Source organism: Suncus etruscus, chromosome 5, assembly GCF_024139225.1.
Source record: "Suncus etruscus isolate mSunEtr1 chromosome 5, mSunEtr1.pri.cur, whole genome shotgun sequence".
NCBI lineage: Eukaryota > Metazoa > Chordata > Mammalia > Eulipotyphla > Soricidae > Suncus > Suncus etruscus.
This window is the reverse complement of record NC_064852.1, coordinates 134,715,102-134,787,190: the sequence shown is the minus strand read 5'-3', so window position 1 is coordinate 134,787,190 and position 72,089 is coordinate 134,715,102.

The window sequence follows — 72,089 nt, the reverse complement described above, 5'->3', positions numbered from 1 at the left end:
ACAAAAATACAGTTCTATAAAGGAGACTTTTTTGTTGTTGTTTTTTTGGGCCACACCCAGCAGTGCTCAGGGGTTACTCCTGGCTGTCTGCTCAGAAATAGCTCCTGGTAGGCATGGAGGATCATATGGGACACCGGGATTCGAACCAACCACCTTTGGTCCTGGATCGGCTGCATGCAAAGCAAACACCACTGTGCTATCTTCTCCGGGCCCATAAAGGAGACTCAATAAAAATTTCTAAAAATGCCTTACTAGCTTTGGAATCAATTATATTTGGCCTCTGAGATAATACGGTGCTAAGGTATTCATGTTGCATGTGGCTCTCCTGGTTTAATCCAGGCCACCATTATGGTGCCCACAAGCATTGCCAGGAGTGATATTTTTTAGCACAAAGCCAGAAAGAATCCCAGAGTACTGCTGTGTGTGGCACAAAAACAAATAATTTATATTAAAATAGTAAGAATTTATTAAAAATAATAGACTGGAGCTTGCCAAGGCAGGGGATGTGATTGGGAGGAGAGCACAGCAATAATGGTGGAATAAATTGGCCACTAAAGTTGGAAGTGATGAAGGGGGATAAAGTGTTATACATGAAACTATCCTTAAAAATATGGTCAACTATAGTACCTAAAAGAAAACAAAAATACCTGCCATGGACATAGATTGAGCTGTGGCAAGGAAATTGGGAACCTTGATGAGTGGAAGTGGACTCTGGGTTGATGTGATTTGTACTAGAATATTGTACACTTGAAACCCAATCTTGGATAACATCGTACATCACAGTGCTTCCATAAAATGTTTTTTTAGATAAAATATTGGCCATCAACTTGGCAGGACCGTATCCATATCTCCAAAACCTTTGCATGATTCCACAACTTACCAGAACAGCAAATTCAACCAGGAATTATACTTACCAGTGTCCTGAAGTAATTCACCTGTAACAAAGACAAAGTGGGTATTTACTCACTATTAAGAACCTGGTCTTGCTCCTTTAAATTCCTTTTTGTGGGTTCCCTTTACTTCCATCCTGAATGTCATACAGTGGACAAAAAGTTTGGGCAGTCAGGTGAGGAGAGTTTTCCAATGACTAAAATACACAGGGTGTTCAGGTTTGGCTGTTAAGTTTCTTGTTATCAGATCCCTTTTGGCCAGGGGTCTCGAACTCAATTTACCTGGGGGCCGCAGGAGGCAAAGTCAGGGTGAGGCAGGGCCGCGTAAGGGATTTCACACACAAAATAAAATGTCCTCAAACGTCATTATTAACAGTTTTAATTATTTCTTCTGAACATGAATAGAACATTGAGTGAAGATCATGAACAGTTCTTCTGAACATGGCATCTTTTGCCTATTCCTTGCTGCCAGAGACTTGACAGCGCTTCTCACAAATCTGAACCACATTTGGCTTTAGAGAGGAAGCAGTTGAGACCCTCACTATGGCTTGAAGATAATCACCATTAAGTCTAGATCTGTACTTTGACTTATTGAAGTTCAATGTGGAGAATAACTTTTCACACAAACATGTGCTCTCAAAAATGCACATGGTGTGCTTGAACATTCAGGAAAGCTCAGGGAAGCTGGGGGGCAATTCTCCCAAAAATTGCCCATACATGTCTGCTTTTCCACTAATCTCCCTGAACTTGGCTTTGAGATCAGAGTTGCATTGCAGGTCAATGAGCTCCATTTGAAGCACAGGAGGGGCATCTTGCACATCAAAGTAAAAGGGGTCCACAAAAAATTGGAAAGTGGCTCTGTACTTTTTGAAGTCTGCAAATCTGTGATCAAATTCTTTCTCTGCTTAAAAATAGCATCAACATATTTCTCACCACTGAATGGTATGCCTGCATCCACAAGTTTCTTGCATGCTGGGAAATGGCAAAGGTTTCTCTGAGAGAACTGGGATTTCCATAACACAAGTTTTGTAGAGAATGCTCTCACGTTGTCATAGGCAGCACTGATAAACTGCCCCAGGCCTTATAACATTTTGTTTAGTACATTCAGCTTATGTGGGATGTCAACTAGAAAAGCTGAGTCCTTGAGCCATTTGTGATCACTCAACTCAGAAACAGTATTCCCATCCTTCTCCATGAAGGCTTTCACTTCTCTCAACTCAAAAAATCTTTTCAGGACATTTCCCCAGCTGAGTCAATGTACCTCAGTGAAATAGAGCACATCTCCATATTCTGACTTCATTTCCTCTAAAAAAGCACAGAACCTCCTGTGCTTTAAGTCCCTGGATCTGATTTGGTTGATGCATTTCACAACAACAGACATCACATTGTCACATGGCAGGCATTTACTGCAAAGGGCCGGCTGATGGATAATGCAGTGAAGAACAATGGCCTTCTCTACACCCACCTCTTCAAGTTTTTCTTTTAAACAAGTGACACCAGTCCATTTTTCCTCCCTGTCATTGATGGCGCTCCATCGGTTATTATTCCAACAAACCTCTTCCATGGCAAACCCGCATTCTCAATGGCATCACACAGATGCCAAAATATCTCATTAGTGGTGGTCTGGCCATGCATTGGAATTATTGTGCAGCTCCTCTGTCAATTTAAAATTGTAATCAACACCAGGGACATAAATTGTGAGGTGTGCAGTGTCTGTTTTATCTGTGCCTGCTGTGGACATCTTGCATCTCAGCAATTCTTGTGGGTCATAGCACTACATGATAGGAAAGTGGGAGCATGACTGGCTGAATATGAAATATGAAATAAATGAAACCACAGGGAGAATGTGGGGTCAACACGTTTCTTGCAGGAGTGTGACAAGTTTAATTTTTTAAGCAGGGAAATTTATAGGGGTAAATTACCCACAGGTGAAGAATAATTGTAATCACAAAGCCTAGTATAAGAATAACAATACCTAAGCTATGGGTATGACTAAAAATTCTAATTTACAAGAGAGAAGGTCACAGTTCCTTGCAAGCTTACTTTAAATGCAAAAATCAGGATTAGGAGGAAGTAGGAAATATCTAGAAACTTGGTCTTTCTAGGCTGGACTCTATTGTTTTAGAGGTTAAATGAAGGGAGGTACCAAATCCCCTAGAATGAGCTTCCCTATTTCTAAAAGAGGGTCAAAAGTCAAAATTTGTATTCTGGTTATGCCCTTGATTACCAGAAACTGCAGCTGCAAAGGATATATTTGAAAAGGAGAGAAAAATTGTCTTTGCTTTTAGGGCTGACTATATCCAGAAAAAAAAAAGGTTCTCAAATAAACTTTGGTGCTGGAAGTTCTGAGCCAAATTATTTGATAGAGGCTATTATTTTGCCTGGATATACAAAGGAGAGATAGTCAAATACTGGCTGAAAATGTAATGCCAGGCGTCTCTTTGGAAATTCCTCAACCATCCACGCAGTAGAAAAAAGTGTCCACAGCGGCCTTTTGAGGAACTCAAGGGGTTTAATTAGTTCTACCCACCAGGAAAATCTGAGGATACATCTGGTGGGCTGAGCCCCCCTTAAAGCTTAGGCATGCCCTGGTATGTGCCCTTGTCAAGAGCAACTGAGTAAGCATCAAAACATTTGGCTTTCTCACACAGTTGATGATAAATGTCACTTGACATGTCAGAAATGCACTCTGCCACAGTGTTGGCAGAAAGGCTGATTTTGCTAAACTGACTTTTCTTTTCTGGACAGATAATACTTGCAGCCTGTAACATGCATTTTTTAACAAACTCTCCTTCTGGGAATGGTTTCCCTGCCTTAGCAATCATCTCACTAACCATATAACTAGTTTTGACTGATGCAGCATTCTCTTTGGTTGCTTTCTTGAAGAAATCTTGTTGCCTCTTTAGACATGCTTTAAGACTGGCAACCCGCTTGGCTCTCTTATTTCCTTGACATTTTGCACATTCTTCAGCATGTTTAGTTGAATAATGGCTTTTCCAGTTGTATTCCTTGTGCACTGCAACTTTCTCTGAGCAAATAAGACATGTGGGGATGCCCCTATGCTCAACAAAGAAATACTGCATCTCCCACTTTTCCTGAAATTGTGCTCGTCATCAATCTTTCTCTTCACTGCAAGCTTTGATGAAGTCATGATGAAGGTATGACAAAACCTAATTCTGTAATAAACTTCTCTCCCTTCTCTCCCTTAGGCCTCTGGTAATGCAAGGGACACCGGGCAGGTGCAGCAGAAATGACGTCTGCGCTAGGTGCAAAGTATTCATGATTATTTGCTTACCAAATATTCGCAATAAATAATCTCATTAGTAAGAAAAAATAGCAAAAAATCGCATTAAACATTTACATACCCCGAACGGAACTGCTCGGGTTATGTGAATGCTTAATGCGATTTTTAATGGGATTTTTATTGCGATTATTCGATAAGAGAATAATCGCAAATACTGTGGTATTTGAAGGCTACCATGGGCCACAAAATGTTGTACAGAGGGCTGCAAACGGCCCCTGGGTTTCGAGTTTAAAACCCCTACTTTAGGCCCTATGTAGAGAAAGTCTCTATTATCTATTGTTTCATTAAATCTTTAAGGTTTTCTGTATGGAGGTGGAATGGGGAGGAGGGTGAAGAAGCTCTGACTAAAATCGGTTAATTTTTTATACCTTCTTTTTAATTATCACCTCTGATCCATAAATAACAAAATATTTACATTTATTTAAGCAACTTAAAAACATGTTAAAGTTAAATTTTAATTAACTCAAGTTATTAGAGGTTAATATGAAACAATGAAAGCTATTAGAAACTTTGAGAATCAAGTCTTAAAAAATAAATAAAATTTAAAAATTAAGACATTCTCAAACTTAAAAAAAGTGATGAAAGTCATGAGTTCAAATTTAATCTAAGGTAAAATTAATGTTAAATATTAATATCTCCTGGTTGTCCTGTTATTAGAGTGGCTCAAATATTCTTTATTAAATAGGAAGAAATTATGAAATAGAATTATTTTGTTTTAATAAGTACATCTGTGAAGTAAAAATACCGTAGTTTAGGAGGTATCGCCATAAAAGTGCTCTGAAACATGGCAATCATTCAATAACAGTCTCGATATTTGGTTATATACTCACGGCTCTTTGGTAGGATCCAGTTATGGTTCCTGGTTCTTGCAACTACTGGAGATTAAAGTTCTGTAGTTTTTCTTTCTCTATTTTCTTTTTCTTTCTTCTTTCTTTCTTTCTTTCTTTCTTTCTTTCTTTCTTTCTTTCTTTTCTTTCTTTCTTTCTTTCTTCTTTCTTTCTTTCTTTCTTTTTCTTCTTTCTTTCTTTCTTTCTTTCTTCTTTTTCTTTTTCTTTTTTCTTTCTTTCTTTCTTTCTCTTTCTTCTTTCTTCTTCTCTCTTCTTTCTTTCTTTCTTTCTTTCTTCTTTCTTCTCTTCTTTCTTTCTCTTCTTTCTTCTCTTTCTCTTTCTTTCTTTCTTTCTTTCTTTTTCTTTCTTTCTTTCTTTCTTTTTTTCTTTCTTTTTCTTTCTTTCCTGTTTCTTTCTTTTCTTTTTCTCATTTCTTTTTTCTTTTCTTTTTCTTCTTTTTCTTTCTTTTATTTTTCTTTCTTTCTCTTTTTTATTTTTCTTTCTTATTTTTCTTGTTTTACTTCTCTATTTTTCTTTCTCTTTTCTTTATTTCTTTTTCTCTTTCTCTCTCTTTTCTCTTCTTTGTTTTTTTTTCTTTTTTTCTTTCTTTCTTTCTTTTTTTTTCTCTCTTTTTTTTTGTCACACCCAGTGACACTCAGGGGTTACTTCTGGCTATGCACACAGAAATTGCTCCTGGCTTGGGGGACCTTTTGGGATACCGGAGATAGAACTGAGGTCTGTTCTGGTTCTTGTTCATGTGCAAGGCAAATGCCCTACTACTGCCCTATCGCTCGGCCCTTATTCTTTCTAACCACCCAAGTCTCTTGATTTGTCTAATATTTTTCTTTGTTTAAATTAACCTGAGTGAGAAGTTTCTTTACTGATCAAAAATTAAAGGTAAAAATAAAATTATGTCACACTTTGACTCATTGCCAAGTTAACTATTAACATACATCCTTAATTCCAAGTACTGTATAGGCTAATTCCCTTCTTTAGGGACAAAAAAAACAAAAACAAAAACAAAACAAAACAAAACAAAAACAAAAACAAGGGCCCGGAGAGATAGCACAGCGGCGTTTGCCTTGCAAGCAGCTGACCCAGGACCTATGGTGGTTGGTTCGAATCCCGGTGTCCCATATGGTCCCCCGTGCCTGCCAGGAGCTATTTCTGAGCAGAAAGCCAGGAGTAACCCCTAAGCACCGCCGGGTGTGACCCAAAAACCAAAAAAAAAAAAAAAAAAAAAAGGGGCCGGCGAGATAGCATGGAGGTAAGGCGTTTGCCTTCCATGCAGAAGGACAGTGGTTCGAATCCCGGTATCCCATATGGTCCCCCATGCCTACCAGGGACGATTTCTGAGCATAGAGCCAGGAGTAACCCCTGAGCGTGCCGGGTGTGACCCAAAAACAAAAACAAAAACAAAAAACAAAAACAAAAAAACCACCAAATATCTATCAGAATACTAAATATAACTAAAAGAACAATATTTCTATGTGTACTGATTGACTCAGCCATGGAACCATAAATTTGGTTATTTTTGACTTTTTGTCTAAAAATTAAAATTCATATATTCTCAGATAATTCAGTTTATGATATAAAAGTATTAATATGTTAACTAGAGTAAGATAAATCCCATTTAGAAGAATCACTAGAAATATTTGAATTCACTTGTTCATAGGGATTACAATATCCCATTGCTCATGAAATTGTCTAGGTTTCTTAGTTTATCTAAATTATTATCATGCAGTTTTCTAGGGGGGGACCTTAGTGGAACCAGGAAGATAGCTTAGAATCTTGGCTTTTATCATTGAGTAATTCTGTTTGTGTGTGGCCCACCAGCTTTGAATAAAATAATTAAAAACTTTTATAGAAGATCTATTGCATTACAAAATTATATAACTTTGTGGTATGCATCATTATAAAGTACCATCTGTGTATATAAACCTCAAGTTCATTGCAAAACATGTAATTTTATCTTTCATCCTTTTTATAAATTACATGTTGTATTGTAATGCATTGAGTTCTGAAATGACCATAAATATAACCTTAAAAACTGTAAAAATTTGTCCAACAATTTTCTATTTTAAGCCATATGAAAATAATAAATTATATTCTTAAATAAATGTATAAAATAATTAGCTTAAACTTTGATAGATATACTCGAGGACACTAAGAAATTATTTAAATTTTAATTCTGCATCTTGTTTATACAGAAAAGAATGAACTTTGGTATTTGTATATGACACTGGAAAAAAGTAAATAATATAAAGAAATTCTGTTTAAAAAAAGGTGAATATTTTATTTCTTCATATTTGGTCTTACCAAAGTATATGCGGTGCTTGAATTTTTATAAAATTACATTACTTAAAAGTTAAAAGACTGAATAATTTTATAGTGTGAATAATTAGTTATATCTAGTTATTTTCTGTACTTGAGAAGATATTTGAAATTTCATTTTGCTTTGTTTTCATGCCACACCTGAAGGTCCTTAGGGTTCACTCTTGGCGTTGCATTTGGGAATCATTTCTGGCAGGCTCTGGGGACCATAGGAGATGTTGGGACTTGAAACAAGGTTGGCCATGTGCAAAGTAAGTGCCAACCTGCTGTATCTCCAGCTCACGCTAATATTTAAAACATTATTATAAATGGAAGGGTATGTGATGTTTTTGAAAATTTCATATTTTATCCTATTTGTTTCTATTTGTTATCATAAAATCACTTCAAATTTTTCTAAAATAATTTTCTTTCATTGTCCTCCCCATTCACAATATAAACCAGAAAAACTGTACAGATGTCTAAATGATCTGCTTCTCCTAAACCTCTTTGTATATATTGTTAAAAATATACATCACAGTAAGCAACTGGAGGCCCCAAAGTACGCTGAAACAACTAGGACAGATTTGACATTAGTTTAGTTTTATTCTCTCTGGCTTTGGAAAGGAACTATTGATTTGTGGATCTTTTAAATTTCATTAGAGATTAATCCTTTGTGCATTAACACTTATTTTTGACACATTTCAACAAAGGACTTTTCAGAGACTATAATGAAATTGAATTAAATCTTTGGTTGCAACCATTTTTTATCATCTTATTTTTTATTTTTTTTTTTATTTTTTTTTTTTTTGGTTTTTGGGCCACACCCGTTTGACGCTCAGGGGTTACTCCTGGCTATGTGCTCAGAAATCGCCCCTGGCTTGGGGGGACCATATGGGACGCCGGGGGATCGAACCGCGGTCCGTTCCTTGGCTAGCGCTTGTAAGGCAGACACCTTAGCTCTAGCGCCACCTTCCCGGCCCCTTATTTTTTATTTTTTGGTACGATATTTCTTATTCTATTTTTAAATTCACTAGATCTCCTAAGCATTCATTTTATTTCTCAGTATAATGACTTTAAATTCCACGTGTGTGCAGCTCCAATTATCTATCTAAACATATCCAGCTCATCATATTAGCATTGGAGTGAAATGTAGAATTTTAAATGAAAGTGATATTTTATGACTTCAATTCCTGAATTACTAGAGACTGACTTGTGGATGTGTTTATAATATACTTTTTGATAATTAGCTAAAAACTTTAGTTTTGATTTTTATCATTGCCTATCTAATAAATATCTCAAACGTCACAGGAGTTTTTGAATTTGATTTCATCTTACCTTCTCATTTTATTTTAACCAAAGATCTAGTCCTCTGTCAATAAGTTTGCTGTATACCTTCAATTTAATTTTTATTGTAAGTTATTTTCTAGGGAAATATAAACATTTACACAGTAAGCCTCAACCCCAAGCAAGACCATTGTTTGCTTCTGTGAGATAACTATGCAACGCTAAAAGACACTATTTTTTTTCTAAAATGTCAGGCTATGTGTCTAAAACAATTGACAGGTAACTAGATCCATGGACTTTGAGACCAGACTATAGTAATTTTTATGGGGGGAATGTTCTTGAATTAGTTTAAGATTCTTCCCAATGAAGAGAGCAAATACATGTTTCTTTAATGCCTAATTTATTACACATATGTCATCTTTCCTAACAAATATGACATCAAGTCAATGTTAGGAGTTGGTGGAGTTGATAAATTAAAAGTTAAAACCCCTAAAATATTGAATTTTCCTGCTTTTGGAAAATTGAGAATGATTATCTTATAAACCTGTACAAAGAAATAATTGATGGATTAATGTCAATGATACATTTTGCAAATTCAATAGCATATAGAAAACAGGACAAAAAACTGAATCGTACACTATTACATACCAATTCACATATTTTTATTGTTTTTTAACATTTTTATTTAAACATCTTGATTACAAATGTGACTGTAGTTGGGTTTCTGTCATGTAAAGAATGTACCCCCTTCACCAGTGCAACATTCCCATCACCAGTGTCCCAAATATATCTCCTCCCCACCTGTACTATAGACAGGCTTTCTATTTCCCTCATTCTTCACATTGTTTTGATAGTTCTCAATGTAGTTATTTCATTAACTGTACTCATCACTCTTTGTGGTGAGCTTCATGTCATGAGCTGGACCTTACAGCTCTCCTCTCTTATGTCTGAGAATTATTACAAAAATTACTTTTATTTTTCTTAAAACCCATAGATAAGTGAGATTATTCTGCATCTATCTCTCTCCCTCTGACTTATTTACTCAGCATAATAGATTTCATATACATCCATGTATAGGAAAATTGTATGACTTCATCTCTCTTTACAGCTGCATAATACTCCATTTTGTATATATACCAGTTTCTTTAGCCATTCATCTGTTGAAGGGCATCTTGGTTGTTTCCAGAGTCTGGCTATTGTAAATAGGTCCACAATGAATATGGGTGTAAGGAAGGAATTTTTGTTTTGTATTTTTGTGTTCCTAGGGTATATCCCTAGGAGTGGTATAACTGGGTCATATGGGAGCTCAATTTTCAGTTTTTGAAGGAATCTTCATATCACTCTCCATAAAGCTTGGATTAGAACACATTCTCACCAGGAGTGAATAGGAGTTCCTTTCTCTCCACATCCCGGCAGTACTGTTTTCTCTCATTCTTCATGATGTACGCCAATCTCTGTGGCATGAGATGGTACCTCAAAGTTGTTTTGATTTGCATCTCCCTGATCATTAGTGATGTGGAGCATTTTTCATGTGCCTTTTGGCCATTTGTATTTCTTCTTGATCCAAGTGCCTGTTCATTTCTTCTTCCCATTTTTTGATGAGATTATATGTTTTTCTCTTGTAAAGTTCTGTCAGTGCCTTGTATGTTTTGGATATTAGACCCTTATTTGATGGGTATTGGATAAATATTTTCTCCCACTCAGTGGTGGCTCTTGTATCCTGGGCACTATCTTTTATGAGAATCAGAAGCTTCTCAACTTAATATGTTCCCATCTGTTTATCTCTGTTTCCACTTGTTTGGAGAGTACTGTTTCCTCTTTGAAGATGCCTTTAGTCTATATGTCATGGTGTGTTTACCTATGTGTTGTTCTATATACCTAATGGTTTCAGGTCTGATATAAAGGTATTTAATCCATTTGGATTTTACCTTCATACATGGTGTTAGCTGAGGGTCTGAGTTCACTTTTTTGCAAGTGGTTAACGAGTTGTGCCAACACCACTTGTTGAAGAGGCTTTCCTTGCTTCATTTAGGATTCCTTGCTCCTTTATCAAAAATTTAGTGATTGTATATCTAAGTAATACTCTCTGAATATAGAAGCCTATTCCTCTGATTTCAGAGTCCATCTTTATTCCAATACCATGCTGTTTTAATTACTATTGTTTTGTAATACAGTTTAAACTTGGGGAAAGTAATGCCTCCCATATTCATTTTCCCAAGTATTACTTTAGCTATTTGAGGTTGTTTATTGTTCCAAATGAATTTCAGAAGTGTTTTCATTTTCACATGTCCTCTCTTATTTCTTGGAGCAGGGTTTTATAGTTTTCTTTGTATAGCTCCTTCATGTCTTTGGTCAAGTTGAATCAGAGAAATTTGAGTTTTTGTGACACGGATGTAAATGGGGTTGTGTTTTTAATGTCTATTTCTTCCATATCATTATTGTTTTATTAAAAAGGCCATTGATTTTTGTGTAAATTTTGAAGCCTGCCACATTGCTATATTAATCTTTTATTTCTAGAAGCTTTTTGGAACAGTCTTTAGGATTTTCTAAATAGAGTATCATGTCATCTGCAAACAGTGAGAGCTTGACTTCTTCCTTTTCTATCTGGATTCCCTTGATATCTTTTTCTTGCCTAATTGCTATAGCAATTACTTCCAGACAATGCTGACTAGGAGTGGTGAGAGAAAACAGCCTTGTCTTGTACCAGAATTTAGAGGGAGTTTAGTTTTAGTTTTTCATTTTAGCTTTCCGTTTAGCTTTTAGTTTTTCTCCATTGAGGATAATATTTGCCATTGACTTTGTGGTAGATGGTCTTAACTATATTGAGAAAGGTTCCTTACATTCCCATCTTGCTGAGAGTTTTCTTTTATCAAGAATGGTTGTTGGACCTTATCAAATGCTTTCTCTGCATCTATTGATATGTTCATGTGATTTTTATATTTCTTGTTGTTGATGTTGTGTATTATGTTGATAGACTTATGGATGTTAAACCATTCTTGAATTCCTAGGATGAAATCTATTGATAGTAGTGAATGATCATTTTATTTTTATTTTTATTTTGATTCATAGTGGCTTACATATGTTTCACATTAGTATTTTAGGTACATGTTAACATTGAATCAGGGGAATACACACCACCAAATTTGTCCTCCCCCTTCCCTGTTCCTTTTCTGCAACCCATATCCCCCACCATCACCCCCCCCAGGCTGCTAGAGTAGGTGATCCCCTCTTTGTCTAGTATACTATCACTGATCATAAATCTGTTTGGTCCTGGTGCCCTCCCTTGTTTCTCCCTCTATTTGAGAGGCAAAGCTAGATAAATCGAGTTCTGTGGTTTTGTTTGGGGGAAAGAAAAGCAATAGAATGGGGTAAAGAATAAAAAAATTTAAAAAAATTAAAATATGCTGAAAATGGGTGGAGTCCTTCTAGTGGCTATCAACCTCAGTTTGAGAGAGGACATGAAAAATGTAATTGAAATACCATAACAATACAAAAATAAACGTCAAATTAAATATCCAGTGAGCCCTACAGCAATAAAGAGAAGCACCACACAATAGTCTCAGTTCTAAAATCAAATCATGCCGGAGTGCCAAAAGAAAGAGAAATATAAGATAAAATAATATAAAATAAAAGGGAGACATCAACTTTAATATCTACACCAAAATAAGGATGTCAAAAAAACAATCAGTCAATATATATATATATATATATATATATATATATATATATATATATAAATGATTATTTTGTGCTTTTTTTTCTTTTTCCCCCGCATAGGCACAGTATTCGGGATATTATAGAGGGAATTCCCTTGGCCTAGGTGATACAGGGTTTCTCCATCCCTGAAGTATACGGTCATGGGATTAATTATAGACTCCTTGCATGATCATTTACTCTCCCGTCGGTGCTTTTGTGGTGTATGGAAGACTTCTGCTTTGTCATGGGTGATAAAATCAGACCTCTGTATCTAGAGATCTTGGTGACTGTGCAGCTCAAGGAATGGAGTTTATGATGAAGGCTTTCTTGTGGTTCTAGCACTTTTGCTTCTTCAGTGTCATTTTAATTCATCTTCTGCAGTTGGTGTTCTTGGACATTATGTCGCTCCTAGGATGGAGCCTATGATAGAGTCTTTCATTATGTTTCTGGAAGACCCGTTCACTTGCAGTTGTCTCAGTCAGACCTCTGGAATTGGAGATCTTGTTTGTTGAACAGATTGTAGACCAAAAGCTAGGTTAGAGCTTTTTGTTGTTGGTGGTGGTGGTCCCAGGATGCGTACTGTCTAGTCCTGGTTGTAAGAACCAGTCATCTGTATATAGGAATCTTGGTTTTTGCACAGATCAAATGGTGACATGTCTTCTAATTTTATCTTATCATTGGCTGGTGAGGAAGGATAACTTGCTCTTAGATCTAGTTGTTCCCATTTCCTTGTTGTCAGGTTATCAATTTAGAACTGGCAGATGTTGGCGTCAGAGCAGCATAATGAATGCCCTGGAGGGAATTTGGTTCCTAGAGCTGTTATGGAGAACTCTGTTGTTTCTATGTCTGGGATCCAGGAGTCAAGGCTGGATGGTCGGTGCCAATTTCCCTGGAGTCTGGGTTGATTCCACATGACATACATTCAGGGGGGGAGATGTCCCTGTGTTGTTAAAGAATATAAGTTCTTATCTCTAGTAGATAAGATCTTGTTTTTACATGTAAAATTTCCCCTATTTTTAATATGCCTTTGCAGGAAGAAGTGATGCTACATTATATTGCTGGTGGATTTGGGGGTGGAGAGAGAAGAAAACAGACCCATGACAAAAACTAAAAATATATATGATCAGACATATTTAAAGAAAAGTTTCTTAAAAGAAAAAAGATTAAATAAAAGATATAATTAAAGAAATAAAGTGGGGCCGGGAGGGATAGCATGGAGGCAAGGCATCTGTCCTTCCTGCAGAAGGACGGTGGCTCACATTCCAGCATCCCACATGGTCCCCCATGCCCACCAGGGGCAACCTCCGAGCACAGAGCCAGGAGCACCCTCTGAGCGCTGCCAGCTGTAACCCAAAAGAAGCAAAACAAAACAAAACAAATCAAATCATAAAACAATAACTAGAACAAAACAAATAAATAAATAAATAAAAAACGAACAAGGGGGGAAAAAGAAAAAAAAAAGATAAAACGAGAAAGTGATACTGGAGATTTCATTTAGGGAGAAACAGTATAAGAGGTAGTATTATATAGGTCTATACTTATCATGATAGTATAGGCTTCTCCATTGTCTTTTGAGGTTTCCTTGTGAGGTGTGGGCTCCAGGCAGGGAGGACTTGGGGAGAGTTCTTGCAATGAGAGTCCTTTTGGAGCTAATCCGGTATTAAGCCACAGTCCACAATAGGGAGAGGTGATTCTGAGGGCCACACTGCATGAGTCAGTCGGGGTGTTGGTTGTATTTTCTTGCCCGGAACGAGGTGTGAGTTTGAGTGGGTGTCTCTTCACTTGGGTACTGGGTACTGGTTCGTTGATGTAGGAGGTTGGTCTTCATGCCTAATGGGTTAAGAACTGAGGGTGAAGAGTTATAACATGGTGTGGATATCGGAGATTAAATTAAGGGGTGAAGGGATAGTCAGGTTTCTGAGGGGGGAGAGGAGATAGTACATGGGAGGGGTTTTATAGGGTATAGGTATGGGTTGTTTGTGGTTTAGATTTGTCTCTTAAGGAGGATTCCTATCTCTGTGTGTTCCTGCTCCCATATAAACATATAGATGTTAGCTTAGGTATATATTAATGTAAAGAGGTGGGGAGGGCAAGAGATACACTAAGTACAGAAAGATAGGTAGATATAGTACTTGTAAGGAAAGGAAATTAATAGAACAACTTTTGGGTATGTATAGGTTTCGTGTCTCGAGTACTAACCATTTTGTTAGTGAGTTTACCCTTTGCAGTATTGTCCGCAGCACCCTATATATCAGCTCTCTTTCCTTTCCTATAGATGAGGTAACCATGTGGTTTTTATTTGACATGGATTGAATTGATGGTAATGAGGAGAAGAAGGTGGAAGAAGAGGAAGACAAGAAGAGAGAAAAGGGAAAACAAAACTGAACAAAACAAACCAACAATTAACAACAAATATATGAAGTAATGAGAAGAGAGGGTAAAAGAACAAGGGCATGTTAGTTTACTTGAACGTGTTCGATGCTTAGGCCCTGAAGTAAAAATCTGTAGGTCATGGTTTTTGCTTCGGTGGGCTGGCTGGTCATGCACTTCAGGTCCTAAAAGAAGGCATAATCTAGAGATAAAGGATGTGTAAAAGAGTTTTATCCAGACATTTTCATGATGCAAGCTGAGTATGGTGCCTCATGTGACTCAGCAGCGAGGTGCCACCTTAGGATGTTCACACGTTGTATCCAGGATCCCTGTCAGCTGGTGCCAGAAGCCTTGGAGACGCGATCCGGAGAGGGGCGGAGGCGGGTGAAGGTCCCCTATGTCAGCAGGCGCCTGGAGAAGCCATTGGGGGAGCTTGAATGATCTTCTTAATGAGGCATTGGATCCTATTTACCAGAATTTTGTTGAGGATCTTTACATCTGTGTTCATCAGGGATATTGGTCTGTAATTTTCTTTTTTGGCAGCATCTCTGACTAGTTTTGGATTAAGGTGATGTTGGCTTCATAAAAGCTGTTTGGAATTGTTCCCTTTTTTTTTTTTTTTCAATTTCATGAAATAGCCTGGTCAGGATTGTTAGTATTTCCTCTTGAAAGGTTTGAAAGAATCCATTAGTGAATCAATCTGGACCTGGATTTTTGTTTTTGGGCAGACATTTGATTACCTTTTTAAATTCCTCAATAGTGATGGGGGTGTTTAGATTTGCTACATCCTCCCTATTCAACTGTGGAAGATTATAAGCGCCCAAGAATTTATCCATTTCTTCCAGGTTCTCATGTTTATGAGAACTCATGGCATAGAGTTTCTCAAAGCAGTCTCTGATATTCTTTGACTCTCTGCAATTTCTGTAGTGATCTCCCTGTTTTATTTCTAGTATGGGTTATAAAGTTTCTTTCTCTCTCTTTATGACTTTTGACAATGGTCTCTCGATCTTGTTTAATTTTTTAGAGTACCACCTTCTGCTTTAGTTGATTTTTCAGATTGTTTTCTGGATTTCTACTTCATTGATTTCTGCTCTAAGCTTTGTTATTTTCTTCTCTTCCCTATTTTTGGTTTCTTTTATTGATCATGTTCTAATTTCATAAGCTGCATCATTAAGCTATTCAGGGTGGTCCTTCTTCCTTCCTGATGTATGCTTGCAAAGCTATAAAGTTTCCTCTCGGTGCTGCTTTTGCTGTGTCCCATAGGTTCTGATAGTTTGTGTCTTCATAGTCATTTTTTTTCCAGGAAAGTTTTGATTTCCTCTTTGATTTCATCTCGGATCCACTGGTTGTTCAGTATCAGGCTGTTTAAATTCCAGTTAAAGTTTTTCCTCTGTGTCCCATTGTAATTCATATCTAATATCAGACCTTGTTGTCAGTGAATATAGCCTGCAAAATGTGTATTATCTTGAAATTATGGAGAAATGTTTTATTGGCTAGCATGTGGTCTCTCCTATAGAATGACCCATGTACACTGGAGAATAATGTGTATCAAGGTTTCTGGAGATGGAGTATCCTATACAATATATATCTACTAGGTTTCTTTTTTCCTTTTCTCTTTTCAGGGTTAGTATATTCTTGTTGGGTTTCAGTCTGGTTGACCTATCAAGTGTTGACAGGGCCATATTGAGGTCTATCACAATTATTCTGTATTATTTATGTCTTCTTTCAAATTTGTCAATGATTGTATTAGATATTTTGTTGCTGTCTCATTGGTTTCATGTATATTTATTAGTATGATTTCTTCCTGTTGCACATATACCTTTATTAGTATGAAGTGTCCAGCTCTGTCCCTTATAACTTTTCTGAGTCTAAAGTTTGTGTCATCTGATATTAATAAAGCCACCTGAGCTTTCTTAAGGGTGTTGTTTGCTTGGATGATTTTTCTCCAGCCTTTGATTTTGAGTCTATGTTTGTTCTGACTTTTCAGGTGTATTTGTTGTAGGCAGCAGAAAGTTGGATTCTTTGATTCTCTTAATTGGTGCATTTAGTCCATTGACATTGAGAGAGATGATTGTCATAGTATTTAATGTCATCTTTGTGTATAAGTTTGGTGTGTCTGTTGGTTTGTCTTACATTAAAGTAGACCTTTCAGTTTTTCCTTTAAGGCTGGTTTTGCATCTGTAAAGTTTTGAGCTGTTGCTTATTTATAAAGATATCCTTCAAACCTGAACTGAGTCAGCTGAGTGCAGTTTTTTAGATGAAGCATCCATTTCATTTAGTCTTGTCACAATATCCCACCACTGTCTTCTAGCATTCAGAGTTTCTTATGACATGTTTGCTGTAAATCTTAAGGATGCTCCTTTGAATGTAATTTCCTTTTGTTTTTCTTTGGGTCTCTTTTAGCTGGTATTCGTCGGGCATGTAGGATTTGATTGCATACAGTCTTTAGCTCTGGGAGTTTCTCTTTGATGATGTCTTTGACTGTTGATTCTTCCTGATTAACTCCTTCCTGGGCCTTTGGGACTCCAATGATTCTTATGTTGTTTCTGTTGAGTTTATCAAAGATTTCTATTTTCACCTGTTCTCATTCCTTGCGTACTTTTTGCATTGTCTGATAGTTTGCCTTAAGGTTCTTTTCTAATCTCTTCTGCTATATGAAGTTATTCTGCATTTCTCTTCCAGTTCAATGATTCTGTCTCAGCTGCTGTTACCCAGTTGGAGTGGCTTTTCATTGATGTTTTTTCAATTTTTTTTCAGATTTGTAATTTTAGTTTGGAGTTTTCTGATTTCTTTCTTTGTGTTCTGTTCAGCTAGAGCTATGTTTTTTTTTTATTTTCATGAGGCTCCTCCATATTTCTATTCTAAATTTTTATCTGAGATATTAATCAGATGGTTGGTATTTTTGAGTCCTCAGAGCTATCATCTTTATTCTCTGTGCATGGTGTTTATCAGCGAGATTTTCCCATTGTCACACTTGTAGTGTGATTTTTTTTTCTGCATGTAATGGTGGGTTATATTAGTTAGAAAGAGCTTCTAGAGAGAGAGTTTTTGCTGGGCCCTTCCTGGCCCTCTAAAAAGAGCTTTAAAAGACAGAAGCGTAGAGAAACAGGAAAAGCCAATAGGTCCCCTCTGTCTCTTCCAAGTGTGAATCTCACAGCAGGGGCAGACCCCTCCCACAATCACAAACAAAGGATTCACCTCTCTGCTGGTTGCTTCTGATAGCTGGTTTTAATTCACTCAGTCTTTCTTGGCCTTTTGGCCTGGGCGCCTCTCTAGGAGACAGTTTTTGCTGGGCCTTTCCTGACCCTGTCAGGAGAGCTTCAGGAGACAGAAGAGTAGAGAAACACAGAAAGCCAACAGGTCCCCTCTGTTTTTCCCAGTTGCTAATCCACCAATTTACTTAACCTGCTGTTTTTCTCCTTTTTTTTTCTCATACCACCCATAAGTAAAGAAAGAAAGGGAAAAAGAAATTAAATGAGGATTTTGTTATTTGACTATGTATACTTCCCCAAGGAAAAATAATCCCTAAATGCATATACCATGTTATAGGCCATATATGAGAAATTTAATTGACATTAAAATTTATTTTTAAATGAGTTTTTTCAAATTCTTACACCAAACTTTTTGTCACTATACCCCATGATGAAATAAGAAAAATAAAGCAGTAATGTTGAAATGTATTTTAAAAGCAATATATGTATATTTTTGTAATATGTACATATATCTATATGGTTTACATATATATCTACAGATACTGTTTTTGAGCCACACCCCGCTGCACTAAGAAATCACTCTGACAGGCTTGGGAGACCATATAGGATGTCAGGGATTGGACTCTTGTTGACTGCATGCAGTTCTTTTTAACTAGTTTTGTCCTTTTGTCTTTTGTTTGTTTTTTTTAATAGTTTTTATTGTGATCAAAAGTGAAAGACAAATCTTTCACAGTAATATTTAAGGTACATAGTGACACTAAATCAGAGTCATTCCCATCACCAGGGTTGTCCTTTCTCCACCCCCTTTTTCCAGCATATGTCCCATACCTCCGTCCTTTGCCCCCCCCCCAGAGTGCTAGTGTAACTGTTCCCCTCTGTGTACAGCTTGTTGTTATAGGGTATTGATTCTTTTTTGTTGACGTTGGGTTTGGTGTTTAAGTCTGATCATTATTTATTTACACTCAATATCTATATGGCTGTTTAGTCCTGGTACCATTCATTTTTATTTTCCTCCTCAATTCATGAGGCAGAACAAGATGATTCAAGTTCTTGTTCTGCTTGTAGAAGACAAAAAAAAAACCCATAACAAATAAAAACCCAACAAACAACAATAAAAACAACAACAAAATCCCCAATAACTACCAAAAAATGGAACAAAAATTACCAAATAATTACCCCCAGTTCTATATCTTCAGCCAAGAAATATTTTTTTTACTTAGCTAAAAAATTTATTTTAGAACAAAATTTCTGTTAATTTATCAAATAATGGTATCCATTAATATCAATTCACAATGCTTGTTAGTTGACCTTTTCAGATAAATAATGCATTACAAGATCATCTATGATGTTTAATTTGATCTGAAAAGGCATAAGGAAAGAAAATAGAATTAACTGTTGGTACATAAACACAATCCTCCTGGCACAGTAAAATTGATTACCCTTGCTCTTCTATTTGATCACCACACTGTAAATAATATCTACATTTTGTTTCATTAAATAACTAAGGCAAGACAGTATGCAGATATTCTAATGGAGTCAAAGAGCCAGTCAGATCAACTATGCTTCATTTTGTTTTCTGAAGGGAAAATGTTTGACACCAATTTTCCTGTAGAAGAAATGAGTTGCAGGCTGGGGGTACCATGAGATTCTTTAACCCTGCAAGAATTTGGTGCCCTGCTGGGGAAGTTGAAGCAATTTTCTTCTGCATGATATGTCTCTACATTTTATTATTACCTTTAAACAGTTGCTCTTGAAGTCAAGTTTGGACAACTCCTGTTATGATGGCGTCTCTTGCTTTCAAATCTTTTCTGTGACTATTAATTTGTTGGCTGTTCAATCTTGTGAATCAGTGGCTTCTAATTGCTCACAAGCTTTCTCTTTCTACACTTGTTCCCAAGTTTACTTTGCTGCAACTGTTACCTCAGAACACCAGCAGCCAAGAGAGATATGATTAATCATGAAGTCTTTTATACAGAAAGAACTGAAATTATATCCTCGCTATCATGACTTTCTCTATTTAAAAAGTTGTCAGCCATAATTATGAACAAAAGTGATATGGCATTGCTCTAAAGCATAATTGTATAATTAAGATTAAAATTATTTTATTCACAAATATAGGCATTTTGGCTTGATCATTGGAGATGTAAAGAGATAGAAGAGGAGTTAAAGTGCTTTCATTGCATCAAACCATTTTTGACTCTGGTTTAATCCTTGGCACCGCCTATTGTTCCACAAGCACACCAGGATTGACCTCTGAATATAGAACCAGGAGTAAGCCCTACTAAGTACCACTTAATTTGGTCCAATATATAATAAATATAGTCATGATTATTTATATAAAAGTAACTTAAATAGTTTTAACTATATCAGTATAGTTTAAAAGTGTATCTATATTTTATCTAAACTCAGTTTTAAAACTTAATAATCTTTCAACATTGTTTATGGTATATTGTCACTGTATAACTTTAATTTTAGGTTTGTGTTGAGAAATATAGTTCAACATTGTGTTCCTTATAAACATTAACTTTCTTAGATATTAAAAAATCAGCATATAGAATATTTGTTTACATTTATTTTCATTAAATTGAATATTTAACTTGAATGTATTTTGGCAGTATAACAGGTTTAATAGCTACAATTTTTGCCTTATACAGCTTTTGATTCCCACTAAAATCAGTATTTAGTTTAAAGTAATGTGATTAATTTTTTTCTAAATTCAAAATACATTCATATCCTTAGGTTTTATCACATATCATTTGTTTAAATATTTTCCACATGTTTCTCTTTAGAGGTATACATATTTCTTGTGGACTTTTTTATTTTATTTTAAAAAGTAATTTAATAATTTTATAGGGTCTCTCGGTGTTCACTTAACATAGTTAAATAATTCTAGAAATCCAGTAGCCACTCACCAATGATTCTTTTCCAGGCAGTGTAAGGCTTGACATTTCATTTTCACACTTGACCATGACCTTAGGTAGCTCAGGTATCAGTGCTGAGCTGATCGGGGGCTTTGTGAAGCAAGAGATCAAATTTTGACCATTGACATGCAAGATGTATATACCACTTCTTTCAGCTCTCTCCCTGATCCCATTCTTTGATATTTAAGTTCAATGTATTCATTCATTTTATACATTCGTTTCATATTTATTTCTATTTTCCAGCTAGGATTGTCTGCTTCTTTATTATGAGCATGCATTTTTATGTCTTTGAATTAACATAACAATTAGCAGCAACTAACATAACTAATTTTGTGTCTTTGTTTATGATATTTGAAAAAATAGGTGTAGTTCGATTAACTTTAGCATGGCTGCCTGGTTTCTACTTCATATATAAGATTAAAATTTTAGTAAAAACTTGGTAAGACATTCAATGTGGAATTTTAAACCATACTTCTATTAAATTTGCACTGATATTTTGCCTTGATTTTGTTGATTTAATTTTCTGAACACTCTTCACTTATTTTAATTATGCTTGCAACAGAACAGACACTACATGAAAATTAACGGCTTCATTCCTTATGGCCGTAAAATCAATTGTAACAGGTTAGCATCTTGGATATATTATATTAAAATGTTTACAATGTTTCCATTTTTTTCCTTCCTCCATGGCGCCAGCCACAATATTTCCATTTTTTATCATGTATATAATATTTTAATTATTTTGCCTAGGGTGAACTGATAGCATATAATTTTCAGATAAAAATTGACTTAAATGAGTGAATTGGCATTTGCCTTACATTTGCTGACCCAGGATTGAGTCCCAGTTTCTTTAATAGTCCCCTGAGTTTGGTATTTACTTGAATTAATAGATTTTATTCTCCCATTTCTATTATGAGCATATTTAACCAGTTTGTAAAAAAATATAAAATGTATATTTCTAGTGTTTACATAACCAAAGATAAATATAAGAGATTTTAAAAATAATGCTGGATGGATGACTATATATTAAAAAATGTGAGATTTGGGGCTGGAGTGGCTGACCTAGGTTCAATCCCTGATATCCCATAAGGTCCTCTGAGCATGCCAGGAGTAATTTTTTGAGCATATAGCCAGGTGTAAGGCCTGAGTACCTTTGGGTGTGGACCTCCCCAGAAAGAAAAAAGAAAAAACAAAAACAAATAAAAGCTGTGATTGGGAAAAAAACTAATTGGGAGAATATATTTTATCATGGCCTACTGTATTATATTGTCTCAATGTGTTATTTATTGTGAGAAATTAAATGTCAATAGAAAATATCAACCTAACAACATTATTCTATTCATAAAAATTTAATAAGAAAAAGCAATGTGTTCTTAGAGTGCTTCTTTCTTTGCTTAAGTTATAGAAATTTGTTTTGAGGTTAATCCTACACAAGTATCAATTTATTAAATTTACATAAAAATTTTCTGTTAATAATATGAATTATTAAGAATGTAAATCATTAAGAAGAGCAAGGAAAATACTAAATATTATATTAGCTCTTATTTAATACATTGAATGTTGAAAATTCAAAGTTATATTAAAGTAGTGTTAATCAATTTTGATATTTTTACATTTTAGCTATGAGTAGCTTCACAGATACCATTTTATTATTTATTATAGTATTTTTATAAACTATTGACAAAAGATTTGAATTCAAAGGAAGATTTATTATGATCAATTCTTTCAATTCACAAATGCTCATTACACTTTTCTATTAATTTTGAATATTACTCAGACAATACTACCTTCCAGCTGCTTTTGCAATTAACCTCTAACAAATTGATAATAGTACTTTTAATTATTATCACTATGTTTATGAAAACACGATGTCCTCTGGTAATAGACTATTGATTTGAACAGCCTTTTGAAATGCTATTCAAAACCTAATAATTTTGTAACACTATTGAATATTTATTTGCTATACATTGTGTTCCATAAATACAAATTTTACTTTATCCTATGATGGTTGAGAATATTTTGTTTAGCATGAATTGACAAACTACTTTTTTGTTTCAATGATAAAAGAAAATATTTTTCTGGAATATCATGTGCATGACTTGTTTCCTTTAGTCATCAAATTATTTTTGAAAGTGGCATTTGATATCAAAATATATTGATACTAATGACTTTTTTATAGTTATTGTGATTCAATGAATAAAGCTCTAGAGCCAGGGGTCCTCAAACTTTTTAAACAGGGGGCCAGTTCACTGTCCCTCAGACCATTGGAGGGTCTGACTATAGTAAAAACAAAACTTCTGAACGAATTCTTATGCACACTGCATATATCTTATTTTGCAATGAAGAAACAAAATAAATACAAATACAATATGTGGCCCGCGGGCCATAGTTTGAGGACCACTGCGAGCTACAATAATTATTGTGTTATTATACTTGGATCATTTCTATAGTAATCATTTGAAGATAAATGACTTATTTTATTTCCATTAAATTTATCAAAATTTTAAGTAAGTTCATATTCAATTTTACTAAAAAATAGGCTTGTTCAGTAAAGTTGCCAACTGAAAATTAACACGTAGAATTCCCTGTTTTTTCTACATGCAAAAAATGAAATATAAAAGAGAAATTTTAAAAATAGCATCATAATTGTGCCTCAGGAAATTAAGTATCTCAGAATCTGCTTAACAAAAGAGGTAAAAGACATTCACAAAGAAAACTAAAAGTCACTAAAATAAAATAATAAAAGAAGACACGAGGGAATGGAAACACAACCTGTTTATTGTACTGAAATAATTATTAGAGCAAAATGACAACTCTACCCAAATCCCTATGCATATTCAATTCTGTTCCCTTAAAAATACTTATGAAATTTTTAAAGGTGTAGAAGAAACACTGTTGAAATTTACATGAAGTAACACCTTCATCCCCAATACTAATAGCTAAAGCAATTCTAGAAAAATAGAAGATAGGATTATTTTCTTTCTCTAGTTCCAAATGATACTACAAAGCTGTAGTAATCAAAAGTTTTAAAATAAAATAAGGATAAACTCAGAGCTGTGGGAAATAACAGATCTCAGAGACAGAATTCAAGTATATACAAGTATATAAAGTGTACATCTTTCTTAAAGATACAAAAAGTATGAACCATATGTCTTATTATCAAAGAATGTGAATAAAAACAACAGAGTTATCATCCTATACCACTGAGATAGACACACATCACAAAGAACAGAAACAGAAACAACCATTGTTGGCATGGGTGTGGGCACAAAAGCAACCTCCATTTTCTGCTTTGGAAAACAAAGTGAACATGTCTCGAAACACTAGGAATTGAACCACATTATGACCCAGAAATGCCACTTCTTGGCATAGATGCCAAGAGAACAAACTCAATTCAAAAAAATTTCTGTGTTCCATGTTCATTGCAGCTCTATTCATAACAGTCAAAATCTGGAAGCATCCCAATGTCCAAGAACAGATAAGTGGTTGAATAAAGAAACTTTGGTTCCATGACCAGATATGATATGTATCACTACTCAGCTTTAAGAAAGATGAAATAATAAATTTTGCTATTTCATGGGTGGATCTGGAAAGTATCATGATGACTATATTTAGAAGGACATGGACATATGCAGAATGATCTTTCTCATAGGTAAAAATCTAAAGAAACAGAGTAAGGAAATACCACTACCCAAAAGGCAATAGAAACTGAGAAAGGTTCTTCATCCAGAAGTTTCCTACAAGGACAGAATGAGGGAGGCAAGAGGGATCATGAAAACAACGCTGGAGGAACGCAGACGCACTGGTAGGAGTGTGGTATCGGAATATTTTAAACATAAAATTCCACCATTGACATTTTCGTAAACCACAGAGCATAGCATCTCAAACATAAATTACAAAGTAAAGAAGCATTCCTAAATAAAATCAGACATTTAATATAATTAATTTTTATTACATCATTTTGACTTATTGATATACATCTGACAACATTTTGAGAGTTTACTTAGGCTAGAATATGCTAACTCAATTTTGGATAATTTAATCATAATCTAAATATACTAATATAGTGTTTTAAAAATATTCACCTGTTTATGAAGTTAGGTAATATTACTTACAATTACAAAATGCACTTGTTATTTTGGCATGTTTTGTTACTATACATTAATCAATGAGAAATATATAGTTATTTATGATAAAGGAGCAGAAACAGATTCAATTATTTTTCAGCTGGTAACAGCTGGTAACTTCCCTTCATCTAGTTCTTTGTTTCTTGTTTTTTTGTTTGTTTGTTTGTTTGTTTTTTTGTGGGGCTACACCAGGTGACGCTCAGGAGTTATTCCTGACTATGCACTCAGAAATCACTCCTGGCTTGGGGGACCATAAGGGATGCCGGGGAATTGAACCGTGATCTGTCCTAAGCTAGGACATGCAAGGCAAATGCATTACATATATACATATATACATGGACAGCTATTTAATATTAAACAATTTAATATTAATATTAAACAAGGAGAATAGATTTTTAGATAGAATAAATTTCCATCTGTATTTTCATATGAAATGGAGCTAACAATAAGACTTATTTTTTAAATTTGTTTTCCTTTAAATCTTGACCAAAAAGAAGTCACTATTTATAGTGGTAGTCACTTATATGACAGGAATATAATTTTAAAATTTTCCTTAATTCATTTCTTCTATGCCAATTTAATTTAAGAAATTATCCAATCAAACTTATTAATAAAACTTTAGGTGACTAATTAATCGGGGCATGTAATATAACAAAGAATTAATAAAGTACAAATTAGGTACAGAAAATGGCAAATAGTTTGTTTCATGGCATTGGGCTAAGATCCATGAACAAGCCATGCTATAAAAATTAGTTTGAAATTGGCTAAAAAGTTTTGTTTTAATTACAATTCTAATATTTGGTTAAACACTGTGGAAAGTCGTTTTATCTCTATGAGTCTCATTTCTTTTCATTGTAAAGGTAGATTAAGAATTATTGTTACCTTTTAAAGCTGTTTAAATTATGCATAAAATAAAGCATTTATCTTACCTTATTAGCACATTCAAAATATTTTGGTAATAATTGGACAAAAATTCTAGTATTAGAAAAAACTTTTGAGAGAATTCATCTGTGATAAGCAAGTGGAAATATAAGCTTACTTTATTATACTTTATGCCACCACTTTTGATACTAAATTTTCAATTAGGTAATTAATTTTATTTGATATTTAGAGGAATAAAAAGTTAAGCTGGTTATTCTAGCTAGTCACAAAAATTAAAATTCTTTTGATTATTGAAACTAGGGACTATAAAAATAGTTCAAAGAACTAAATATATGATCTGCATGTTGGAGACTTGGAGTCAATTATCAGTTCATTTTTTTTTTCTTTACTATGTTTCTTTATACTCCATACATAAATCCTATAAATAGTATAGTGGATATAGTGATATTTGGGGGATTGTTTCTTTTCTTCTTTATTGAATCTAAATTTTTCTGAAAATGATACTACTTTAGAAATCCAGGTATAGAGGAAATTGTAGAAAAACACTTTACTTGTAATAGAGGAATAGCTGCAGTATTGTTCTACATATGATTTATGACAGTCTTTCAATTCTAATTCCAAATTATCAATGAAAAGAAACATATCTACAAAGCATTTAACAACAGGCAGCACTCAGGGCTTAGTCTTGGCAGTTCACTCAGAAATTACTTCTTTCAGTCTTTGGGGATTTATGGCGATGCTGGGGATCAAATCCCACCTGCCCCATGCAAGGCAAATGCCCTTTTCACTGTGCTCTGGTGCCAAAGACATCCTATTTTTCTCTTTGATACCAACAACAAAGTTCATATTTCTACTAATATCTCTATCATTTGTTATTTTTTATCCACATAGGTTTGTTAATAAAGAATATTAAGTCTTAAAATGTTGACAAGCAGAAGCAGATCAGAGGTGAATGATCGAAGATGACATGGTTTTTGAAAATTCACTCATTAAATGTGTTCAGTAAGATGTTCTTTGAAAGTGTAAAATATACTTCAAGAGATGGTTTCATTACTCTAATTATTCTAATTTTCTGAAATAGATATTATAGTAAAAGTAGGAAATATGGCATTCCAAAAGAAAATCTTGAGAAAAATATAACATAATAATAATATTTAAATAAAATGATGCTTTTTATTTACAAATATTTTTTCTTTATAAAATAAAAATTTCAGAAAATTTTAACTAGTGGTCCACTTTTGTCCAATTTCAATTCATATATATTAAATAATTTTCAAACCCAGTTTATAATTAAACAAAATTTCTAACACAAATGAAGCTTGTATGTTTAGTACAATGATTGTGTCTGTGTTGTGGTAGATATTGTCTATATTTTGGAGCTAAGGAATATATGAATAATATAGATTATTAATTTTTAGAAATAGTTATTTAAAAAAATTCTATTTTTTATTCTAATATACATGAGAAACATGCTACTATAATATCTAGCAAGATAAAGATCCTTTAATTATGGCATACTTTATGAAGTTAGACCATTCCAAAAAGTTGTCTTTTATACATGTCACCCAAGCTAGTGTCTATGACTTTATAGTAAAATCTGGTGGCTTATTCCATATAAGAATTATATCCCTGATTCTGCATCAAGGCATTTGTTCATATACCATTTATAACTGGAAACTAACCTTTCTGAAATGTCAACACACTTATTTCACAATTCTTACAATCACCAGCTATTTATATTTATGCAATAACCTCACAGCATGCAGCTATATAAAATTTTTAAAATTGTTTTTCTAGAGATTTATATTTCTAGGTAGACCATTTCAGTCATTCTTAAGGCAGCAAATGATAACTGGCACATATATATCTGGACAAACACTGTAGTCTATCTTTCAACATACTTCTTACCTGAGAATACAATAAATCTGTCATTTTTGTTGGTTAGTAATTCCTTCAAACGTGACTGCTTACCACAAGTTAATTGCAAGCATATGGGGAATTGACTTTGATTGAAGCTGGTGTGGGTGTCTTTCTAAATCCGCATTTTTAAAATGGTGGGCTCCCTGTACAGTGTGTTGGAAGATAATTAGAATTCCTGTTTCTATAATATTTTACAGAAAAGAGACATATAATTCAATTTATGTATACTGAATTATTCTAGGTTGGATATTTGACTAATAATTGTTGGAAATTTAAACACATAGTGTTGTGAAGTAGTGATTTTTAAACAATATTTTAGCAGTATATATAGTAAATATCTTGGTTTCCCAAAGTGTTCAATTTTATAGATACTAGGCCTTGAAAGTTGTCATATCACTATTATTTTATAATTTTTTTTCTTTTTTTTTCTTTTTTTCATAAAAGGAACACCACCCATCACCAGTGCAACATTCCCATCACCCAAGTCCCAAATCTCCCTCCTCCCCATATTATATTATTTGACAATAATATAAACAAAAATATATAACAATAATATAAACAAAAATATAATAACACACCTTAAACTAAAATAAAAAAATTTAGATACTGTCTACAATCATAGTTTCAAAAAATAATGTTGTTAAGTTCATTAAATGGATACTTAGATTTTATGCTTTCTTGAAAATTGAGTTTATTGGACAATATAAAATTATCATGTGTTCTTGCCTCAACTGAAGAGCCTATTTGGTTCTATTCATGGTGAATAGTATTCAGTCAAGTTAGTTCTTTATATCTATTTTATTCCAGTCCAAAATACCCTTATTCATCTCTAAGAGAATTATAGATGGTAGATAAAAAATCAAAAATAAATATGTATTAGATATCTTCCTTTCTTCAATGTTCATAATAACATATTTTTATTTTTATGTAAGAATGATTATTATAAATATAACAAAGGAAAATTAACCATATTATTCAATGTTTTGACAAAGCTAGTATCTGATTACGTGACCAGAGATAAATTGTCACCTACATAAACTCTCTGAGACATCCCTGGCAATGGGGAAGAATGACAGTGATACAGAAAAAAAGTACATTGTAACTACAAAAGGAACCATGGTAAAACAGAGCAAAAACATATTGCCTTATAGATTAAGAATGCAATCCTTCAGACCCAATCAGTACTAATATTTTATATAACCTCTCTGAAATGGAGTTCAGAGAGGAAAGGCTTAGGATATTCAATGAGCTCAAAGAAACAATGGAATGAATAGCCAGTAAAACACAAGAGAATATAATAAAAAATACAAACAGAAATATGACAATTAAAAAATTTGGTAACCAAAATAAAAAGTACTTTGGAAAGCCTCATCGGTTAAGTAACAGCTGCTAAGGGCAGAATAAGTGAGCTCAAAGGTAAAGTGCAGAAAACTTCCAAACAACAGAAGATGGAAAAAAAAAACACAAAATAAATATAGACAGCAAATAATAGAACTTTAGGATAAGTTCAACAGAAACAATAAAAGAACCATTGGGATCTCAGAGATCCAGGAAGAAAAACCCCACTAAAAAGCAACAGTCAAAAACATCATTGCTGAGAAATTCCCAGAGCTGAAGAGTGCATGCTACCCAACCTGAAACCCCAACAGTACCATCTAAAAGAAACCCCAAATAAAAGCACCACAAGGCACATTCTCGTCACAATGATGAAAATTATAGATAGATATAGAATACTGAAAGTAGCAATATGAAAAAGGGAAATTATGTACAAATAAGCATCCTTAATATTTATCATGAGCAGCTATAGGCTAGAAGGCAGTGATGGGATATAGTGGAATAACTCAATGAAATGAACGCCTCCTCAAGAATATTTCACCCAGCCAGACTCTCATTCAGATTTCAAGGAAAGATACACAGAATCATAGAAAAACAACAGCTCAGGAACTTTACGGACTCAAAACCAACTTTAAAAGAACTAAAGGAGCTATTGTAAGACCAGACAAACCTCATTCTCTCTCTCCCTCCCTCCCTTCTTTTCCTCCCTTCCTTCTTCCATCCCTCCCTCCTCTCTCTCTCTCTCTCTCTCTCTCTCTCTCTCTCACACACACACACACACACACACACACCAATCTTTCACAAAGAGTCACAAAATTCCATGACAATCATCTCTCTCAATGTGTACTGACTAAATGTCCCAATTGAGAGACACAGAATTGATCAGAAACTGAGGCACACGAATAGTAAGCACAAACACAGATTCAAAGTCAAAGTTTGGAAGACAATAAACAAACAACTCCCTTGAAAATGCTGATATCACCATACTAACATGTTTACATAAGCATTAGACATAAAAACAGTTATAAGTGTCAGAGTGTCACTTCTTAATAATTAAAAAATATATATCAGGAAAAAATCATACTCATAAAATTACGTGCACCCAATCTGGGGCCAGTCAATACTTAAAACAGCTATTAATAGCTTTAGGAAAAACATCAGTAGCAACCCAATAGAAAATGAAGTCTTCAATATTCCTCTGTCACTTCCTATAGATCAACCAGGCTAAAACTCAATAAGGCTATAATGTCTTTGAAGGAAGCTATGGAATATAGGAGCTTAGTTCACAAATACACATGTATATATACATACATAAACAAGAACATATGACTAAATATTTAAATATATACATAAATATGCATTTGTATATAGTTAATACATAATAATATAGCGCATATGTATATTATGTATATATGTGGATTTTTTTGTTCCCCAAAATCTGAATGCACATTCTTCTCCATTGCACGTGGGGCATTCTTTGAGGAAACACATATTTGGCCATAAAACATACTACCATATAATTAAGAGGTCAGAAATTGTATCAACTATCAGACCAAGTTTCACTGAAAATAGAAGTGAATTACAAGCAGAAATGAAAGATACATTTAACACCTAGAAATTAAAAGGCTTATTATTAAACAACCTGCATGTCAAACTTGAAGAATTAAGATTATACTTAAATTAATCTTTACTAAAATATTCTTTTTCCTTTTTAACTTACCAAAATGTTACATGGATATTTTTTAAGTTAAAAATTCTTCCCAGAAACCAGAGAGAACTTACAGAGAATAATTGCCTTAGTAAACCAACTTTTCTGCTATACAATTTCTTTGGAAACTCCAGGATAGATCCCTAAGTACAGAGAGAGGAGAAAACCTTGATTAATGCTAGCTGTGCTTTCCCCTCCACCAAAAAATTAAGAAACAAAGAAAAGAAAATAATTATTCCTTTGAGTAATATATAAATGTAGATGGAATGCTTCTTGTGATCACATAATTTATAATAGTCTTACATAAAATATGTCACAGGTAGATCTATACTTCTATGTGAACTGAAAATATTCTAACAACCTGATTTGCAGATAAAAATGTAACTATAGGGGCCATGACCTTTAACAACAATACAACATTCTGCTCTATGAGAACAACTTGCATTATCCTGAAAAAGTAGTTTTAACTAAAAAATACTTAAAAGTATTTATTCTATGAAGACTGCATCTTCATTATACCTGGAATTATTTATCTGCAAATAGTAATATCGTGGTCTCATTAAGTTTAAATCATACTATTACTACATACATTACATAGCAAATAAACTACTTTTTAATAATTAAACAAAGTTTAAAAACCTATATATTTAAATATCAACAATTTATATAATAGTTGATTATAAGAAAGAACATTTATAAAATAGTAACTCAGTTTTTGTTTGAGATGTTGTCTGTCCTTCACTTTGAACTTTGTGCCTACATATTTTGTAGTTGTTGTGTGCCTAAATTTGTAGGTGACCATTTTAGGTATATGTGTGCTCAAAACATTTCCAACTTAGTATTGACTATAATGATCCAAACAGAGGTAACTTTAAAACACACAATTACTCATATTCAGAGAAATTTACTTATTTCAAGTACATTGTGCACAAATTTCTCAACTGTGCTTCCTGGTATGAGAATTAAATTTGTAACAGGTGAAGAATAATGGTAAGTGCTGTAGATACTATTAAAAATTGTTCAATTTCATTTTTTTCTCTACTTTTAGACTTTAATGTACTTTATAGGTGAAAACATATCCGATTTGTTTTTACTGATATTTGGATAAATTTTGTGATTGTGTTTCCAAATTCCAATCACCAAAAGCACTTCTCAATCATCTTTAACAAATACTTGAGATTTAATAAAATTTTTACATATAAAATTATATTTTATTCATATAAGAAGCTACAGGTTATCAAAAATGCTATTTAATATCAATTAAAAATCTTTTATATTGTTTCATTGGGAAGACTCTTAAAAGATGTTTACTTTCCCTATCATTTACGTGTTCTTCATATATTCCTCTTGCTTTGTTTTTGCAGTCATGTAACAAGAAATTAGAAGAGGATTTCATTGCTAACATAATTTGCATTAATGAAACAGATGTGTCAAATGACATTGCTTGACATTGATATTAAGTCACTGTTTATCAGAGAAAGACACTAAGTGTAGGTAGGTATAGTAAACATTGACTGCTCTTAGAGGGAAAAAATACAATCAGTGAAGTTGAAAGGAACAGGAGTAGCTGAGACTGGCTGAAGGTTCTATGATACCAACAAAACTGAGAATAATAAAAAGCTTTTACGTAGAGTCCTGCTCATATATGTATGTTCATGTGTGCATTTGAGATTTTATAAATACCCTGCTAAGAGAAATGTTTCATCTAAATGTATGGAATCTAGCTGTGAAATGACTGGGATAAAAAAATATTTCATTAGAATGCAAAAGTCTTAAAATGATAGATAGCAATTACATTGTTCCAGAGCAACATTCCAATACAGCACAAAGCACTGGGATGTTTCAATGATGACATATGATAATATTTTAGCCTCGAAGTATAAAGAAAGTACTGAATAGTTTAATCATGTAGATAGCATTTGAGCATTGTTTCTCAGTAATTTCTCTCTTTAAAATCTCTTATGTTTATACAGAAGCCTACTGTGATGTTTAACTGACTCTTCCATCTCTGAAAAACCCAGTGATTTTCCAAGAATGATCTTATTCAAAGGTTGACACTCTGGAGGCTGATACTGCTCTCAGCAGGATGTTATCAGGACAGTCTACACAAATGAGAGTATTGCGACCTTCGAGGGAAATTTTCTTTCACAGACTTTACTGACTTGATTTAGGTGAAAAAAAAAAATGAGTTTATGTTTTTAATTCCTCAGCCACTGCTAACCAGCAGCGATAGAGACCGGTAGACCTAGTCTCTTCTTTTCAACATTTTAAATTAACTTTTGGAATCTAAATGAAAGATGATATTAAGTAACATTTTTATAGATATGCTCTATTTGTTATGTTTTTATAGAAATTGTTCTGGGAGTTTTAATATTTTATTTATTTTTGGGAAACAGGAATGCTTTATATAGAGATTTATTTAGAATGGCTGGATGAAAAAGAGAGAGAAGTACATGTTCAAAGGGCAAAGCAGGCTTCTCTTGAGTGGATAGAGGTAGGGAACAGAAACAAGATATGTACACAAGGGAGCACTCAGACTTGAGTAGGCGTTTCAATTCTTTTAGCATCAATATTAGATAATGAGAGCATTATTAGATAAAAGGAACAAAATTTAAAAAACAATTTAAGAAATAACATTTTGAAGTTATTTGATTATTTTGACACTTTATTCTGAACAATTTTACTAGAATCCTTATGGAGCTTTTCATTCCTTATCTTTAAAATCAAGTATAAGAGAAATAATTCCTACACGGGGTTAATTTTTGCTATGAAAGAAATGATCAACAGTAAAAACAGTTATTCCCTAAAATTTATAGAGAGCAATAAAAGCATAAAGAACAATCATTTCATTAGAAATTTCCAAAATTATGTGGGTGTCATTTAAATTCATTTTTTTTTCATAAGTAAGTGTTACCAAGTACTTAATCAAGAATCAAACTGTGTTTAGTAATTATAACATTGATAATTTCTGGGAAATGCTGCTGGGTCAGCTAATTCTAGGTCATAGCAATCTTAGCCATGAATAATGTTATACTATTATTATTGAATTTACTCAAGACTATAAATTTCTTGAATTATTGGAATACAGAGATTGTGTGCATTCAGAAAATTTGTGAAAGGCCTGAGTCATTGTTATCTTAGCAATGTTCCCTGACAACCAGTGTAATAATATACTTTTTAAATATGGTTCAATATTTTATTTTTCAGGATGAACATAATATGATAGAATTTATAAGATATTTGTGAAAGATTTCTACATTGTATAAAGTATATCATTATTTTAATATATAATAAAGATGACAAAAATATGATATATAAAATATATGCTTAAGTATAACATTTTAGGACATCTTTTATTTGTCTATTTCTGTAATCCTGACCTTTGAAAAATTTACTTCTTTAAAAGTAATATTAGAAGTACCAAGTAGGGGCCTGAGAGATAGCATGGAGGTAAGGCGTTTGCCTTTCATGCAGGAGGTTATTGGTTCGAATCCCAGTGTCCCATATGGTCCCCCGTGCCTGCCAGGAGCAATTTCTGAGCCTGGAGCCAGGAATAACCCCTGAGCACTGCCGGGTGTGACCCAAAAACCACAAAAAAAAAAAAAAAAAAAAGAAGTACCAAGTAATACACATATTCAATTCTATACTTTTTTTTTTTTTTTTTTTTTTGGTTTTTGGGCCACACCCGGTAACGCTCAGGGGTTACTCCTGGCTATGTGCTCAGAAGTTGCTCCTGGCTTGGGGGACCATATGGGACACCGGGGGATCGAACCGCGGTCCGTCCAAGGCCAGCGCAGGCAAGGCAGGCACCTTACCTTTAGCGCCACCGCCCGGCCCCTCAATTCTATACTTTTATTTGGCCAAAATAACTTTTATTTTCAAAAGAAAGTATATAGGCGTATTTGAAAATGCAGTTTAACGTGAGAACAATTTTAAATTTCTACTTCACTCTTATTAGAAGATAAATGTTGTGCTGTCTTTAATATAGTTTTCCTTCCAAACTTATATTTGTTGCATACATTAAAATATATTTTAAAATTTTAAATTGATTTTTAAAATTTCTATGCCCCTAAGATGCTGACTATGTTCATATTCTTCTTAAATATGAAAGCCGACAACTTAAATTTGCAAGCATAGCAGACTATCCTTTTTTTCTTTATCAGACTCACTGTCTAAAATTGTACAATTTACTGACTTTTGTAAATAACTAAACTGATATTGCTATTGCTTTCTCTATATCACTTTGATCTAGTCATTTTCTTCTGTCTCAACAGCAGCACATTTTATGCTCATCCTTGCTATCTGTTCCTACAAATATACAATTGGTATAACAGATCTTTGTTTTTGGTCATCCTATTATCTATTATATATTGTCTCAGATTTCTATATCATCTTTACCACAACTTTATTTCCTCTCTATGATATACTTCCTGAAATGATTATATTTTAAAAAATTATTTCTTTCAGGTTAGCATTTGTCCTGAAGGCATATCCTATATTGTTCCCTTAAATAATTGACTTCATTTTATCAGAACAAGAGTTGTTTCCAGATTCTGTCTCTTATTAGTATTGTTGCAATGAACATAAGAGAGCAGATCTCTTTTTCGCATTGTGTTTATGAGCCCCTAGATAATATTCCCAGGAGAGTCATTGCTGGGTCAAATGAAAGCTTAATTTCTAGCGTATTTTTTTTAAGGAATGTTCATATTGTTTTCTAGAAAGGCTGGACCGGTCAGCTTTATCATCAGTAGTGAAGGAGAATTCCTTACTTTCCACACACTCAATTTCCTTAAATTTTTTAGAACATGGGTGGAATGTCTTATTTATTAATCACAAGAACATAAAGATGTAGACTTTTTTAAGAGCTTTTGTGAAAAACTTCTAAACTCTATATTTATATATTATATCTTATTTTATATGATAAACATGATACATATATAAATATCTAAATATAGCAACAATAATTGGTCTTTTTTTTTGTTTGTTTGCTTTTTGGACCACACTCGGTGACGTTCAGGGGTTACTCCTGGCTATGAGCTCAGAAATCATTCCTGGCTGGGGGGACCATATAGATCTAAAAGCAGTCTTTCATAGGTTAGCTGCTTGCAAGGAAACACTGTACCGCTGCACCATCCTTCCAGTTCCTGATAGTTCTTTTTGATGTGTATCAGCCTCTGTGGTATGAGATGATGTTTCATTGTTTACATTTTTATATTTATTTTGATTTGCATCTCCCTGATGATTGATAAATGGAGTATTTTATGTGCCTTTTGGCCATTGGCCATTTTGATTTCTTTGAGCAAGTTTCTGTTCATATCTTCTCACCTTTTATTGATGGCATTGGATTAACATAACTTTTTTAAGTTCTGTCTACCACTGTCTTACTCTGGTTAAGTTTCTGATGAGAACAAAGCCTAAGCACACATTTAACTCTAGCCTTGTAAACATTAAGCTGCAGATACATTTAATATGTGCTATCCTGACTCACAGAAACTTAAATTAAATTAAGCCTATAGTTCTTTTATCCACTAAAAATATGATTACTTAGTATGCATCAACAGAAAAGACAATTTTTATCCATTGAATTTAATATCAATTTTCTTATTTCATAGAGTACTGATAGAATTTTTCTCCAAATATTTAAGACCTAATATCTGAATAAAAAAATTCTGTATATTTGGCTCCTTTGAATATAATAAGAAATAATTTGAAATTTTGCTTCTTTCAACCCTTACAAATTTTTCATTAATTAAGCATATTAATCATAGCTGAATGTCTTAGTGATTTATTTTTTACATAGCATTTTGTTATGTTTCTTTGCAGTGAATTTTTAAATGGTCTTCCAACATTTATAATAGCTGCTTATATTGCATTTTGCTCTTTTGTTTAAGCTGACAAACATTTCTTGTATTCATGGAATTGGAACTCAGGAAAACTCTTATTTTTTGGCACACGGTTTATGATTATATTTTTAAATGCCTTAGAGAAAAGTGACTACTACTAATAATATTTTTGACCTTTTCTATCTTTCTCATATCCTTAAACATTAATTCCCAAATCTCTCCAGTGAAATATGGCATAAAATATTCGAGTGAATTATGGATAAACATGCATGGTTTTGCTTACATAAACCTCATAACATTTGACATAAACAAACTTCTGGAAAGATTAAAAACTAAATTAATTTTTTATTTTTATTTTTTATAACTATTTATTTAAGCAACATGATTACAAGCATATTTGTAGTTGGGTTTCAGTCATAAACAGAATACCCCTCTTCACCAGTGCAACATTCCCACCACAAATACCCTCTTCAACCACCCCTGCCTGTATTTGCGAGAGGCATTCTAATTCTCTCATTCTTTAACATTATCATGTTAATTATTAGTGTAGTTATTTCCCTAACAGTTTTCACCACTCTTTGTGGTAAGCTTCAAATTGTGAGCTGGTCTTTCCAGCCCTTCCAGTCCTTAACTTTATTGTCTCTGGGCCTTATTACAGTAATGTCTTTAATTTTTCTTGAATCCATAGATGAGTGAGACTGTTCTGTCTCACTCCCTCTGACTTATTTTACTCAACATAATAGATTCCATGAACATCCATGTATAGGAAATTTTCATGACTTCATCTCTCCTGACTGCTGTATAATATTCCATTGTGTATATATGTACCACAGTTTCTCTAGCCATTCATCTGTTGAAGGGCATCTTGGTTGTTTCCAGAGTCCGGTTATTGTAAATAGTGCTGCAATGAATATAGATGTGAGGAAGTGATTTTTGAATTGTATTTTTGTGTTCCTAGGGTATATCTCTAAGGGTAGAATAGCTGGATCATGAAGGAGCTCATGAATCTCCAAATTGTTTTTCATAAAGGCTGGACTAGATGGCATTCCCACCAGCAGTGAATAAGGGTTCCTTTTCCCCCGCCAGCACTGATTGTCCTTGTTCTTTGTGATGTGTGCCTATCTCTGTGATGGAAGATGGTACCTCATTGTTGTTTTGATTTGTATCTTCCTGATGATTAGTGATGAGCATTTTTATGTGTCTTTTGGCATTTGTATTTCTTCTTTGAGGAAGTGTCTGTTTATTTCTTCTCCCCATTTTGATGGGTCTCTATATTTTTTCATATTATATTCTGTCAGTACCTTGTATATTTTTGATATTAGCCCCTTTGATGGGTATTGGATGAATAATTATTCCCATTCTGTGGGTGGCTTTTGTATCTTAGTCACTATTTCCTTTGAGGTTCAGAAGCCTCTTGGTTTAATATAGTCCCATCTGTTTATCTCTGTTTCTACTTGTTTGGAGAGTGCTGTTTTCTCCTTGAGGATGTCTTTAGTCTAAATGTCATATAGTGTTTTACATATGTGTTGTTCTACATATCTTATGGTTTCAGGACTGATATCAAGATCTTAATCCAATTGGAATTTATCTTTGTGCCTGGTGTTAACTGGGGTCTGAGTTTGCCTTTTTGTAAGTGGCTAACCAGTTGTGACAAAAAGTTTCTAGAAACAATAGATTCATATAGCAAAGTGGCAGAGTACAAAATTAACACACAAAAATCAATGGCCTCTTATCCATCAATATTGATAGAGAAGAAATGGACATAAAAAAACAATCCCATTCACATTGTGCCCCACAAACTCAAATATTTTGGGGTCAACTTAACTAAAATTGTGAAGGACCTATACAAAGAAAACTACAAAAGTCTACTTCAAGAAATGAGAGGACCCAAGGAAATGGAGACACATACCCTGCTCATGGATTGGCAGGATTAATATCATTAAAATGGCAATACTCCCCAAAGCATTGTACAAATTTAATTCAATCCCTCTAAAGATACCCATGACATTTTTCAAAGAAGTGAATCAAACACTCCTGAAGTTCATTTGGAGCAATAAATACCTACGAATAGCTAAAGCAATACTTGAGAAAAGGAATATGGGAGGCATTACTTTCCCCAATTTTAAACTGTATTACAAAGGAATAGTTATCAAAACAGCATGGTGTTGGAACATAGACAAATATTCAGCTCAGCGGAATAGACTTGAGAATTCAGAGAGCGTTCCCCAGACATACAATGAACTAATTTTTGATAAAGAGGCAAGAAATCCAAAACAGATCAAGGAAAGCCTATTTAACAAGTGGTGTTGACATAACTGGTTAGCCATTTGCAAAAAATAAAGACTAAATTTAATGAGAGGGAAAAACTACCTGTGAAACAGGCATCAGATGAAGAATTCACTGATATCAAGAAGTTACAAATTGAAGAAATGCTCAGAGTAGTTTGATAAATAAGTTGTAGGGTGATGGGATTGTTTATTTGATTCTCATGTTTTGAAAATTACGGGGCCGGGAAGGTGGCACTAGAGGTAAGGTGTCTGCCTTACAAGCGCTAGCGTAGGACGGACCGTGGTTCGATCCCCCGGCGTCCCATATGGTCTCCCCAAGCCAGGGGCGATTTCTGAGCTCATAGTCAGGAGTAACCCCTGAGCGTCAAACGGGTGTGGCCCAAAAACCAAAAAAAAAAAAAAAAAAAAAGAAAAGAAAATTTAACAAGACACATTTTCAAATGGCACACATAGCTAATTTTTTTTTGGGGGGTGGGGGGAATTGACATGTTTTCTACTACTAATTTTCTGCTATTCTTGAACTACCACATCACCAAGATTGTTTGATGTGGATGGGTATGGTTTATAATTTCAGTACTTCACCTTGTAAACATTAGACATGGCAAATAGCACATTGAAACTGACAGAATGCTGAAGCAGCTATAGTAAATACATTGATTAAGGAAAATATTATGAAAAATTTCAGTTAAAAGCACTACATTATCTCAATAACATATTTATTAAGTTTAATTAATTATTAATTTAATAACAAAGTTGTTAAATTTGTATATCGTTATTTAAAGGACAGTATAACATTGTCATAATTGATCACAATACGTTTGTTTCTACATGAGTGGGAGATTAATTATTAGAAAAAAAGAAGATAAAATAAAGAATATAGCAACCATCAAATTTTTTAAAATTATTTTATATCCAGTGATGTTGTTAATTCATTGTTATAAACACACTGATATCTAAATTTTGTGTCTTATGGGGATAAAAGTATTAAACAAAAATGGAATTCTTGCATAGCTGTCAATACAGCTACAATATCTCAGAACTTCAAGGATTATTGTGGATACTTCAGCTTTTGCTGGGTGTGTTTTCAGATACCAAGTCTTCTGAGAAAGAAGGGGTTGGAGAAGAAAGGGTACTTGCATTCATTCAAAAAAATAAAGGGGGGGGGCTGATAGTATAAGCACTAATCTTGAGTTTTGGTTACATTGGTATCTCTGCAGAGCCATAGAAGAATGAAGAAGCCATTTGAGAAGGGTCATGGATTCAGCAGGCATGGCATTGGTAACGCAGGGCATTGGCCTGCACTCTCTTCCCAAGATTGCCAGCTTCCAGCTGAGTCAGTAATATACCGATCCTTTCTCTTGGCTTGGTTTACTTCTCTTTCAAGAACAGATTGAGTCCGCGGAAAGATTAGGTGTTGACATGATGATTGCTAAGGTAAGTTTCTATAAAATATTTGACATGCAATGAACTTATCATTTTGTTTTGTTTTATTTTGGGACCACACCTGGTGACACTCATGGGTTACTCCTGGCTATGTGCTCAGAAATCGCTCCTGGCTTGGGGGACCATTTGTGATGCAGGGATTCGAACCACCATCCATCCTAGATCCTTGCTGTGTGCAAGGCAAATGCCCTACCACTGTTCTATCTCTCTGGTCCCTAACGTATTTTATTATTAATTTTTGGGTCACACGCAGCAATGCTCAGGAGTCACTCCTGGCTCCATGATCAGAAGTCGCTCCTGGCAGGCACGGGGGACCATATGGGATGCCAGGATTCAAACCACTGTCCTTCTGCATTCAAGGCAAACACCCTCTCTCCATGCTATTTCTCCGGCCCCATTAACTTATTATTTTTAAATGAATTAAACACTTAAAATAACTCAATTTTCTTGTATAATGCAGTAACTTTTGTTACATAACTTTTATGTGAACAAAAAGCATTTAGTGTCATATTGTAGAAGGATTATGCAAGCAAGAAACTTGACAACCATTTTTTAGTTTTAGAAAATACAATGGAGAGAGAATCAAAAAGAGATATGTCAAAAATTCTGAAAAATTCAGTTAATAGAGAATTTATGAATTCTCAAGTGCAGAGAAACAGATGCTGATGGGCCTGGCTTGATATTTAAATGTCCTTACAAGAAATCTTTAATTGACTTTTTACCAAAGAAACACTTGCCTATATTTCATAGTAAAAAGGGAAGTGTAATTATAAATAATTTAAAAGAACTAAAGTTGTCATTAGCATGTAATCATGTTACTTTTCTTGAATCTCTTCAATAACTCTCTGGTTATTGGTCAACAAAATCAGAGTTTCTTGGCATGACATAAGGTCTTTCTGAGCTGGACTCTTGATATTTCAGTCAAGTGTTTACTACTTCTTTATATATTATTCCTTATTTAGATTATTGTTAATCTTTCACTTTTCATTATGCTTTAAATTAATTAAAAGTTTTTGATTAGGGGGCTAAAAACTTTTTTTAATTAAAATTACTTTGCCTTCCATCTTGATGAACAGAAAGTTATCTTATTGGTGGAAGCTACCTCAGACTCTTTTCTCTAATACTTTATCACATTTTTTTCCAAAATGGAATTTTACATAATAAATTCCATTTACTTTTATCTTCAAACTTAAACTCATTATAACAAGTTTATTTTACATGATTGGTTTTATCATCTTGAATATTTCTTCGCAAATACTTAAAAAATTAACATCAATGATAATAAGTAAACTGATTATGGTATATAAAAGGTAAAATATCACTGCTTTACATGTTAGTATTTATTATTGTCTAGATGTGTGTGCAAATATATATGAGGAATAATAGAATATAAATAATCAATTGAGTAATATTGACTTTTTTTTCATGTACTCAACAAACAATGTATAGAATCAGGGATAATATAATACTCAACTTATTGAAGATATTTTGCTGTCAAGATAACAGAATTAATTAAATAATAGAGGAAAAATCAATTTACTAATAACAAAAATGTTCTGAATTTCAAGGTCAAAATCCCTACAAAAGGCATTTTATTTAGATCACTAAAGTCTATTATTAACATTTCTTTTAAAAATTTGAGAGAATTTTAGCTATGCATACTCATAAATATTATTTATAAAATTAATTGAAAATTAAATATTTTTGTTATTTATGTCATTTTTGCTGTTTTTCTTTCAAATTGCTTCTATTTCTATTTGATCTATTTTTCTTACTTCAAGATTACATGTCACTTTTAAAATTTTTGAACAGCCACTATTCTTTGATACATATCAAACTTGGGTTCTAAATATTTATGGATATATAAAGATTCTTCTCTTTGGGATATATTTGAGATAGCATAAAATTTTATACCTTTTCACTTATAAAACTGCAAAAATCTTATTAGTGACATTCTATTTATTTATTCTTTTCCTTTGAGAACCTTTTATTGTTTGATATTGTATATTTTCCTTAGATTCAAACACCCCCTTACTATGAGAGAACAATGTATGTATATATGTGTGTATGTATGTATGTATATATGTATATATGTATGTATGTATGTATGTATATATAGTATTTGTTTTTCTTAGAGGCTTGGATCAGGAAATCCTCCAACTCTGCTGGAAGTTCAATAATACTATTAAGAATGTGATGTTTCTTGGGTCCTATGGTGCTGGAGATCATCAGGGCCACCTTAGTGGTACTAAGGAAACTAGGGGGGTTATATCGAATAACAACCAGGGAAGATAATGTGTTGTGAACTGAACCCAGCTTTAGTAAATACAGTAGTAAATTGTATTGCACTGAAATTTAAATGTTAGAATTAACCTCAATACTTGTTCCATAAAATGCTTAGATTTCAAAACTTTTTAGTAAAAGCTCCTGAACTAACCTCTTTTTATTCTGAGAACGAGACTGAAATTAACCTTGAAAAGTGTAGGTTACTTGGGAGATAGCTAACTCTATCACAAAATGGTTATGTGATGTAAGAAAATATACTTTTCTATGTAAATTATTTATATGGTATGCACCAACAAAACGATTTAATCTAGCTGATGCATACTTTCTTTCTCTTTGCTATTAATTTTTTCAAAAAATATGTATACATACTTAAAAACCAAGTTGCAAACATGTTTGTAATTGGGTTTCAGTTATACAAATAAAAAAATGATCATCCCCCTTCATCAGTGCAACATTCCTACCCCAATGCCCTCCATCTCCATCCTCTCTGCACCTTGCTTGCATTCAAGAGAGGCATTTTATTTCTCTCACTTCCTACCATTGTCCTGGTAGTTGTCAGTGCAGTCATTTCTCCAACTTGAACTCACCACTCTTTGTGGCAAACTTCAGATTGAGACTGGACCTTACAGCTCTCATTTTTATTTTCTCTATGTATTATTTCAAAAATGGTTTTAACTTTTCTTAAAATCCTTAGATGAGAGACTATTCTGTATCTATCTCTCTCCTGACTTATTTCACTCAGCTGAAAAGATTCCATGTCCATCCATGTATAGGGAAATTTTAAGACTTTATCTCTCCTGATGGCTGCATAATATTCTATTGTGTATATGTACCAAAGCTTTTTTGTAGCCACCCATCCATTGAAGAACATCTGGTTTGTTTCCAGATTCTGACTATTGTAAATAGCACTGCAATGAATATAGGCAGCAGTAGGCATTTTAGTGTTGTGTTTTTGTGTTCCTAGGGTATATCCCTAGGAGTGGTATTTCTGGGTTATATGGGAGCTCAATTTCCAGTTTTTTGAGAAATATTCATAATGTTTTCCAAAAAGGCTGGACTCACTGGCATTCATTCTCACAAGCAATGAATGAGTTACTTTCTCTCCACATCCCTGCCAGTTTTATTGTTCTTATTCTTTGTGAGGTGTGCCAGTCTATGTGGTGTGAGATGGTACGTCATTGTTTTGATTTGCATCTCCCTGATGATTAGTGGTGTGGAGCATTTATTCATGTGCCTTTTGGTCACTTGTTTTTCTTCTTTTGAGAAATTATCTGATCATTTCTTTTCCCCATTTTTATGGCATTGCATGTTTCTTTATTGTTAATTACTGTCAATACTTCATGATATGAAACAACCAAATCAACCCCTTTGTTTTGATTATAACACATTTGTAATTTTCTACCATTAGTTTGTTGCCCATTGGTTAGAACAAAAAATTGAAATAAATTTTATAGAATATGATTAAAATGTTCTAATATTCTTAAAAATACTTTACCTTACTGTTATTGTATGAATTCTAACTCAGTGCTTTTTTATTTGGGCACAACTGAAATTAATTGTATGTTTGGGAAACAGTCTCTGAATATTCAAGTCTATTCCATTGATCTGGAGGTCACTCTTTATTCCAATATCATGCTATTTTAATGACTACTGCTTTGTAGTAGAATTTAAAGTTGGGGAAATAGATGACTCCCATCTTCTTTTACCTTAGGGTTAGGGTTGCTTTAGCTATTCTGGGCATTATTGTTTCAAATGAATTTCAGAAATGTTTTATATGCTTCTTTGAAGAATATCATAGGTATCCATAGAGGATTTGCACTAAATCTGTACAAAGCTTTGGAAAGTATTACATTTTTAATGATATTAGTCCTCTCAGTCCATGAGCAGGGTATGTGTTTCCATTTCCTTGTGTCCTCTGCTATTCCTTAAATATATAATAACTTATATTTAATAATTATTATCTAAGTTTAATAAAATATTAGCTTTGTGAGGGTAAAAATATATTTTACTCACACATATTTTATATTAGAGAAATGTAAAAAATGTATGATACATAATATTGTTATACTCCTTGGTAATTCTTACATTTCTAGTTGAAGACTAAAGGAAAATATTAGAATAATTCAAATAAAGAAATATAATTTTATGATTTGGGGGTATTTTACACAAAACAAAAATAAAAGAACCAGGAATAATAAGTGACTTGTGCTTCATTTCCATTAACTCATTCCCAAACTCAACACTAAAGACAGAGGACATAGGGAACCCAGATATATCTTCTTAAGCTGTTAGATACATAACTAAAACTTGTATGATTGCCTGTAGTTTTGAATGCTAGTTTAATAAGCAATACTCACAGACCCATCTACACTCTGACTTAGATGTGATTTACCGTCTTATTTTATAAATTATTAAATATTTAAAATGTTATTCTTTATTCATGATTTCATTTACTCATTTTGTAATTATACTCATTTTTACTCATGTTGCTTTGGATAGTAAACTTTCAGTTTTCTTAAATTCCTGATGATATTCAAAGGTGAGGCTTTCCATGAAATATATGTTTGTTAAATTTCATTCATCAAAATATTGTTTGGTGTCTTTTAAAAATCAATTTTTAAGATAAAAATTTTTCTCAATTTGTTGATTATGAAGTTTTATTAGAATTATGTAATTGTAAAAGTAATTATAAAGTTTGCCACATCTATGTGAGAGGAAAAAGCTATTTATTTTGTTCCACTGAGAAACTAGCAGAAACAATGATTTCTGTCCCTCAATAAACTAGTTGTAGAAGACATATGAATTCATTAAGCAAAGGAGCTTCTTTTAAAAATGCCAAGCTATTTTATTACATTCAACAAATGACCCCTGTCTTTTTAATACTTTTTATTTTATTAAGCGTAGGAGTAAAAAATAGTTTTAGGTGACACCATATTTGTTAAATGCTTTATAATACAAACTAGAATTATACATTTATATTAGGATTATTTTTCATAATAATGAAAAAAAATAAAATGACATAAATTTACCTTAGGCCTAATATGGAATAGGGTTTATTCTTTTTACCTACACTTCACTGCTTTTTGCTAGTTTTGCAAAGGAAAATGGTGATCCCATTACTTTGCACCTGGGGAAAAACCATGCAATTTGATTCTCTCAACCATGAAATTTGTATGTATGTTAAATATTAGAGTATACACTCTTTTGCTTAGAAGTTTCATTGTCTTATATCAGGTTACAGAATAAAAGCTGATTTCCATATTTCAATGACTATAACTCTTGATTGACATAACATATTAAACTATATTTCATTTTAAAAAATATCTCCATTAAATGTCAATTGACTTTTATGACTTTCTAAAGTTATAATTTAGATAGTTTGCTGTAATTTATTCAATCTCTATGCATTTATCCAATTCTGTTTAATATATTTTTAATACTTTATTTGGATCATTTGCTTTTTCTACATAATATCGAACTCATGTAAGATTTTAAAAATAAAAAAAAAGTGTGTAAAATTATAATGAGACTTCATGTGTTAGCTCTCTCAGTGATACTTGAAATTATATTAAGACAAAGAAATGTCAGGTGTCAGCAAACAATTTAGGAGAGATTTCAGGTGATTATAGTCTTTAAAAATCCTATGAATTTGTATCACAAAGTTGTCGCTTATTTTCCTCTGTATTCCTGCTCTATGGACAATATGCATTTCATTTTGTCCTGGAAATTTCTTAGGAAAAAAATTGGTTCTGATAAAAAATGTTGATGTTTTTCAAGTAAATGTAAAAAGAGGAATCGGTGAATATAAATAGAGATTATGACAATTGCAATGTAAGCAACAGAGCAAAGTTTGATCATATGGTACCATGAGTCCCCTGAGTGATCCCTGAGTACAGAGAAATAAATAGCCTCTGAGCACTTCCTGAGTGTGGCCCAAATAAACCTTCCCACAATATCAAAATAATATACCTACAGACATATTAATGTGAAATGTCATGCATGAAAATCATATTATTGATTCAAATAAGAGTTCATATCAAGATAATGAACTTGATTTGTTTTCTTAATAAAGAAGTAGAGAAAACACACATAAAATACTCTCTGAATTATTTGTTGCCAAATGTATAATATAGAGTACTAGGTAGATTTTATAATTAAACACGAGTTATATTTAAAGCTATTTTTGTCTGATGAAGTGTAAATAAATCATATATGGATGCAATACAGCATATCTTAGATAACATTATGTGATTTTATTTTATAGATAAAACAGTAATTCATGGTTTTGCATTTCCAAGATTTGACACTTATTATTGGGCACAATTATTTTACAGTTTGGAGGAAGGACATTATTAAAATTTTCTTTTAAAATTTTTGAATTGTTCAATTATTAAAACTTCATTTTTATATTTTAAATCAGAAATATAGAAACATCTGGGGCTAGGGGTGTAGTTAGTCATCTTTACTGTGTTTATATTGTTCCTATTAATCTAAAAAAACATTTAAAGCATATGCCTATAATAAAAAATTGAAAGTGCCAGTGATTTTAAGATAAGGAATTCCTATTTACTTAATTGTTCTAGATAAAAATAAATCCCAAACACAGACAAGAGTAGTTCTTTTTCTTTCTTTTTATTTTGGTTTTTGGGCCACACCCAGTGACACTCAGGGGTTACTTGTGGCTACGCCCTCAGAAATCACTCCTGGCTCAGGGGACCATATGGGATGCTGGCGGGTCGAACCTCAGTCTGTCCTAAGTCAGCTGCATGCAAGGTAAACACCCTACCACTGAGCCACAGCTCTGGTCCCATATAGGAGTAGTTCTGAATCTAAAACAGTAAAAAAGAAACAAACTGCAATATATTGTTATTTATGAACTTTCATCTGTTTCTATAATAATGCCTCTCTTAATATGAAATATTTGTTGAATTTTTATAATGATTTATTTAGCACAAAGTGAAGACATGGCAACAACACAAATGTATAGTGATAAAAACATGTAATCAACAAAGAAACTGTGGTATATACACACAATGAAGAATGGAACTGGTGGGATCCTGCTAAGAGAAATAATTCTGAGAGTGGTATCACTAATCTGTGGCATATCAAAAAATAAAATAAAGGACTAGACAGTATAAAATTCTGGAAAACACTTGAATTTTGATTGCAAAACTATGATTTCAAAGCTAATATTACCAAACAGTTTGTGGAAGGAAAGAGTAGTAAGTTGTAGAATAGAGATGACTGAAGGGTAGAGGTGAATGTCAGAGGCATAATAGAGGTATAGGAATAGTGAGTTTGTTCATCAAAACCATAAAAGTTTAAACTATTTTAAAGTTTTTACCTAAGTTAAATAATAAAATAAAAATAAAGTCCAACAATTATGGTTAAAATTAATTCAAATACAAGTCATCAAAAAAGCCATGGTTACAAAATGAAGATCAGTTATATTTAAGAAAATGTATAACTGTATTTTAAATAAATATTTTCTGTAACTAAAAGTTATGGAAGGCATAAAAATATTTTCCCATAAAGAGATTAAACACTTACCTACATATTTGAAGTATCAGAGGGTTTGACTTCTAAATTAATTGTAATGATGTGTGATTTAGGAAGAAATTATTTAGCCTCTGGATGACAGGTTAGCTTATAAAATTAAAAATCAAAATTAAAAGATATTAAAAATTATAACACCATTTTTCAAGGAATCATAAATGCTCTCATATCATTCTCCTAAAGAACTGGAATTTTATATCTATGTATATATAATTTTAATTTAAGTACTATAATTTACATTTTTATCATAGTTTATTCATTCAATAACTCAATATTCCAATAGCAATCACACCACCTGTGTTGAACTTCCCTACAACAAAGGCCCCAGTTTCCCACTTATCCCTCAATTATGGCCCCTTAGCAGTCACAAACAAATTTACTTTGGAGTGTTACAACAAAATGCAAATAAAAATTATCAGAAAATCGTTCACTAAAATTTAATTTGTAACCATTGTTTGAACATTTGCAAATTGTTGATGGTGGCTAAATATTTTGTGTTGTTTTGCTAATAAAGCTTAGTGTACTTCTAAACAAATTTACCCTCAAATTTGCTGTGCTCCTCTAGACTGGTAGTATTGTAAGATATGGAACTGCAATGCTGAGCTGTTTATAGACCAGAGGAGATCCAGTGTGGAGTTCCTGGACCTCTCTGGTAGGGATGGGAATCTGCTGGCCACCATTCTGAGAAAGTCTCAAGAGTTTTCTTCCCAGAGGCAAATTTATCTATCATTATCAGTGACTTCACTTCTTTTCCTTATATTTATATTTTATGGATGTTCACAGTACCCATAGAGAATATTTTTATTTTAATTTTGAATAAAATTTAATTTTCATTATTAATATATAGAAGCAAATAAATAAATGCAATAAATTAATTTAAATTAAATAAGCTCAACTTTCATTTCTAAATGGAACAGAATTAAGATAATGATGAAACCAACTCACTATTCATCATGCAACTAGTAACTCTACTCTTGTTGACAACCTCAAATATTTATTGTTTAGAGAGAGAAATAATTATTGTGCAATGTGTTGATACCCTAATAAGTATATTCTCAAAAATTTCAAGTGCTTTAATTATAAGTTAAACACAAACCCCAAGGTGCAAAGAGGTAACTTACTAAGGAGCCAATACAAATGTATACTGTTCTTGAAATTAAAGAGCTTTAAAGTGAGTACCAAGAGATTTCTTAAGAAGTAATTTTCTGTGCTGGATTAGGTAAGGTTCTTATAGTTCACTAATGTGTATCCCCTTAGAAATCTTATTATTTATTTAACTTTTTCTCTTGATTAAAATCCTTATAAGTCTTTGAAATAGAAAAAAAATTAAAGGATTTTAAAAGATTTATTATGACTATTTTAATAGAAATTTCTGATAAAGAAATGCTATTAAAACAGTTTAAATATATTTGACTACTTTACTAAATCATAAAGTATTCAGATTCACATGACTGTGTACATAGCTTTACTAGACTAAAAATAGATATAATAAGAAGAAATTTCTTTTAATACATCAAAAATCTTGATGTTGGAGTGACAGCGCAATGGGAAGGACATTTGCCTTGCATACAACCAACCCTAGTTCAATCTGCATCATACCATATTACCCCTGGAGACCACCAGGTATGATGCCTTAGTGCAGAGTGGAGTAATTCCTGAACAACATGCATATACTCTCCAAAATATTTTAAAATATTTTAGGCTGTAAATTTATTTCACAGAAGTGAGATCCCTGGTGCCTGCTAGGTATGATTCCCTGAGTACCTGAATACCACTGGTTGTACCCCTAAAAAATTATAATCAGTGTTGGGCTGTAAATTTTTTTCATAGAGGTCTTGATGTTAAAGCAATGGAAAAAATAAAGCTACTTAAAATGAACAACTTTCTAAGAAAATAAAGGGAAATATAAGTACAGCATTAACAAGCAGTAATTCACAGGATCAAGGAGGTAATCAGAGTTCCTCCCTCGATATTAGCTATGGATCTTTTGCATAGCTCTAATATTCTAAATGCTAAGTAAAATGCAAATCATGGCAAAATATTACTTATTATGTAGATAAATTTAACTTACTATTTAGATAGATTATTTATATATTATGTAGCTAAATTTAACATACATGAGAAGACATATTTCTGGGCTGGTATTTGAAATAAATTTCTTCTATGATTTAGTTTTTTAAAAAATAAACTGATATAGTTCATTAGGTGTTCAATTAAAGTGCTAAATATATCTTTTACAAGAATGCTTTTTGAAATAACTGATGACAAAAACCTAAATAATACCAATAAGACTATTTCTATATTATGCTGAAACAGGGCATTATATTTTTGTGATAACTAATTAAACTATTAAATTCTTTACATTTAATCATGACTTTATTTAAAATTAGTTGAATTAGTGGCATTCTAGTATGGTAGCATTTACTTCTTGCACAAATACGTGAGATGGAGGCTATTTTAATATAATTAATTTCATAAAATAAACTTTTTGTTAGGTAGTTAACCTAACAATAGTTAAACTTTTGTTAAGTAATTTCTTTATAAACATGCAAATTGAATAGCTAGACCATCAAAAACTCTTCTTTTAGAACAAATTTTTATACACCAATGTGTATGTGAAGCCACCTAATGTTCAGAAACAAAAGAAGCAACAGAATTATCAACTAGCAACAAGAGCTTACCAAACCTTCGAACAATGATTTAATGATCTCATTGTGATATGCAATCATTTTCACAAATTTACTTGTGCTCCTTTCTCCCCTCTTTTGTTCTTTTTAAATTATTTTGCTCCCACTTACCTGTAAACAAATGCATTCTGATCAAATATGTCAACTATGTGATATGTAGTCTTTAAATGACATTTTATATATAAACTCAATCTCTAATACTGTGCAAAATGCTCTCACTCTTGGTGGTTTATAGGGGATGATTATCTATTATGCTGTAAGCTCCTATTCAATAGAAATGGGGATGCAATAGTTTAGTGAGTCTAGGAATAAAGATTCTCAGAGATTGCTCTCTATGTCTTCTCTTTCCTTCTCTTTCCTCTCTGTCTGATTAGGGACCACACTATGGTGCTTAGGGCTTAATCCCGATTGTGCTCAGGATCATTTCTTTCAGGTTTCAGGAATCCTAAGGAGCACTCTAACACTGAACTCAGCAACTGTGTAAAATTAAAATGCCCTAGGCACTGTAACGTTCCTTCAGATCCATCATACTCTCTTTTTAAGCAAGCATGAGAAACTTTATTGATGGTGAAGTAAAGTCACACTCACTCATTAACATGAAATATACTTCATGCATGCATGCCCATATTCTAATAATCACCAACCTCTAAAAAATTCAGATAAAACTGAAGACATAATTTTTTTTCTAAAAATGTAAATTGATCCAAACAGGCTATAAGAGAACCATAGTTTTTTTTAATATATCTTTTGTTTTTATAAATAGGTAAAAAAAAATAGGGTTTTTTTTTATAGGTAAAAGCCAGAAATATTCAAAGTGATAAAATATGATAGTTGATATTTGAGTGATTCTTCTTGGACTCATAATTGCTTAGTGAGAGTTAAAAAATGAATAGAACTGACCTTACTATGGTGGGTCTCTGGAGAGGGGTCCGGAGAGTGCTGAATGGTGGTGGGTGTATTATTGGAAAGTTATATGTATATAATGCCATTATTGATACTATTATAAATCATGGTGCTCATACTAATATTGTGTAATGAATTGAGACTATTACTCTGGGTTTAATTATAATTTTGTGTCAATATCTTTTACTTTATATTTTATTTAGTAACACATAAACTAATACTGAAATTGGGCTGGAGTGATAGTAGTGTGGGAAGGGTATATGACTTTCACATAGCCAACCTCGGTTTGATCCCTGGTATTCTGTAAGATATCCTAAGCTTGCAAAAGAAAAAGTGGGGTCGGAGAGCTAGGATGGCAGTAAGGCATTTGCCTTGCATGCAGAAGGACAGTGGTTCGAATCCTGGCATACCATATGGTCCCCTGAGCCTGCCAGGAGCGATTTCTGAGCGTGGAGCCAGGAGTAACCCCTAAGCAATGTCGGGTCCGACCCAAAAACCAAAAAAGAAAAAATACCTTGAGCTCCACCAGGAGTGATTATTGAGTGCAAAGCCAGAAATAATCCCTGACTATCACCAGGTATAGCTTCCAGAACCAAAATTAATGAAATTAATCAAATCAATTATAATTTCATTTCAAAGTGACTATGGTTAAAAATATAACATTGTCTGATTTAGTGAGTCACAAATACTTTCATAATTGCCTCTGGATCTCTTAAGTATACATACTAGAATACAATTTTAATTCAATTGACTTATTTTGCATATTGAAAGCAAAAATATAGATAATTTTCATATGCTAAGATATATGTACAACATATCATAATATCTGTTTTATTGCTTGGTTAAGAGTTACGTTCATGAGATGTGCAACTTTTGTTAGATCTTGTAGAATGTGCTAAAATTAAAATAGGTTCCTGATGTTGGAGTCCCAGCAATCCATACTGGCATTCCAGTATGGTCATCTGTGAAAATGCTTCTGAAATTAAGGCATTCGCCTTTAAGCAGCCTGCTCAAGATGACATTAAGCCTGGCACATATGCCCATATGGACCTGATCATTTACAATATTGTCGCTACAATTAGATTCACTGCAGACATACAAATACCCTTAGTTTTCTTCAGCTATTACCTGGTTTCAGACTCTTTAAAACAGGCAAACATGCATGGTTTTCTTAGGCAAGTATTAGGCTTCCCTCCCTTTGCAACAAGTAAGCATATTTAGTTTTGTTCTCATTCTTTTAACTTTGTTTCCCCTTTCTTTCTTTTTTTTTTTTTCAATCCTAGGAATCAACTAATAGGGATCAACTCCTAGGGAATCATCAATAGTCATGTGGGACTACTCACGTAGATCAGCAGACCAGAACATAGGATAGAATAGAGAAAGTAGAAGGAACTCAAGTTGCCTTTGGCCATCAGTGAGTAGTAGTACCAGCTACTCAGAAGGTCATCTCAGTCTCATTCTTTTTGATTCTGCACACCAGGTATTCTGGACCTATGGATGATACATCCTCAGAATTACTTATATTTTGAAGAAGTACATTTGTGTTTAAACTGTGAAACCCTATATTTATTTTGGAACATTTTAGATTTCACATTTTAGATTTTTGAAATAACCTAATTACGTAAACACATAGTACTGATCTCATTGCATCTAGTAGTGTTTAAGATGCTGCACAAACTATCTCTTTTTACTTTTTTTACTGTGTCATAACAATAGAGATGAAACAATAGAGTAAAACATGTCATTAACTAGATCACCGTGACATGATCTAACACTTTAATATTATTCTACTGCCAATTAAGTGTGTGGAATTTTAATTTCGTGTATTTAAGTTCTATATTTAAAAAATCATAGAAAGATAAGATTTTTATTCTTAAAGAAGTCTAAATATTTGTTTACTATTTGAAATCTTCAGAAAGTACTTTGTTGTTGTTGTTGTTGTTATTTGGGCCACACCCAGAATGCTCAGGGGTTACTTCTGGCTATGCACTCAGAAATCATTCCTGGCTGGGGGAATTATCTGGGATGCTGGGGATCGAATCTAGGTCTGTTCTGGTTCAGCCATATGCATTGCAAGAGCCCTACCGCTGTTCTATCACTCTGGCCCTTAAATAGTAACTTTTTAAGAAATATGCTGAAGTGGGTTCTTTTTTCAATAGAAATTTAATAATGTAGTCAATCAATATTTATAATTTGGTAGTATTTGGGAAATTGTTGGTTGTATATTACATATAAATTTAAAAAGTAACAAAACAGTCCATTATTATAGTTCAAATTTAGATTGTCTGGAAGTCATTAGAGAGAAATCTTGAGGGTTTCATTACTAGAGTTTATTAGATATGTTGGTGAAAACCAGGAGGATTCTTTATTATTCAATTTATCTTGGTTCAAGAATCTTCTTGTTTATATTTATTGCAACCCTAGGGCCTCTAGCTTGCAAAACATGTATGTACAAATATTTAATGAAAAATCCTTCATATTTTTAAATAAAATGGCTATGTATAATTAAAGTAGATATTACATAAATAAGGCATATTTTAGAATTGACAGTCACACTTTATTACTTTTTTCTAGTCCAGCTGGATGGTTTAATTATCCCCAGGCCTCTGATTTGATGCTTAAGAATAAAAACAAAAGTCAATATATTTATTTATATGTGGTATAATATTACCAAAAACATACTTTATAATAGTATTTTTTCAAAATTCTGCATCAATACACATGATACCAGACTTTTTCTATGTCTTATTTATTGATACTATCAACTTATATAGAATATACTTTAGGATCTGCATTGATCATCCACAGATATGTAATGGACCCCAAATAGAGCTTACCTTGATCATAGGAGGATAACTAACCTTGTGTAACATAAGAAATCCCTCAGTTCTGCCAAAATTTACCTTATAGAGACCATTTTTAGTTTTTTTTTTTAATATCACTCTATTTTTTTCTATCTGTGTGCTCATAGATATATGGAAAATTCTTGTTATTGAGTAATTTTCTTTACTTAATTTTGGGAAAGTCTTAACTGTTACTCTGGAATCATAGGTCCACTCTTGACATTGCAGATCTATGCTAGATTTTAGATTTAAGTCAATACTTCTCTCATGTGAGCTTCCATGACTATAGCCATGCATTCTTGGGGACCAGGTAATGCTAGAGATTAAATGGGGTCAGCTTCATGCAAAACATGTACATTAACTTCTATACTATCTTTGAGGCCCATTTAGCATTTTGATGCCTAAGAACTATCTTTGTAAAATCTTTATATTTAATTATATGCTGTCACTCTAAGCCATTCTTAGCATAACATCATATTTCTTTTCATACTCAGATTTCTAAAATATACTATTATCTGAATAATTGTAATATTCATAATATTGACAAGCATAAAATGACCATTTTAGACTTTCATACAGAGAATTATAGTTAAACTAAGAAAGTTGGATATTTTTTAAAAATTATTATCTTAAGGGAATGACAAAAATTAGTAAGAAATATAACTATATGAATATTGACAGGACCCCATATAAAACTAAGTTTGATTACCAGATGTAATGATAACTCAAAGTTACATCATCTGAGATGAGTTGATAAACTTTATCTGAGTTTCTAATTTCATATTGGGAATAAACAAGAAAATAAATATCACATACATCATTCCTTTGGTATCTAAAACTTACGTTTTAATGGAAATTATTGTCTATTCTTGTTTCTGACTTAAAATGTGTAAATATCACCAGTAATTTTATTATTTTAAGGTTCTCAAAAGTATGAACAAAAGAAAATTAAAAGTTTTAAATATTCAAAGTTAGTTTTCTAAATAATATTTAAAAATACAGAAGATATGTTTTTTGGGGCCGGAGAGATAGCATGGAGGTAAGGCGTTTGCCTTTCATGCAGAAGTCATCGGTTCAAATATCGGCAGCCTATATGGTCCCCCGTGCCTGCCAGGAGCAATTTCTGAGCATGGAGCCAGGATTAACCCCTGAGCACTGCCGGTTGTGACCCAAAAACCACAAAAAAAAATATATATGTATATATATATATATGTTTTTGTAAAATTATTGGCAATATATTGGTTTATAAAGATATATATATATATATATATATATAGGGTTTTCAAATATAGAGGTGCTTTACTAGATGAAGGGTATATGTATGTATATGTAACAAATCATGTCTCTGGTATTATACCTCATATAACATACCTGTAGTTTATTTGAAATATTTTATTTTATTGTTTTTTGGAGGATTTGGGGAGGGCCACTCCCGGTGATGCTCAGTGGTTTCTCCTGACTTTGGGCTCTGAAATTGCTCCTGGCTTGGGAGACCATCTAGGACTCTGGGGAATAGAACCACTGTTCATTCTAGGTCAGTCACATGCAAGGCAAACGCCCTACCACTGCACCACTGCTACGGCCCCAAAATATTTTATTTTTTACCATTTTTATTGAAGTATGGTAACTTATAAATTTTACATTTATATTTTTCAGCACTGCATCAACTACCTGAATACCTTTGTCCTTCTAAATAATGTCTCAGAAAATTCTTCCAATTCACCTCCCTATAGGACACCCAGCTGCTATTATTCAACAGCTTGGTACTTCTATTGAGATTCTTTAATTTCTATATTTTTTCACTTTCTATAGTTTTCTCATTTCTATTTTTATACTCCTTATATAAAAGAAAATGCTTTAATGACTACTTGTGCTACCATTTCTTCAAAATGAGATTGTTAAAAATCCTCACATTTGGAATCTCTAAGATTATTATTTGAGAGATTACAGATCAAGTTGTACTCCTAGAACCTTACACTCTATTACCTTCATTCACTAAACTGGGTGTGCCTTTAAATAGATTCCCCTTGGTATTTCCTGTGTTCCAAGTATAAATCTTTTCAGTTCAAATGATTGGGAGTCTCTGAGATGTTAGGCAATAGTATCACTCTTTTCCTTTTCTTTTTACCCAATGACTAGAAGTTTAATATGTGCTGTAAAAGATGTGATAAGTAGAGTTGTTACAGCCATATAATGCATGTAGTATAAGCAAAAGCAAGTGAGACTCGCTTGCTATAGAGATTAATGTGGTTCTGAAGGGCTAAATGGACTTTTAAACCTTTGCTTAGAGGATTTGAAATGTAGATGTGGGTTTGCCTAGATGACAGATAAAAGGTGTCGAGGATTTTCCTTCTATGCAGGTAGAATTAAGGGAGACTACTTCTGCTTCCAAAAAGACCTTGAAGATGTTAACCAAGAGGTGACCTCAACTGGAAAACCTGTTGAGATAAAAGAAGTTGAGCATGGAAATTCTATGTTAAACATTTTAGTAAAAACATTTTTTTTAGTATTTGAATTGAGACATTAAGAATGTATGTTCGGGGCTGGAGAGATAGCATGAAGACCTTTCATGCAGAAGGTTGGTGGTTCAAATCCTGGCATCCCATATGGTCCCCTGAGTCTGCCAGGAACGATTTCTGAGCATAGAGCCAGGAGTAACCCCTGAGTGCTGCTGGGTGAGACCCTAAAACCAAAAAAAAAAAAAAAAAAAAAAAGAATATATGTTCATTTAAAAATTAATAAGTAGGACTAGAATAAATGTACAAAGGTAGAAAATTTGCCTTGTCCACAGTTGACCCAGTTTAGATTCTCAACATCCAATATGTCCCTTGAACAGTGTCAGGAGTAATTCTTGAATATAGAAACAAGAGAAAGCCTTGAACATTGTCGAAGGTGGCCCAAAAACAAACAACTGAAAAAAAAAAAGAAAATTAATGACTGTCTAGAAAGCAGCATCAACATTATAAAAATAAGCTATTGTTACGCAGCTTAAAACAAATACAGTGATTATTTCTGGTAAGGGCAATATAGATTGTTATTATCCACTGATAGTTGATTGTTCCCACAAGTAAATAACACAGTAAATGTATGTAAATTTTACTTAATAGATTAATACAAGTAAATTTAAGAAAATATTCCTAGAATTTAAATTTTTTATGATTTAAGACATTTTTTTAATATTTTTGTTTGTTTGTTTTAGGGCCACACCCTGAAAACTCAGAGTTTACTCCTGACTCTGTGCTCAGAAATCGTTCTGGCAGGCTCAGGGGAGCATATGAAAACCCAGGAATCAAAACCAGGTCTGTCCTCGGTGAGCTGTGTGAAAGGCAAATGCTCTACTGCTATGCTATTTTTACAGCACAAGAATTAAAAAAATTTTTGACAGAACAACCAGTGCTTACTGTCTGCAAACTTTGAAAAAAGCTTAATAACTATAATCTGGATCATTATGTGCTCTCCAAAAAAATGTAGTTAAATTTATATGTTCCTCATCATTTAATAAATGAATTTAAGTTTACATTTTCCAAAAAACTTATTTTTCTCATATCCATGAAATGCTTCTAAGACACCATTTTGTGAACAAATAATGTAGCATAAAGAAAAACACGTGCAACATAAAATTTGTCATATGTTTCTGAACTCCTTACTATTGGATCCTAAATTAGTTTCATTGTAAATATTTTAAAAGATTAATGTTGATTCTATTGTATCATGGAGCCAATTTTCAAGGACACTATTATATGTATAACAAGAACATTAATTGCATATAGAAGAGTCAGTAAATCTGCATATTCTCAAATTTCATGTTACTTTCTGGGTATTAGAAAGAAACTAAGGAACAACCATTTTTCTCAACTTTACTCAATAAGCTTTAATATTTATGAAAATAATTTTTATCTAAACACAGTGATTACAGAAATGTTTCTGTTTGTATTTCAGTCATAAAATATACACCACAATTCACCAGTGTAACTTTCTGCTAGCAATGTTCTCATTTTTGTCCTCCCTCTCCCCTGCCTGTCTTTAGAACAGGCATTTTACTTCTCTCTCTCACTACCATTTTCATTGGAATGGTCCTTCCGGTCCTTATCTCTATTGTCTCTGGATATTATAACCATGCTTTCTTATATTTTTGTTATACCCCACAGATGATTGAAATTATTCTATGTATATACCTCTCTCTGACTCATTTAACTCAGCATAATAGTCTCCATGTCCATCCATGTAGAGAAAACTTTCATGACTTCATTTTTCGTAACAGTTGCATAATATTTCATTGTGTAGCTATACCTACCATTGTTGTCAGGCCCCTGGGTTGTTTCCAGATTCTGGCTATTGTAAATAGTACTGCAATAAACATAGTAGTGCAGATGGCATTTTATAATGTGTTTTTGTATTCCTAGGGTATATTTCTAGCTGTGGTTTTATTGGATCAATTTCCAGCTTTTTGAGAAATATTCATGATGTTTTCCAGAAAGGCAGACTAGATAGCTTTCCCATCTGCAGTGAATGAGAGTTCCTTTCTCCTTAGTTCCACCAGCACTGGTTGTTCTTGTTCTTTTTTTTTTTAATATAAATATTTAAGCACCATAATTACAAGCATGTTTGTAGTTGGGCTTCAGTTATAAACAGAACACCACCCCCCCCATCACCAGTGCAACATACCCACCACCAATTCTTCCCTCCTTCCTCACCCCTGACTGTATTCACGACAGGCATTCTACTTGTCTCATTCTTTAACATTGTCATGTTAGTTGTTAGTGTAGTTATTTCCCTAAAAGAGTTCACCACTCTTTGTGGTGAGTTTGTTCTTGTTCTTTGTGATGTGTGCCAGTCTCTCTGTGGTATGACATGATACCCCATTGTTATTTTACTTTGCATCTCCTTGCTGATTAGTTATGTGAAGCATTTTTTTATGTTCCTTTTGGCTATCTATACTTCTTCTTTTAAGAAATCTCTGTTTATTTCTTCTCCTCTTCTCCCCATTTTTTTATGGGGCTAGATTTTTTTCTTATTTAGTACTCTCAGTACCTTATATATCTTAGATATTAGCTCCTTATCTGATGGGTATTGGGTGAATAGCTTCTCCCATTCTGCGTGTTGCTTTTGTATCCTAGTCACTGTTTCCTTTGAAGTGCAGAATTTTCTTATTTGTAGACTGATTTGTTAATCTCAGCTTCCACTTGCTTGGAGAGTGGTGTTTCCTCCTAGAAGATGCCTTTCTTAATGTCATGGAGTGTTTTGCCTATGTTTTCTTCCTATATGCTTTATAGTTTGGGTTTGCTACAAGGTCTTTAATCTTTTGATTTGACCTTTGTGCATGGTGTTAGATAGCATTCTGACTTCGCTTTTTGCATGTCACTGACAGTTTTCCCAACACCACTTGTTGAAGAGGCTTTTCTTTGTCCATTTTGCTTTTCTTGCCCCTTTATCAAAAATTAATTGATTATATGTCTGGGGATCATTCTCAGAAAACTCAAGTCTATTCCATTTATCTGAGAGTATGTCTTTATTACAATATGTTGCTTTTTTAAATTTATTTAGTTTTGGTTTTGGGGCCACACTCGGTAATGCTCAGGGGTTACTCCTCCTGGCTATGCATTCAGAAAAAGCTCCTGGCTTGGGGGACCATATGTGACTGTGAGATCAAACCCAGGTCCGTCCTGGGTCAGCTGTATGCAAGGCAAATGCCCTACTGCTGCGTTATCTCTCTGGCCCCAATATCATGCTCTTTTAATGATTATTGCTTTTTAGCACAATTTAAATTTAGACAAAGTGATGCTGTAGGAAGAGGGGACAGCCTTGTCTTGTGCCAGCTTTTAAAGAACCCATAGAAAGATCATTTAAAAGCCTACTGCCTCATGTGAGAAATAGATAACATGAAATTAAGAGGGAAGAAAATTATTAATAGCTACTCAAACTAGAGATTTTTTGCATTTAAAAATGAGACTTTAGAGGGGCACATCTGGTGGCACTCAGATGGCCTCTTCTCAGAAATCGCTGTTGGTAGGCTCAGAGGACCATTTAGGATGCCAGGGATTAAACTGGGTTGTCCCAGGTCAGCAGCGTGCAAGGCAAATGCCCTGCCTCTCTGTTCTATCACTCTAGCCCCTAAAAAATTAGACTATTAAATTTTACATTTATTATTTTAACTATATCAGATTTTTGCATGCATTTATTAAAATTTGTAATTTTGAGTTTTCTTAATGTTGTCTAATTGATAGTATAAACTTAGAAAATAGTTTTTTGTTGTCATAAATTTATTTTACTCTCTATTGCACTATTTATACTCATATTGTTTTCTTCTATTTTATCTAAGGTTCCATCTTTCTATTTTTATTATTTTATGTGTTTTTATTTATAATTGTAGTCATATTTATATTTATAATAGAAATTATAGAATATAGTATCAGTTATATTTAAAAATTATTTTTAAGAATTAAGCTATAAGAATTAATGAAAGGTTTTATGTATATTCATATAATTATCAGATTATGTGAAATCTTATAAGAAAATTTATTTGTGGGGGTAATATTTGGGCCCTAACTCATTGATAAAGATTTACTCCTGCCTCTGCATACTGAAGAAGCACTCCTGGAGATAAGAGGGACCTGGTGGCCTGTGTTCAATGTAAATACTGTATACAATGTACTATCTCTCAGGCTCCAAAGTTTATTTAAAGAATCAAAATTTTTTTAAATTTAAGGTAGGAATTTTTCACTGTAATCCAAATAGTGAGTAACCTATGAATAGCCTTGTGAAATTAATTGAAAATTTCTTCTGTAGTCCAGCACACAATAAATGTGTATCTCAGTTGAAGGCTCTCCACAATCTACTATTGAGAATTTAATCTTCTAACTGATTGTCAATGTCTACCTCATAATGCTCCTGTTGAAATTAACCTGTTGAAATGAATTAATCAGTTTCTGTGGACATACGTTTTTTTTTTCTTTTCTTTTTTTTTTTGTTTTTTTGTTTTTGGTTTTCGGGCCACACCCATTTGATGCTCAGGGGTTACTTCTGGCTAAGTGCTCAGAAATTGCCCCTGGCTTGAGGGGACCATACGGAATGCCAGCGGATCAAACCGCGGTCCGTCTAATGCTAGCGCTTGCAAGGCAGACACCTTACCTCTAGTGCCACCTCACCGGCCCTGGACATACTTTTTTGATATACAGTCTTTATCACATATTAGGTGTTATTTAAAAGCATGGACATTAATCTTGGACACATATGCCTAAGATATGCCTTTGCAGGCACAGTTCTAAAGATGGGGTAAATAGGCTGTTGTGTTCAAGAGAAGCTGAAGATTTAAAAACCTTCCTAACTTGACCACTTCTCTAGTTCAGATTCACACTCCTTTCTTACTAGCATCTCAAATGTGGAGGGTTAATTAGACTCTATTGGACACCTTTAGCAAAGACTGTCCAATTTCAGTAAGGCTGTCCTTTAATTGCTAGAGATGAGAATTTATTAAATTTTATCAGAGGGTTTCCAGGTAGTTTTGTCTGTGAAATATTGCTGAATTTAAACCCATTATTGAATATTTTCAAGGCCAACTGAAGGAACTACCCAAACCAGTGAATTCCACACAATTTTTGTAATTACATTTTCTTTCATTATTTTTTAGAATTTTAGTAAGGACTTCTCCAGCTATCTGTGTCTCATTCCATCTATTGTAAGAGAAACTCTAAACATCCCCTTGCAGCATACTTGAGGACTTTTAGACAACTACTTTATTCTTTCTAAAAACACAGTGAGACAAAGAGTAGAGGTGATGAAGAGTTGGAAGTGATCCTGAGAAACTAAAGAAACATAAAAAGAGGAAAGTCACAGAAAGAAAAACCTTTTGATGAAAAAGAAACTGGTTACTACTCTATACTAGTAAAGATCAATACAGCTGAGAAACACTGGAGGAAACTCAATCATTTCACAGGGAAATTGATGATTGTGGAAATATATTCTCAAAATATAGTCTGACATTTTAAGCAATAGAAGTGTGAAATTTTGCCTTTTTGAAGATTCCCTGGATACAGTTCACTGATGTTGCAGAAACCTCTGGGAAGAATTTTGACCTTTTTAAATTTTTCCTTAAAAATGATAATTTTCCATTCTTTGCTTACAATTAAATCTTGCTCTCTGCTATGTACCAGTTGTACTTCTTTTTATACCCTGTAAATAAATTTTTGCAAATATTTGTTGATTGTTAATTTTGTGCTCACCTTGTATTTCACATCTTTGTTAGCTTGCTTATACCCATTCCCATTTCTTGTGTGAAATATTTTATGTAAACTTCAGGGTCTAGTGCTCTATTTCTTATGTATGATATATATCATTATGTATACATAAGTATACTTAATGTAGATTTGCCTCTGTAACCCAGGATTTTATCTTCACTGTTGTCTTATTATATGTTATCCACTAACCACACAGAACTCCTAGAGGGAAAAATATGATAAAAGACAATCATCTGTACACTCTTGTTGCTATACCTGACAAGTTACCTTAAAGTTACCTTTATCTGACTGTAAAAAAAAAGATACCTTTATCTATATTAACTGTCTTATAGAGCATTAAGTTTCTATGTAGACTGAGAGTTAATGTAAAGGTTATATCACCTCTGAAATTAAACACAATATTGTAATGTTAACAAAACCTTTTCTGTTTGTTTGTTTGTTTTTGGGTCATACCTGGCAGTGCTCAGGGGTGACTCCTGGCTCCAGGCTCAGAAATTGCCCCTGGCAGGCTCGGGGGATCATATGGAATGCCGGGATTTGAACCACCGTCCTTCTGCATGCAAAGCAAACACCTTAACTCCATGCTATCTCTCCAGCTCCAATAAAACCTTTTATATAAGTTCCTAATGTTGCAATCTTTAGTTTTTTTAAAAAGTATTTACTTATATTATTTAATCTTATTTTTAAGGATGCTTACTCTAAGCCAGATTTAGAAGTATTGCTAGTTTAAAAATATATCGCCAGATTTAGATGATATATTGAAAACATACACTAAATTCATGAAACTAAATATTCAAAATATTGAACACTAAAGATGTTTTTTTATTTGAGATATATATATATCCTAACTATCCCATAGAACTTGCTTTTGATAAAAATAAATTATGAAATTAAATTCAAATAAAACTGTTATTTATCTAAAATTCAAATTTAACTGGGTACTTCTTTTTAACTGAATAGTTTCATACTTTTGTTAACTAGTTTGCATACTCATTCTCATTTTCAACTTATTTGTACTCTAATCATTCTCACTTCAGGGGAGTATCATTTTTAGCTATTTGATGTTTGTAACTTGGAAAAGTGTATGAGTATTTGGATGTACATTGATATCTAACTTTAATAATTATCTAATTTTTAAATATTGAACTTTTCTTTTTTTTTATTTGATGCTCAATACTTATATCAGTCTCTGAGCTCAATGATCATTCCTAATTATGCACAGGGGTGGTATTGAAGATCTAGGAAGGATTAGCAGTAGATAAGGCAAATGCCTCAGCCTGTATTTTTTTCACTTCTATACATTTATTTTTAATAGTTAGTTACTCATTGCATATGAATTTCATTTTGTGCAATATATGTGGATTTACCTTAGTATTGTTTAGAACTGATACCTATTGTTTTAGTATCATATGACCAAGAAGATAACTAAAGATAAATATTTATTTGTAGAATAATATGGTTATGCAAGAGTGATAACTTAAAATTTTAAGAAAGTGTTTTTGAGGAATAGAATAATAAATTAGAAAAGTAGAGGGCAAATGAATTGACACACAATAATAGTGATTCATAAGTCTAGAGAAAAATAAGTGAGTTAAATTTCCTTTATTTAATGTTTTTTCACTTATTAACATAAGTTGATTTTTATTGAAAAACAGTTTAAACAAGAGTGGGTGTGGCGAGAGAAAAAAAATACTATAGGCTTAACCAAGTCAGTCTACTTTTTCATCTTAGAGAAAAGTTCAACATAATTTTAGTCATCAAATAATTCTGGGAAAGCAAATTATTTCAGAGTTTGGCAAGTGACTAAGTTGGCAGGGAGAGGAACAAATGGATCTGCTGAAGGTTTGGCCAAGTTTGTGCTAAGTTGCAAAAATTTATTAGTCTTTTCCAATTTTTAATGCATGATAGTTAAAACTATTTGTGCCACCTTGTTTTGTTGCTATTGAAAATAAAATATTTTATTTGTTATTAAAAACCTCATTGTAGAGAAAGAAATGATGAAGTTCTATTAAGATATTCATACTTTAAAAGTTTATAAACATTAATACAGCCTTTGAGCAAATGCTTTTTTTGGTGCTTTTCATATCACTGAAAGTTTATTACGATTTTTTGGCATTAGAACAGATTTCTTAGTATTTTTGACATAAAATATAATTTTTATAGTTCAAAGAAGTTTCTGGTCTCAATTAAATTTTGAGAGATAGTAGCTGGGGCATTAACATTTTGTTTCATGAAAGAAGTTTTACAATTCTGCAAATATGATAGTGAAAGACCACTTTTGTCAAACAATGTAGTTCACTATTTGATCTATGTTCAGTCATTCAACCATTTTTTAAGGTGCTGGGAATTGTATTCAATAGGTAAAATCATATACAGTTGAATTCTTCTAAAGAATCCCAATCAGTGCCACAGAAAGTAAAATAATTCCTTTAAGAAATATTTACAGGGCCCGGAGAGATAGCCCAGCGGTGTTTGCCTTGCAAGCAGCGGATCCAGGACCAAAGGTGGTTGGTTCGAATCCCGGTATCCCATATGGTCCCCTGTGCCTGCCAGGAGCTATTTCTGAGCAGACAGCCAGGAGTAACCCCTGAGAACCGCCGGGTGTGGCCCAAAAACCAAAAAAAAAAAAAAAAGAAAGAGACTTAAAAAAAAAAAAGAAATATTTACAATATTTAAATAATTATTTAATACAATAAAAATGTGGACACTTTCTATATAGTAATAGAAACTCAGAATGGAACTAAGATCTAGGAGTGTTTTGTCAAAGTTGCAACTATGTCTTCAAGTCTGAGTGGTGACTAGAAGTAGAAATATTGTACCAGATTGAATGGGGTTACTCTTGGCAATGCTTAACCTTATTCCTGGTTCTGCTTTCAAGGATCACTCATAGAGTGCTCAGCAAAGTAAGTGCCAGACCTTTTGTACTATCTCACAGTCCTTGAAGAAAAAGATCTTTTAAAGGCATGATTAATAAGGAATTCAAAAGAGTAAAAAAAAAAATAAAGAAAAACTACTAAGTGTTGGAAAAAGAGTGCTTGATTTATGTACTGAAAAAGATTCAATCAGAACTGTCTCACAATGTCAAATGGGAATTTGAAAGGTCACTTAATGACCTACAAATGGAATGAGAAGTCTTGCTCACTCTCATAAATTTTAAGAGAAAAAGAATAGCTAAATAAAAAATTAACTGTCTAGTTTCTGGGCAGAATGTAGAGAATATATAATATAGAACTTGATAAGTTTGAAGGCTAGCCCCAGTTTTCTGCAAATTGAAATCATAGTTATCAGTAGTTTCTGGGCAATAGCAACAGGTAAAGCTATAAGCACTAAATACAATCCTAGGCTAGAGGTCACAGGATGACTCTGGAACTTATGTTGAACTTCAGAGGGGAAAAAAACCCTCGATCTTAGAGTCTTAAGATCTAAGATTTTATAGATCTTAGAGTTATCAGTTTAGACACTTTGTGGAACAGGAGGGCAACTAAATTTAAGAGATCTAATCTCCTAAAAACCATCAATAGCCATAAAGATGAATGTTAAGGGTTTTTCTCATAGTCTTCTCACTATTAGCTCCAGATAGAAATGGACTGATATAAGAAGTTGTTTTGTTTAATAGAGTGCACTTTAGTTTTTTAGATAAAATTTTAAAGGAATGTTGTTCATTTAGTTTGAACAAGTATAAAACAAAAAGTTGGAGATCCCCAACTTTCTGCATTTAAAATATAGGCAGAATGATCTCTATAGATGCAAATATTTATTATTTAAATCTAGTTTAGGACATAACCAGTGGCAAAACCATAAAACATTGTAAAGATCAAGACTTTATTCAGAAGAGGTGATTGACTAGTTATCAGAAATATTATAGATGTTTGTCACAAGCCTTATATTTTTAAGTATTTGACTGTAGCTCTACACTGATTTCTATGCTATTACTGTATACTATTTGTGTGGAGGGAAAATAATTGTATTCCTTTATATATCTGCTTTGTCTAGTAAAAAGTTGTAAATTTTGCTTATTTTTGGGGGGGAAAGAGAGGCACATTTTTGGGTCATTCCCAGTGTTTCATAGAAAACATTTCTGGCTCTACACTCAGGGGTAACTCCTGGAGATGTTCAGAGAACCATGTGGATACTCCTTGTACTACTCAGGGAACTAACCTGTGCTGGGTATTGAACCTCGGCTACACAAATACAAATAAATATTTTATTTCTTCCCTTTGCAAATCTTGGTCTTGACTTTTTTATTTATTAGCACTTTGAGGTTTTCTGAATGTGTTAATGACTGTGCTTATAAATAGGTCCGTTTATAAACCTAAAGTCGAATGGCTGTTTAATCCAAAACATTCAAGTAACAGTTATGTTTATTAGTAAAAAAAAATTCCTGAATACAAAATGGGTAATAATTTGAGTAAATTTTTTCCAGATACGACATATGAATTGTCAATATGTATATGAAAATGTATTCAATATTAGTAGTTATCAGGAAAATGTAAACAAGTACCATAACAGATGCCAGTTTATATTAATAAATGACTGCCATCAATAAAGGGCAGGGAATAATGAGAATGTGGAAGAAAATATAATTTGAGTATAATTTACACTTATTTAAATTTTATTATTTTATTATTTATTTTATTATATACATAATTATATAAATACAATTTGTGTGAGTATAATTTGCTTGTAGAATTTTGAGAATATTGGTATAAATCAGTATCTCCATGATTTTCTTAAAGTAATTACACCTGGCAGATAAAATGATCATATTTATTCTAATTGTATTATATTATATTTTTGTTCTTGTACAACTTATGGTGTTATTCATGGCTATTTTCTGGCTATATGCTCAATGACCACTCCAGAAGGACCAGATAGTATGTCAAAAGTTTGAACTTGGGTAGCTGTGTACAAGCTAATATCTGACTTCCTATATATATCCTTTATATTTTTCTTATACACTTCTAATTAAAAGTAGTTAAATATTTATCACTATAGAGATAGGAATATGAATATGTATGTACTTTGTGTCTTTATACTAACATATACAATAATAAGTGAAAACTCAGATATAGAAAAATTGTATATAATCAACTAGTGTTACTTTAGAGATGACTGTTAATTTGATAAAATACTATTTGAAATTTTTCCTAAAATAATGAAGTTGTAATCACTCCCATTTATAGCTTTCTTGAAATTTAATTCTAAAGAGAGCCTTAACTAGCAGGAAAAACTTATGGACATACTAACCTCAAAGCTGATGCAATGGGGTTTTTCAGAGAGGTGTAGAGAAAGCCCCTCTGTTTAATTCCTGGGAGTATTACAGATGTTACCACTACAATGGCCTAGCTTCACCCTTCTCTCTCCTCTCTGCAGTTTCCTTGTCACCAAATACTCCAGCAGGTTCCTGTCTGACATCTTCTCGTAGTTTTGGAGCCATGCTAGGCTGCTTCCCCACATGCCTCTGTATGTCCAGAAGCCCTGGGAAGCCATGCCCAATATCCAGAACTTTTTCCATGCCTGCAGAAGCAGCCGATGCCTCTCCAAAGAGAGGCCCAACTAGCAGGAAAATTCATGGAAATACTGGATCTCTCAGCTGAGAGCTGAGTCTCTGAGGTACTTGAGAGGCTCATGTTCTGGGACTTCTGAGGGAACACCATGAACCACAACTATTGCTATATGAGTTCATTGGCCATTTCTGTGGATCCTTGGAATTGTGGAGCATGCGGTCACTTGCTTGTTTGACCATGTAGCAACAACTTAATGTTAATTCTGATTTACCAATAACAATGCACAAATTATTAAGTCAATTATTCCTACCTGCCAAGATGCAGGCTTGGGAGAGATTTGGGAACTTATGACCAAGTTGGAGAGAATGGTATATTGGTGTTCAAATATTGAATGCCAGAAATAACTGTATTATGAATAGCTCTGTAAACTACAGTGTCTCAAATAAAGTTTTTTGTTTTTTTGTTTTGTTTTGTTTTTGGGTCACAACCAGCAGCGCTCAGGGGTTACTCCTGGCTCTATGCTCAGAAATCGCTCCTGGCAGGCGCAGGGGACCATATGGGATGCCGGGATTCGAACCACCCACCTTCTGCATCAAAGGCAAACGCCTTACCTCCATACTATCTCTCTGGACCCTCAAATAAAGTTTAATTAAAAAAAGAAAATTCAATTCTTTGTACAATATATTTGCTTATATTTTTGTTTTAAGTCATAATTAATATAATTTATTGTTGTTTTGTTTTTGTTTTCCACCACACCAGGTGACGCTCAGGGGTTACTCCTGGCTATACACTCAGAAATCGCTCCTGGCTTGGAGGACCATATAGGGCTTCGGGGTTAGTCCTAGGCTAGCGTGTACAAGGCAAATGCCTTACACCCTGCATCACCAGTTCGGTCCAATTAATAAAATTTAAATGTTATTTTTCTCCTTTCTTATAATATTAGAAATTAAAACTTTCTTGCAAAAATTCCCAGAGACAATAGAGATGAGGGCTGGATGGACAGACTCATGATATGAAGCTCACCACAAACAGTGGTGAGTGCAGTTGGAGAAATAACTACACTAACAACTACTATGAAAATATTAATGAGTGAAAGAAGTAGAATGCCTGTCTCAAATACAGGGAGGGGGTGGAGGAGGAGGAGATGGGGGGCATTGGTGGTGGGAATGTTACACTAGTGAAGGGGGGGTGTTCTTTTTATGACTAAAACTCAACTACAATCATGTTTGTAATAAAGATGTCATAAAAATTAAATAAAAGAGCTTAAGTGATATTTACATCAAACTGTAACAAATCCTTGAAGAATATATGAAAAGACATAACCCACTTAAATTTTTCTTTAACTTAAACATTCTCATTAATTCTCTTGGTATTTCAGTAGAATAAAAACAAGCTTATGGATGCTCTGAAACATGCTTCAAATATGCTGGGTGAACTCCGGACTGCATGTTATCACCAAAGAGTTATTATGAACTTTGTATCTTTTGAATGTTGAAGAATGGACATTTTGATTATACTGCTTTTTTTGACCTTGTTTCACTTGTATCTTATTAAATTTTTATGGAGTTAAACTGTTCTGCTTTGTGAAAATAAAGAACTTTAGTATATTAATTTAAAGATAAATGAAGAATGCTATGACAGTCATTAATAGGCAATCATTTAAATTTACTATCATAATAATTATAATCCTTTGTTTTATGATCAAATAATATTTAATATTTCTTTGTATTAAAAGTTTCCTACTTTCATTTATGATCCTTTAAGTGTATTCATTACTTTTTATCTTTTCATTATCTTAGTTAACATTAACTAAATAATGTAAGAAACTTAAAGTTTAATGCAAATTCATTGTAGTTTACTGAATTATTAAATTATGGAAAAAACACTGATATAGTTTCAGTCATATCTTTATTGATCCCACTTCATTAGCAATAAATTACAAAAAGGAAAAAATAAACAAATGGAAATATGATAAACAAAAATGGTTTGGGAACTGAAACAACCCTTAAAACTTATACCCTACAAGATGGAAGAAAGCAGTCATCTGCCATATATCAGAAAAGGACTAATAGACAAAATTTTATGAGACACTCACAACATTTAAGACAACAATCACAAAAGCATTTTCTCCTAAAATGGTAGATAAGGTCAAGCAGATATTTTTCCAAAGAAACAGACAGTTGCTACACACAGGATAGAAATTACTCATCATTACTGATTATCAGAATAACGTACATAAAATTACAAGGAGACTTTTCCTCATTCAAAGAAATGATCTATTTCAAAAAGACCAGATACAAGTGTGGGAAAATTTGTGAGGAAAAGAAAACCCACATTTGCTACTGGCATCAATGTAAAATAGTCCAATATCTATGGAGAAAAAAATAAGATTGCAAAAAAGAAAAAAAAAAGCTCCCATAGACCCAATGATTTTATGCCTAGAAATCTACCTCAAGAACAAAACACACTAATTCAAAAATATAAATATATATATGTAGCTCATTGCTCAAGATCTTCATAATAGCAAAGATCTAAAAACAACCCAATGTCCACATCAGGTGATTGAATAAGTTATGTTATATACACACTACTCAACTACAAAAAATTAATATTGCCTTTTGTTATTATATTATAAATAAAATTAAAGGGGCTAATTTTATAATATAAAGCTTACCACAAAGAGTGGTAGGTTCAGTTAGAGAAATAACTAAACTATCATGACAATGGTAGTGAGTGAGAGAAATAGAATGCCTGTCTTGAAGACAGAAAGGGGGCTGGGGAGGATGTAGGGCCTATGATGGTGAGATTGTGGCACTGGTAAAAGGGGTGTTCTTTTTTTTTTTTTTTTTTTTTTTTGGTTTTTGTTTTTTGGATCACACCCGACAGCACTCAGGGGTTACTCCTGGCTTTATGCTCAGAAATCAGAAATCACCCCTGGCAGGCACAGGGGACCATATGGGATGCTGGGATTCTAACCACCATCCTTCTGCATGGAAGTCAAATGCCTTACCTCCATGCTATCTCTCTGGCCCCAGGGGTGTTCTTTTTTATAACTAAAACCCAACCACAAACATGTTTGTAATTATGGTGCTTACATAAATATATTAAAATATAATAAATGCTGAATATATACTCATATGTGAATTACAAAGAAAAAAAAAGAAAGGAAAGTGTTAATGCCTAATGAAAGCCAGCAGGGTTTATTTACAAAACCAGTTACCAAGTTATAGCAGATTGGACAGGAAGAGTCCTGATAGTGGTGGAAGAATGTTACCACTGAACTGGTTGACAAAGGATGGACTTTGTAGTTTTGGTATACATATATAAGCAATTACAAAATAATTACAATTCTAATATAACATCATTGGAAGAATTAATTTTATGTTATTTTATGTTACACAAGTGAGATTATTATTCATTTTTTTGTTTTGTTTTTGTTTTTTGGCCACACCCAGTGATGTGGGTTACTCCGAATTCTGCACTCAGAAATCACTCCTGGCTTGGGGGACTATATGGGACATAGGGGGATGGAATGCTATAGCTCTGGCCCCTATTATTCAATTTTAACTCTTCTAAGAGAGATAACTCTTTTTATTATAAAATATTTGCTTCTTTTTGATGCCCTCAATCTAGTAATTTTTTTCATTTTGAACTAAAACTACTCTGATGTGTTTACATTTGTTTATATGCGACACTATATTGAACCATGA